Genomic DNA, 72,089 nt, shown 5'->3' on the forward strand with positions numbered 1-72,089 from the left:
GCTCAGCTCGGGCTGAAAATGCAATTAAAGCAATAAAAACTCAAATTGAGTGTCACACCTAAACCAAAGGACTTATGCACACACTTTAACATGTATTTTGTTCAGGATGTCCTCCTGAAGCCCAAATGAGCATTAATTTGACTACACAACTTATTCCTATGAAGATACATTCAAAGTCAGAACGCGCGCTCAGCTCGGGCTGAAAATGCATTTAAAGCAATAAAAACTCAAATTGAGTGTCACACCTAAACCAAAGGACTTATGCACATACTTTAACATGTATTTTGTTCAGGATGACCTCCTGAAGCCTAAATGAGCATTAATTTGACCACACACCTCATTCCTATGAAGATACATTCAAACTCACAAAACGTGCTCAGCTCGGGCTGAAAATGCATTTAAAGCAATAAAAACTCAAATTGAGTGTCACGCCTAAACCAAAGGGTTTATGCACACACTTCAACATGTATTTAGTTCAGGATGTCCTCCTGAAGCCTAAATGAGCATTAATTTGACTACACAACTCATTCCTATGAAGATACATTCAAAGTCAGAACGCGCGCTCAGCTCGGGCTGAAAATGCATTTAAAGCAATAAAAACTCAAATTGAGGTTCACGCCCAAACCAAAGGACTTATGCACACACTTCAACATTTACTTAGTTCAGGATGTCCTCCTGAAGCCTAAATGAGCATTAATTTGACTACAGAACTCATTCCTATGAAGATACATTCAAAGTCAGAACGCGCGCTCAGCTCGGGATGAAAATGCATTTAAAGCAATAAAAACTCAAATTGAGTGTCACACCTAAACCAAAGGACTTATGCACATACTTTAACATGTATTTTGTTCAGGATGACCTCCTGAAGCCTAAATGAGCATTAATTTGACCACACATCTCATTCCTATGAAGATACATTCAAACTCACAAAACGTGCTCAGCTCAGGCTGAAAATGCATTTAAAGCAATAAAAACTCAAATTGAGTGTTACGCCTAAACCAAAGGACTTATGCACATACTTTAACATGTATTTTGTTCAGGATGACCTCCTGAAGCCTAAATGAGCATTAATTTGACTACACAACTCATTCCTATGAAGATACATTCAAACTCACAAAACGTGCTCAGCTCGGTCTGAAAATGCATTTAAAGCAATAAAAACTCAAATTGAGTGTCAAGCCTAAACCAAAGGGTTTATTTACACACTTCAACATGTATTTAGTACAGGATGTCCTCCTGAAGCCTAAATGAGCAGTATTTTGATCACACAACTCATTCCTATGAAGATACATTCAAACTGACAAAACGTGCTCAGCTCGGGCTAAAAATGCATTTAAAGCAATAAAAACTCAAATTGAGTGTCACACCTGAACCAAAGGGTTTATGCACACACTTTAACATGTATTTTGTTCAGGATGACCTCCTGAAGCCTATATGAGCATTAATTTGACCACACAATTCATTCCTATGAAGATACATTCAATCTCACAAAACGTGCTCAGCTCGGGGTGAAAATGCATTTAAAGCAATAAAAACTCAAATTGAGTGTCACGCCTAAACCAAAGGGCTTATGCACACACTTCAACATGTATTTAGTTCAGGATGTCTTCCTGAAGCCTAAAGAGCATTAGACTACACAACTCATTCCTATGAAGATACATTCAAAGTCAGAAAGCGCGCTCAGCTCGGGCTGAAAATGCATTTAAAGCAATAAAAACTCAAATTGAGTGTCACACCTAAACCAAAGGACTTATGCACACACTTCAACATGTATTTCGTTCAGGAAGACCTCCTGAAGCCTAAATGAGCATTAATTTGACCACACAACTCATTCCTATGAAGATACATTCAAACTCACAAAACGTGCTCAGCTCGGGCTGAAAATGCATTTAAAGCAATAAAAACTCAAATTGAGTGTCACGCCTAAACCAAAGGACTTATGCACACACTTCATTATGTATTTTGTTCAGGGTGACCTCCTGAAGCCTAAATGAGCATTAATTTGACCACACATCTCATTTCTATGAAGATACATTCAAACTCACAAAACGTTCTCAGCTCGGGCTAAAAATGCATTTAAAGCAATAAAAACTCAAATTGAGTGTCACGCCTAAACCAAAGGGTTTATGCACACACTTCAACATGCATTTAGTTCAGGATGTCCTCCTGAAGCCTAAATGAGCATTAATTTGACTACACAACTCATTCCTAAGAAGATACATTCAAAGTCAGAAAGCGTGCTCAGCTCGGGCTGAAAATGCAATTAAAGCAATAAAAACTCAAATTGAGTGTCACACCTAAACCAAAGGACTTACGCACACACTTTAACATGTATTTTGTTCAGGATGTCCTCCTGAAGCCCAAATGAGCATTAATTTGACTACACAACTTATTCCTATGAAGATACATTCAAAGTCAGAACGCGCGCTCAGCTCGGGCTGAAAATGCATTTAAAGCAATAAAAACTCAAATTGAGTGTCACACCTAAACCAAAGGACTTATGCACATACTTTAACATGTATTTTGTTCAGGATGACCTCCTGAAGCCTAAATGAGCATTAATTTGACCACACACCTCATTCCTATGAAGATACATTCAAACTCACAAAACGTGCTCAGCTCGGGCTGAAAATGCATTTTAAGCAATAAAAACTCAAATTGAGTGTCATGCCTAAACCAAAGGACTTATGCACACACTTCAACATGTATTTTGTTCAGGATGACCTCCTGAATTGTAAATGAGCATTAATTTGACTACACAACTCATTCCTATGAAGATACATTCAAAGTCAGAAAGCGCGCTCAGCTCGGTCTGAAAATGCATTTAAAGCAATAAAAACTCAAATTGAGTGTCACGCCTAAACCAAAGGGTTTATGCACACACTTCAACATGTATTTAGTTCAGGTTGTCCTCCTGAAGCCTAAATGAGCATTAATTTGACTACAGAACTCATTCCTATGAAGATACATTTAAAGTCAGAACGCGCACTCAGCTCGGGCTGAAAATGCATTTAAAGCAATAAAAACTCAAATTGAGTGTCACGCCCAAACCAAAGGACTAATGCACACACTTCAACATTTACTTAGTTCAGGATGTCCTCCTGAAGCCTAAATGAGCATTAATTTGACTACAGAACTCATTCCTTTGAAGATACATTCAAAGTCAGAACGCGCGCTCAGCTCGGGCTGAAAATGCATTTAAAGCAATAAAAACTCAAATTGAGTGTCACACCTAAACCAAAGGACTTATGCACATACTTTAACATGTATTTTGTTCAGGATGACCTCCTGAAGCCTCAATGAGCATTAATTTGACCACACAACTCATTCCTATGAAGATACATTCAAACTCACAAAACGTGCTCAGCTCGGGCTGAAAATGCATTTAAAGCAATAAAAACTAAAATTGAGTGTCACGCCTAAACCAAAGGACTTATGCACACACTTCATTATGTATTTTGTTCAGGATGACCTCCTGAAGCCTATATGAGCATTAATTTGACCACACATCTCATTTCTATGAAGATACATTCAAACTCACAAAACGTGCTCAGCTTGGGCTAAAAATGCATTTAAAGCAATAAAAACTCAAATTGAGTGTCACGCCTAAACCAAAGGGTTTATGCACACACTTCATTATGTATTTTGTTCAGGATGACCTCCTGAAGCCTAAATGAGCATTAATTTGACCACACATCTCATTTCTATGAAGATACATTCAAACTCACAAAACGTGCTCAGCTCGGGCTAAAAATGCATTTAAAGCAATAAAAACTCAAATTGAGTGTCACACCTAAACCAAAGGGTTTATGCACACACTTTAACATGTATTTTGTTCAGGATGTCCTCCTGAAGCCCAAATGAGCATTAATTTGACTACACAACTTATTCCTATGAAGATACATTCAAAGTCAGAACGCGCGCTCAGCTCGGGCTGAAAATGCATTTAAAGCAATAAAAACTCAAATTGAGTGTCACACCTAAACCAAAGGACTTATGCACACACTTCAACATGTATTTCGTTCAGGATGACCTCCTGAAGCCTAAATGAGCATTAATTTGACCACACAACTCATTCCTCTGAAGATACATTCAAAGTCAGAAAGCGCGCTCAGCTCGGGCTGAAAATGCATTTAAAGCAATAAAAACTCAAATTGAGTGTCACACCTAAACCAAAGGACTTATGCACACACTTCAACCTGTATTTTGTTCAGGATGACCTCCTGAAGCCTATATGAGCATTAATTTGACCACACAACTCATTCCTATGAAGATACATTCAATCTCACAAAACGTGCTCAGCTCGGGGTGAAAATGCATTTAAAGCAATAAAAACTCAAATTGAGTGTGACGCCTAAACCAAAGGGCTTATGCACACACTTCAACATGTATTTAGTTCAGGATGTCTTCCTGAAGCCTAAATGAGCATTAGACTACACAACTCATTCCTATGAAGATACATTCAAAGTCAGAAAGCGCGCTCAGCTCGGGCTGAAAATGCATTTAAAGCAATAAAAACTCAAATTGAGTGTCACACCTAAACCAAAGGACTTATGCACACACTTCAACATGTATTTTGTTCAGGATGACCTCCTGAAGCCTAAATGAGCATTAATTTGACTACACAACTCACTCCTATGAAGATACATTCAAAGTCAGAAAGCGCGCTCAGCTCGGGCTGAAAATGCATTTAAAGCAATAAAAACTCAAATTGAGTGTCACACCTAAACCAAAGGACTTATGCACACACTTTAAAATGTATTTTGTTCAGGATGACCTCCTGAAGCCTATATGAGCATTAATTTGACCACACAACTCATTCCTATGAAGATACATTCAAACTCACAAAACGTGCTCAGCTCGGGCTGAAAATGCATTTAAAGCAATAAAAACTCAAATTGAGTGTCAAGCCTAAACCAAAGGGCTTATGCACACACTTCAACATGTATTTAGTTCAGGATGTCTTCCTGACGCCTAAATGAGCATTAATTTGACTACACAACTCATTCCTATGAATATACATTCAAAGTCAGAAAGCGCGCTCAGCTCGGGCTGAAAATGCATTTAAAGCAATAAAAACTCAAATTGAGTGTCACGCCCAAACCAAAGGACTTATGCACACACTTCAACATTTACTTAGTTCAGGATGTCCTCCTGAAGCCTAAATGAGCAGTATTTTGATCACACAACTCATTCCTATGAAGATACATTCAAACTCACAAAACGTGCTCAGCTCGGGCTGAAAAGGCATTTAAAGCAATAAAAACTCAAATTGAGTGTCACGCCTAAGCCAAAGGGTTTATGCACACACTTCAACATGTATTTAGTTCAGGATGTCCTCCTGAAGCCTAAATGAGCAGTATTTTGATCACACAACTCATTCCTATGAAGATACATTCAAACTCACAAAACGTGCTCAGCTCGGGCTAAAAATGCATTTAAAGCAATAAAAACTCAAATTGAGTGTCACGCCTAAACCAAAGGGTTTATGCACACACTTTAACATGTATTTTGTTTAGGATGGCCTCCTGAAGCCTATATGAGCATTAATCTGACAACACAATTCATTCCTATGAAGATACATTCAATCTCACAAAACGTGCTCAGCTCGGGGTGAAAATGCATTTAAAGCAATAAAAACCCAAATTGAGTGTCACGCCTAAACCAAAGGGCTTATGCACACACTTCAACATGTATTTAGTTCAGGATGTCTTCCTGAAGCCTAAAGAGCATTAGACTACACAACTCATTCCTATGAAGATACATTCAAAGTCAGAAAGCGCGCTCAGCTCGGGCTGAAAATGCATTTAGCAATAAAAACTCAAATTGAGTTTCACACCTAAACCAAAGGACTTATGCACACACTTCAACATGTATTTCGTTCAGGAAGACCTCCTGAAGCCTATATGAGCATTAATCTGACCACACAATTCATTCCTATGAAGATACATTCAATCTCACAAAACGTGCTCAGCTCGGGGTGAAAATGCATTTAAAGCAATAAAAACCCAAATTGAGTGTCACGCCTAAACCAAAGGGTTTATGCACACACTTTAACATGTATTTAGTTCAGGATGTCTTCCTGAAGCCTAAAGAGCGTTAGACTACACAACTCATTCCTATAAAGATACATTCAAAGTCAGAAAGCGCGCTCAGCTCGGGCTGAAAATGCATTTAGCAATAAAAACTCAAATTGAGTGTCACACCTAAACCAAAGGACTTATGCACACACTTCAACATGTATTTCGTTCAGGAAGACCTCCTGAAGCCTAAATGAGCATTAATTTGACCACACAACTCATTCCTATGAAGATACATTCAAACTCACAAAACGTGCTCAGCTCGGGCTGAAAATGCATTTAAAGCAATAAAAACTCAAATTGAGTGTCACGCCTAAACCAAAGGACTTATGCACACACTTCATTATGTATTTTGTTCAGGATGACCTCCTGAAGCCTATATGAGCATTAATTTGACCACACAACTCATTCCTATGAAGATACATTCAAACTCACAAAACGTGCTCAGCTCGGGCTGAAAATGCATTTAAAGCAATAAAAACTCAAATTGAGTGTCAAGCCTAAACCAAAGGGCTTATGCACACACTTCAACATTTACTTAGTTCAGGATGTCCTCCTGAAGCCTAAATGAGCAGTATTTTGATCACACAACTCATTCCTATGAAGATACATTCAAACTCACAAAATGTGCTCAGCTCGGGCTGAAAAGGCATTTAAAGCAATAAAAACTCAAATTGAGTGTCACGCCTAAGCCAAAGGGTTTATGCACACACTTCAACATGTATTTAGTTCAGGATGTCCTCCTGAAGCCTAAATGAGCAGTATTTTGATCACACAACTCATTCCTATGAAGATACATTCAAACTCACAAAACGTGCTCAGCTCGGGCTAAAAATGCATTTAAAGCAATAAAAACTCATATTGAGTGTCACGCCTAAACCAAAGGGTTTATGCACACACTTTAACATGTATTTTGTTTAGGATGGCCTCCTGAAGCCTATATGAGCATTAATCTGACCACACAATTCATTCCTATGAAGATACATTCAATCTCACAAAACGTGCTCAGCTCGGGCTGAAAATGCATTTAAAGCAATAAAAACCCAAATTGAGTGTCACGCCTAAACCAAAGGGCTTATGCACACACTTCAACATGTATTTAGTTCAGGATGTCTTCCTGAAGCCTAAAGAGCATTAGACTACACAACTCATTCCTATGAAGATACATTCAAAGTCAGAAAGCGCGCTCAGCTCGGGCTGAAAATGCATTTAGCAATAAAAACTCAAATTGAGTGTCACACCTAAACCAAAGGACTTATGCACACACTTCAACATGTATTTCGTTCAGGAAGACCTCCTGAAGCCTAAATGAGCATTAATTTGACCACACAACTCATTCCTATGAAGATACATTCAAACTCACAAAACGTGCTCAGCTCGGGCTGAAAATGCATTTAAAGCAATAAAAACTCAAATTGAGTGTCACGCCTAAACCAAAGGACTTATGCACACACTTCATTATGTATTTTGTTCAGGATGACCTCCTGAAGCCTAAATGAGCATTAATTTGACCACACATCTCATTTCTATGAAGATACATTCAAACTCACAAAACGTGCTCAGCTCGGGCTAAAAATGCATTTAAAGCAATAAAAACTCAAATTGAGTGTCACGCCTAAACCAAAGGGTTTATGCACACACTTCAACATGTATTTAGTTCAGGATGTCCTCCTGAAGCCTAAATGAGCATTAATTTGACTACACAACTCATTCCTATGAAGATACATTCAAAGTCAGAAAGCGCGCTCAGCTAGGGCTGAAAATGCAATTAAAGCAATAAAAACTCAAATTGAGTGTCACACTTAAACCAAAGGACTTATGCACACACTTTAACATGTATTTTGTTCAGGATGTCCTCCTGAAGCCCAAATGAGCATTAATTTGACTACACAACTTATTCCTATGAAGATACATTCAAAGTCAGAACGCGCGCTCAGCTCGGGCTGAAAATGAATTTAAAGCATCCATCCATCCATCCATTTTCCGAACCGCTTGATCCCCACTAGGGTCGCGGGGGGTGCTGGAGCCTATCCCAGCCGTCTTCGGGCAGTAGGCGGGGACACCCTGAATCAGTTGCCAGCCAATCGCAGGGCACACAGAGACGAACAACCATTCACGCCCACACTCACACCTAGGGACAATTTCAGAGCATCCAATCAGCCTGCCATGCATGTTTTTGGAATGTGGGAGGAAACCGGAGCACCCGGAGAAAACCCACGCAGGCCCGGGGAGAACATGCAAACTCCACACAGGGAGGCCGGAGCTGGAATTGAACCTGGTACCTCTGCACTGTGAAGCCGACGTGCTAACCACTGGACTACCGGGCCGCCCGAATTTAAAGCAATAAAAACTCAAATTGAGTGTCACACCTAAACCAAAGGACTCATGCACATACTTTAACATGTATTTTGTTCAGGATGACCTCCTGAAGCCTAAATGAGCATTAATTTGACCACACACCTCATTCCTATGAAGATACATTCAAACTCACAAAACGTGCTCAGCTCGGGCTGAAAATGCATTTTAAGCAATAAAAACTCAAATTGAGTGTCACGCCTAAACCAAAGGACTTATGCACACACTTCAACATGTATTTTGTTCAGGATGACCTCCTGAAGCCTAAATGAGCATTAATTTGACTACACAACTCATTCCTATGAAGATACATTCAAAGTCAGAAAGCGCGCTCAGCTAGGGCTGAAAATGCAATTAAAGCAATAAAAACTCAAATTGAGTGTCACACTTAAACCAAAGGACTTATGCACACACTTTAACATGTATTTTGTTCAGGATGTCCTCCTGAAGCCCAAATGAGCATTAATTTGACTACACAACTTATTCCTATGAAGATACATTCAAAGTCAGAACGCGCGCTCAGCTCGGGCTGAAAATGAATTTAAAGCAATAAAAACTCAAATTGAGTGTCACACCTAAACCAAAGGACTCATGCACATACTTTAACATGTATTTTGTTCAGGATGACCTCCTGAAGCCTAAATGAGCATTAATTTGACCACACACCTCATTCCTATGAAGATACATTCAAACTCACAAAACGTGGTCAGCTCGGGCTGAAAATGCATTTTAAGCAATAAAAACTCAAATTGAGTGTCACGCCTAAACCAAAGGACTTATGCACACACTTCAACATGTATTTTGTTCAGGATGACCTCCTGAAGCCTAAATGAGCATTAATTTGACTACACAACTCATTCCTATGAAGATACATTCAAAGTCAGAAAGCGCGCTCAGCTCGGTCTGAAAATGCATTTAAAGCAATAAAAACTCAAATTGAGTGTCACGCCTAAACCAAAGGGTTTATGCACACACTTCAACATGTATTTAGTTCAGGATGTCCTCCTGAAGCCTAAATGAGCATTAATTTGACTACACAACTCATTCCTATGAAGATACATTCAAAGTCAGAACGCGCGCTCAGCTCGGGCTGAAAATGCATTTAAAGCAATAAAAACTCAAATTGAGGTTCACGCCCAAACCAAAGGACTTATGCACACACTTCAACATTTACTTAGTTCAGGATGTCCTCCTGAAGCCTAAATGAGCATTAATTTGACTACACAACTCATTCCTATGAAGATACATTCAAAGTCAGAACGCGCGCTCAGCTCGGGCTGAAAATGCATTTAAAGCAATAAAAACTCAAATTGAGTGTCACACCTAAACCAAAGGACTTATGCACATACTTTAACATGTATTTTGTTCAGGATGACCTCCTGAAGCCTAAATGAGCATTAATTTGACCACACAACTCATTCCTATGAAGATACATTCAAACTCACAAAACGTGCTCAGCTCAGGCTGAAAATGCATTTAAAGCAATAAAAACTCAAATTGAGTGTTACGCCTAAACCAAAGGACTTATGCACACACTTCAACATGTATTTTGTTCAGGATGACCTCCTGAAGCCTAAATGAGCATTAATTTGACTACACAACTCATTCCTATGAAGATACATTCAAAGTCAGAAAGCGCGCTCAGCTCGGTCTGAAAATGCATTTAAAGCAATAAAAACTCAAATTGAGTGTCAAGCCTAAACCAAAGGGCTTATTTACACACTTCAACATGTATTTAGTACAGGATGTCCTCCTGAAGCCTAAATGAGCAGTATTTTGATCACACAACTCATTCCTATGAAGATACATTCAAACTGACAAAACGTGCTCAGCTCGGGCTAAAAATGCATTTAAAGCAATAAAAACTCAAATTGAGTGTCACACCTGAACCAAAGGGTTTATGCACACACTTTAACATGTATTTTGTTCAGGATGACCTCCTGAAGCCTATATGAGCATTAATTTGACCACACAATTCATTCCTATGAAGATACATTCAATCTCACAAAACGTGCTCAGCTCGGGGTGAAAATGCATTTAAAGCAATAAAAACTCAAATTGAGTGTCACGCCTAAACCAAAGCGCTTATGCACACACTTCAACATGTATTTAGTTCAGGATGTCTTCCTGAAGCCTAAAGAGCATTAGACTACACAACTCATTCCTATGAAGATACATTCAAAGTCAGAAAGCGCGCTCAGCTCGGGCTGAAAATGCATTTAAAGCAATAAAAACTCAAATTGAGTGTCACACCTAAACCAAAGGACTTATGCACACACTTCAACATGTATTTCATTCAGGAAGACCTCCTGAAGCCTAAATGAGCATTAATTTGACCACACAACTCATTCCTATGAAGATACATTCTAACTCACAAAACGTGCTCAGCTCGGGCTGAAAATGCATTTAAAGCAATAAAAACTCAAATTGAGTGTCACGCCTAAACCAAAGGACTTATGCACACACTTCATTATGTATTTTGTTCAGGATGACCTCCTGAAGCCTAAATGAGCATTAATTTGACCACACATCTCATTTCTATGAAGATACATTCAAACTCACAAAACGTTCTCAGCTCGGGCTAAAAATGCATTTAAAGCAATAAAAACTCAAATTGAGTGTCACGCCTAAACCAAAGGGTTTATGCACACACTTCAACATGCATTTAGTTCAGGATGTCCTCCTGAAGCCTAAATGAGCATTAATTTGACTACACAACTCATTCCTAAGAAGATACATTCAAAGTCAGAAAGCGTGCTCAGCTCGGGCTGAAAATGCAATTAAAGCAATAAAAACTCAAATTGAGTGTCACACCTAAACCAAAGGACTTATGCACACACTTTAACATGTATTTTGTTCAGGATGTCCTCCTGAAGCCCAAATGAGCATTAATTTGACTACACAACTTATTCCTATGAAGATACATTCAAAGTCAGAACGCGCGCTCAGCTCGGACTGAAAATGCATTTAAAGCAATAAAAACTCAAATTGAGTGTCACACCTAAACCAAAGGACTTATGCACATACTTTAACATGTATTTTGTTCAGGATGACCTCCTGAAGCCTAAATGAGCATTAATTTGACCACACATCTCATTTCTATGAAGATACATTCAAACTCACAAAACGTGCTCAGCTCGGGCTGAAAATGCATTTTAAGCAAAAAAAACTCAAATTGAGTGTCACACCTAAACCAAAGGACTTGTGCACACACTTCAACATGTATTTTGTTCAGGATGACCTCCTGAAGCCCATATGAGCATTAATTTGACTACACAACTCATTCCTATGAAGATACATTCAAACTCACAAAACGTGCTCAGCTCGGGCTGAAAATGCATTTAAAGCAATAAAAACTCAAATTGAGTGTCACGCCTAAACCAAAGGACTTATGCACACACTTCAACATGTATTTTGTTCAGGATGACCACCTGACGCCTAAATGAGCATTAATTTGACCACACAACTCATTCCTATGAAGATACATTCAAAGTCAGAAAGCGCGCTCAGCTCGGGCTGAAAATGCATTTAATTTAAAGCAATAAAAACTCAAATTGAGTGTCACGCCTAAACCAAAGGACTTATGCACACACTTCAACATGTATTTTGTTCAGGATGACCACCTGAAGCCTAAATGAGCATTAATTTGACCACACAACTCATTCCTATGAAGATACATTCAAACTCACAAAACGTGCTCAGCTCGGAATGAAAATGCATTTAAAGCAATAAACACTAAAATTGAGTGTCACACCTAAACCAAAGGACTTATGCACACACTTCAACATGTATTTAGTTCAGGATGACCACCTGAAGCCTAAATGAGCATTAATTTGACTACACAACTCATTCCTATGAAGATACATTCAAACTCACAAAACGTGCTCAGCTCGGGCTGAAAATGCATTTAAAGCAATAAAAACTCAAATTGAGTGTCACGCCTAAACCAAAGGACTTATGCACACACTTCAACATGTATTTTGTTCAGGATGACCTCCTGAAGCCCATATGAGCATTAATTTGACTACACAACTCATTCCTATGAAGATACATTCAAACTCACAAAACGTGCTCAGCTCGGGCTGAAAATGCATTTAAAGCAATAAAAACTCAAATTGAGTGTCACGCCTAAACCAAAGGACTTATGCACACACTTCAACATGTATTTAGTTCAGGATGACCACCTGAAGCCTAAATAAGCATTAATTTGACCACACAACTCATTCCTATGAAGATACATTCAAACTCACAAAACGCGCTCAGCTCGGGCTGAAAATGCATTTAAAGCAATAAAAACTAAAATTGAGTGTCACACCTAAACCAAAGGACTTATGCACACACTTCAACATGTATTTAGTTCAGGATGACATCCCGAAGCCCATATGAGCATTAATTTGACTACACAACTCATTCCTATGAAGATACATTCAAACTCACAAAACGTGCTCAGCTCGGGCTGAAAATGCATTTAAAGCAATAAAAACTCAAATTGAGTGTCACGCCTAAACCAAAGGACTTATGCACACACTTCAACATGTATTTTGTTCAGGATGACCTCCTGAAGCCCATATGAGCATTAATTTGACTACACAACTCATTCCTATGAAGATACATTCAAACTCACAAAACGTACTCAGCTCGGGCTGAAAATGCATTTAAAGCAATAAAAACTCAAATTGAGTGTCACGCCTAAACCAAAGGACTTATGCACACACTTCAACATGTATTTTGTTCAGGATGACCTCCTGAAGCCCATATGAGCATTAATTTGACTACACAACTCATTCCTATGAAGATACATTCAAACTCACAAAACGTGCTCAGCTTGGGCTGAAAATGCATTTAAAGCAATAAAAACTCAAATTGAGTGTCACGCCTAAACCAAAGGACTTATGCACACACTTCAACATGTATTTTGTTCAGGATGACCACCTGACGCCTAAATGAGCATTAATTTGACCACACAACTCATTCCTATGAAGATACATTCAAAGTCAGAAAGCGCGCTCAGCTCGGGCTGAAAATGCATTTAATTTAAAGCAATAAAAACTCAAATTGAGTGTCACGCCTAAACCAAAGGACTTATGCACACACTTCAACATGTATTTTGTTCAGGATGACCACCTGAAGCCTAAATGAGCATTAATTTGACCACACAACTCATTCCTATGAAGATACATTCAAACTCACAAAACGTGCTCAGCTCGGAATGAAAATGCATTTAAAGCAATAAACACTCAAATTGAGTGTCACACCTAAACCAAAGGACTTATGCACACACTTCAACATGTATTTAGTTCAGGATGACCACCTGAAGCCTAAATGAGCATTAATTTGACTACACAACTCATTCCTATGAAGATACATTCAAACTCACAAAACGTGCTCAGCTCGGGCTGAAAATGCATTTAAAGCAATAAAAACTCAAATTGAGTGTCACGCCTAAACCAAAGGACTTATGCACACACTTAAACATGTATTTAGTTCAGGATGACCACCTGAAGCCTAAATAAGCATTAATTTGACCACACAACTCATTCCTATGAAGATACATTCAAACTCACAAAACGCGCTCAGCTCGGGCTGAAAATGCATTTAAAGCAATAAAAACTCAAATTGAGTGTCACACCTAAACCAAAGGACTTATGCACACACTTCAACATGTATTTAGTTCAGGATGACATCCCGAAGCCCATATGAGCATTAATTTGACTACACAACTCATTCCTATGAAGATACATTCAAACTCACAAAACGTGCTCAACTCGGGCTGAAAATGCATTTAAAGCAATAAAAACTCAAATTGAGTGTCACGCCTAAACCAAAGGACTTATGCACACACTTCAACATGTATTTTGTTCAGGATGACCTCCTGAAGCCCATATGAGCATTAATTTGACTACACAACTCATTCCTATGAAGATACATTCAAACTCACAAAACGTGCTCAGCTCGGGCTGAAACTGCATTTAAAGCAATAAAAACTCAAATTGAGTGTCACGCCTAAACCAAAGGACTTATGCACACACTTCAACATGTATTTTGTTCAGGATGACGATCCTGAAGCCTAAATGAGCATTAACTTGACCACACAACTCATTCCTATGAAGATACATTCAAAGTCAGAAAGCGCGCTCAGCTCGGGCTGAAAATGCATTAAAAGCAATAAAAACTCATATTGAGTGTCACGCCTAAACCAAAGGGCTTATGCACACACTTCAACATGTATTTAGTTCAGGATGTCCTCTTGAAGCCTAAATGAGCATTAATTTGACTAAACAACTCATTCCTATGAAGATACATTCAAACTCACAAAACGTGCTCAGCTCGGGCTGAAAATGCATTTAAAGCAATAAAAACTCAAATTGAGTGTCACACCCAAACCAAAGGACTTATGCACACACTTCAACATGTACTTAGTTCAGGATGTCCTCCTGAAGCCTAAATGAGCATTAATTTGACCACACAACTCATTCCTATGAAGATACATTCAAACTCACAAAACGTGCTCAGCTCGGGCTGAAAATGCATTTAAAGCAATAAAAACTCAAATTGAGTGTCACGCCTAAACCAAAGGGCTTATGCACAGACTTCAACATGTAATTAGTTTAGGATGTCCTCCTGAAGCCTAAATGAGCATTAATTTGACCACACAACTCATTCCTATGAAGATACATTCAAACTCACAAAACGTGCTCAGCTCGGTCTGAAAATGCATTTAAAGCAATAAAAACTCAAATTGAGTGTCACGCCTAAACCAAAGGACATATGCACACACTTCAACATGTATTTTGTTCAGGATGACCTCCTGAAGCCCATATGAGCATTAATGACTACACAACTCATTCCAAGGAAGATACATTCAAACTCACAAAACGTGCTCAGCTCGGGCTGAAAATGCATTTAAAGCAATAAAAACTCAAATTGAGTGTCACGCCTAAACCAAAGGACTTATGCACACACTTCAACATGTATTTTGTTCAAGATGACCTCCTGAAGCCTAAATGAGCATTCATTTGACGACACAACTCATTCCTATGAAGATACATTCTAACTCACAAAACGTGCTCAGCTCGGCCTGAAAATGCATTTAAAGCAATAATAACTCAAATTGAGTGTCACTCCCAAACCAAAGGACTTTTGCACACACTTCAATGTATTTAGTTCAGGATGTCCTCCTGAAGCCTAAATGAGCAGTAATTTGACTACACAACTCATTCCTATGAAGATACATTCAAACTCAAAAAACGTGCTCAGCTCGGCAAAAAATGCATTTAAAGCAATAAAAACTCAAATTGAGTGTCACGCCTAAACCAAAGGACTTATGCACAGACTTCAACATGTATTTAGTTCAGGATGACCACCTGAAGCCTAAATGAGCATCAATTTGACCACACAACTCATTCCTATGAAGATACATTCAAAGTCAAACAGCGCGCTCAGCTCGGGCTGAAAATGCATTTAAAGCAATAAAAACTCAAATTGAGTGTCACGCCTAAACCAAAGGACTTATGCACTCACTTCAACATGTATTTTGTTCAAGATGACCTCCTGAAGCCTAAATGAGCATTCATTTGACGACACAACTCATTCCTATGAAGATACATTCTAACTCACAAAACGTGCTCAGCTCGGCCTGAAAATGCATGTAAAGCAATAAAAACTGAAATTGAGTGTCACGCCCAAACCAAAGGACTTATGCACACACTTCAACATGTATTTTGTTCAAGATGTCCTCCTGAAGCCTAAATGAGCATGAATATGATCACACATCTCATTCCTATGAAGATACATTCAAACTCAGAACACGTGCTCAGCTCGGCCCGAAACTGCACTTAAAGCAATAAAAACTGAAATTGAGTATAGTCATGGTACCCGCGTTGAGTTATAATTAGTTCAAGAACAAAGAGAAATTGAATAATTGGCTCAAGAGTACAGTTATACAGTAATATAAATGTAAAATGGTTTGAGGCCTCGGAGACAATAACGGACTTTGGTCAGTAGAGGGCAACATAGACCATAACATGATTCAAGAGACATTTTGAAAACTTGTTCCACTCGGCCTGAAAATGCATTTAACGCAATAATAACTCAAATTGAGTGTCACTCCCAAACCAAAGGACTTTTGCACACACTTCAATGTATTTTGTTCAGGATGACCACCTGAAGCCTAAATGAGCATTAATTTGACCACACAACTCATTCCTATGAAGATACATTCAAACTCACAAAACGTGCTCAGCTCGGGCTGAAAATGCATTTAAAGCAATAAAAACTCAAATTGAGTGTCACGCCTAAACCAAAGGACTTATGCACACACTTCAACATGTATTTAGTTCAGGATGACCACCTGAAGCATAAATGAGCATTAATTTGACCACACAACTCATTCCTATGAAGATACATTCAAAGTCAGAAAGCGCGCTCAGCTCGGGCTGAAAATGCATTAAAAGCAATAAAAACTCAAATTGAGTGTCACGCCTAAACCAAAGGGCTTATACACACACTTCAACATGTATTTAGTTCAGGATGTCCTCCTGAAGCCTAAATGAGCATTAATTTGACTACACACCTCATTCCTATGAAGATACATTCAAACTCACAAAACGTGCTCAGCTCGGGCTGAAAATGCATTTAAAGCAATAAAACCTCAAATTGAGTGTCACGCCTAAACTAAAGGACTTATGCACACACTTCAACATGTATTTTGTTCAGGATGACCTCCTGAAGCCCATATGAGCATTAATTTGACTACACAACTCATTCCTATGAAGATACATTCAAACTCACAAAACGTGCTCAGCTCGGGCTGAAAATGCATTTAAAGCAATAAAAACTCAAATTGAGTGTCACACCTAAACCAAAGGACTTATGCACACACTTCAACATGTATTTTGTTCAGGATGACCTCCTCAAGCCTAAATGAGCAATTAATTTGACCACACACCTCATTCCTATGAAGATACATTCAAACTCAAAAAACGTGCTCAGCTCGGCAAAAAATGCATTTAAAGCAATAAAAACTCAAATTGAGCGTCACACCTAAACTAAAGGACTTATGCACACACTTCAACATGTATTTTGTTCAGGATGACCACCTGAAGCCTAAATGAGCATTAATCTGACCACACAACTCATTCCTATGAAGATACATTCAAACTCACAAAACGTGCTCAGCTCGGGCTGAAAATGCATTTAAAGCAATAAAAACTCAAATTGAGTGTCACGCCTAAACCAAAGGACTTATGCACACACTTCAACATGTATTTTGTTTAGGATGACCTCCTGAAGCCTAAATGAGCAATAATTTGACCACACAACTCATTCCTATGAAGATACATTCAAAGTCAGAAAGCGCGCTCAGCTCGGGCTGAAAATGCATTTAAAGCAATAAAAACTCAAATTGAGTGTCACGCCTAAACCAAAGGACTTATGCACACACTTCAACATGTATTTTGTTCAGGATGACCTCCTGAAGCCTAAATGAGCATTAATTTGACCACACAACTGATTCTATGAAGATACATTCAAACTCACAAAACGTGCTCAGCTCGGGCTGAAAATGCATTTAAAGCAATAAAAACTCAAAATGAGTGTCACGCCTAAACCAAAGGACTTATGCACACACTTCAACATGTATTTTGTTCAGGATGACCTCCTCAAGCCTAAATGAGCAATAATTTGACCACACAACTCATTCCTATGAAGATACATTCAAACTCCAAAAACGTGCTCAGCTCGGGCTGAAAATGCATTTAAAGCAATAAAAACTCGAATTGAGTGTCACACCTAAACCAAAGGACTTATGCACACACTTACACATGTATTTTGGTCAGGATGACCACCTGAAGCCTAAATGAGCATTAATTTGACCACACAACTCATTCCTATGAAGATACATTCAAACTCACAAAACGTGCTCAGCTCGGGCTGAAAATGCATTTAAAGCAATAAAAACGCAAATTGAGTGTCACGCCTAAACCAAAGGACTTATGCACACACTTCAACATGTATTTTGTTCAGGAAGACCTCCTGAAGCCCATATGAGCATTAATTTGACCACACAACTCATTCCTATGAAGATACATTCAAACACACAAAACGTGCTCAGCTCGGGCTGAAAATGCATTTAAAGCAATAAAAACTCAAATTGAGTGTCACGCCTAAACCAAAGGACTTATGCACACACTTCAACATGTATTTTGTTCAGGATGACCTCCTGAAGCCTAAATGAGCAATAATTTGACCACACAACTCATTCCTATGAAGATACATTCAAAGTCAGAAAGCGCGCTCAGCTCGGGCTGAAAATGCATTTAAAGCAATAAAAACTCAAATTGAGTGTCACGCCTAAACCAAAGGACTTATGCACACACCTCAACATGTATTTTGTTCAAGATGACCTCCTGAAGCCTAAATGAGCAATAATTTGACCACACAACTCATTCCTATGAAGATACATTCAAACTCACAAAACGTGCTCAGCTCGGGCTGAAAATGTATTTAAAGCAATAAAAACTCAAATTGAGTGTCACGCCTAAACCAAAGGACTTATGCACACACTTCAACATGTATTTTGTTCAGGATGACCACCTGAAGCCTAAATGAGCATTAATTTGACCACACAACTCATTCCTAGGAAGATACATTCAAACTCACAAAACCTGCTCAGCTCGGGCTGAAAATGCATTTAAAGCAATAAAAACTCAAATTGAGTGTCACGCCTAAACCAAAGGACTTATGCACACACTTCAACATGTATTTTGTTTAGGATGACCTCCTGAAGCCTAAATGAGCAATAATTTGACCACACAACTCATTCCTATGAAGATACATTCAAAGTCAGAAAGCGCGCTCAGCTCGGGCTGAAAATGCATTTAAAGCAATAAAAACTCAAATTGAGTGTCACGCCTAAACCAAAGGACTTATGCACACACTTCAACATGTATTTTGTTCAGGATGACCTCCTCAAGCCTAAATGAGCATTAATTTGACCACACAACTCATTCTATGAAGATACATTCAAACTCACAAAACGTGCTCAGCTCGGGCTGAAAATGCATTTAAAGCAATAAAAACTCAAAATGAGTGTCACGCCTAAACCAAAGGACTTATGCACACACTTGAACATGTATTTTGTTCAGGATGACCTCCTGAAGCCTAAATGAGCAATAATTTGACCACACAACTCATTCCTATGAAGATACATTTAAACTCAAAAAACGTGCTCAGCTCGGGCTGAAAATGCATTTAAAGCAATAAAAACTCAAATTGAGTGTCACACCTAAACCAAAGGACTTATGCACAAACTTCAACATGTATTTTGTTCAGGATGACCTCCTGAAGCCCATATGAGCATTAAATTGACCACACAACTCATTCCTATGAAGATACATTCAAACTCACAAAACGTGCTCAGCTCGGGCTGAAAATGCATTTAAAGCAATAAAAACTCAAATTGAGTGTCACGCCTAAACCAAAGGACTTATGCACACACTTCGACATGTATTTTGTGCAGGATGACCTCCTGAAGCCTAAATGAGCAATAATTTGACCACACAACTCATTCCTATGAAGATACATTCAAACTCAAAAAACGTGCTCAGCTCGGCAAAAAATGCATTTAAAGCAATAAAAACTCAAATTGAGTGTCACGCCTAAACCAAAGGACTTATGCACACACTTCGACATGTATTTTGTGCAGGATGACCTCCTGAAGCCTAAATGAGCAATAATTTGACCACACAACTCATTCCTATGAAGATACATTCAAACTCAAAAAACATGCTCAGCTCGGGCTGAAAATGCATTTAAAGCAATAAAAACTCAAATTGAGTGTCACGCCTAAACCAAAGGACTTATGCACACACTTCAACATGTATTTTGTTCAGGATGACCACCTGACGCCTAAATGAGCATTAATTCGACCACACAACTCATTCCTATGAAGATACATTCGAACTCACAAAACGTGCTCAGCTCGGGCTGAAAATGCATTTAAAGCAATAAAAACTCAAATTGAGTGTCACGCCTAAACCAAAGGACTTATACACACACTTCAACATGTATTTTGTTCAGGATGACCTCCTGAAGCCTAAATGAGCAATATTTTGACCACACAACTCATTCCTATGAAGATACATTCAAAGTCAGAAAGCGCGCTCAGCTCGGGCTGAAAAAGCATTTAAAGCAATAAAAACTCAAATTGAGTGTCACACCTAAACCAAAGGACTTATGCACACACTTCAACATGTATTTTGTTCAGGATGACCTCCTGAAGCCTAAATGAGCAATAATTTGACCACACAACTCATTCCTATGAAGATACATTCAAAGTCAGAAAGCGTGCTCAGCTCGGGCTGAAAATGCATTTAAAGCAATAAAAACTCAAATTGAGTGTCACGCCTAAACCAAAGGACTTATGCACACACTTCAACATGTATTTAGTTCAGGATGACCACCTGAAGCCTAAATGAGCATTAATTTGACTACACAACTCATTCCTATGAAGATACATTCAAACTCACAAAACGTGCTCAGCTCGGGCTGAAAATGCATTTAAAGCAATAAAAACTCAAATTGAGTGTCACGCCTAAACCAAAGGACTTATGCACACACTTCAACATGTATTTTGTTCAGGATGACCACCTGACGCCTAAATGAGCATTAATTCGACCACACAACTCATTCCTATGAAGATACATTCAAACTCACAAAACGTGCTCAGCTCGGGCTGAAAATGCATTTAAAGCAATAAAAACTCAAATTGAGTGTCACGCCTAAACCAAAGGACTTATACACACACTTCAACATGTATTTTGTTCAGGATGACCTCCTGAAGCCTAAATGAGCAATAATTTGACCACACAACTCATTCCTATGAAGATACATTCAAAGTCAGAAAGCGCGCTCAGCTCGGGCTGAAAAAGCATTTAAAGCAATAAAAACTCAAATTGAGTGTCACGCCTAAACCAAAGGACTTATGCACACATTCAACATGTATTTAGTTCAGGGTGACCACCTGAAGCCTAAATGAGCATTAATTTGACCACACAACTCATTCCTATGAAGATACATTCAAACTCACAAAACGTGCTCAGCTCGGGCTGAAAATGCATTTAAAGCAATAAAAACTCAAATTGAGTGTCACTCCCAAACCAAAGGACTTTTGCACACACTTCAATGTATTTAGTTCAGGATGTCCTCCTGAAGCCTAAATGAGCAGTAATTTGACTACACAACTCATTCCTATGAAGATACATTCAAACTCAAAAAACGTGCTCAACTCAGCAAAAAATGCATTTAAAGCAATAACAACTCAAATTGAGTGTCACGCCTAAACCAAAGGACTTATGCACACACTTCAACATGTATTTTGTTCAGGATGACCTCCTGAAGCCTAAATGAGCATTAATTTGACCACACAACTCATTCCTATGAAGATACATTCAAAGTCAGAAAGCGCGCTCAGCTCGGGCTGAAAATGCATTAAAAGCAATAAAAACTCAAATTGAGTGTCACGCCTAAACCAAAGGGCTTATGCACACACTTCAACATGTATTTAGTTCAGGATGTCCTCCTGAAGCCTAAATGAGCATTAATTTGACTACACAACTCATTCCTATGAAGATACATTCAAACTCACAAAACGTGCTCAGCTCGGGCTGAAAATGCATTTAAAGCAATAAAAACTCAAATTGAGTGTCACGCCTAAACCAAAGGACTTATGCACACACTTCAACATGTATCTTGTTCAGGATGACCTCCTGAAGCCCATATGAGCATTAATTTGACTACACAACTCATTCCTATGAAGATACATTCAAACTCACAAAACGTGCTCAGCTCGGGCTGAAAATGCATTTAAAGCAATAAAAAGTCAAATTGAGTGTCACGCCAAAACCAAAGGACTTATGCACACACTTCAACATGTATTTAGTTCAGGATGACCACCTGAAGCCTAAATGAGCATTAATTTGACTACACAACTCATTCCTATGAAGATACATTCAAACTCACAAAACGTGCTCAGCTCGGGCTGAAAATGCATTTAAAGCAATAAAAACTCAAATTGAGTGTCACGCCTAAACCAAAGGACTTATGCACACACTTCAACATGTATTTTGTTCAGGATGACCACCTGACGCCTAAATGAGCATTAATTCGACCACACAACTCATTCCTATGAAGATACATTCAAACTCACAAAACGTGCTCAGCTCGGGCTGAAAATGCATTTAAAGCAATAAAAACTCAAATTGAGTGTCACGCCTAAACCAAAGGACTTATACACACACTTCAACATGTATTTTGTTCAGGATGACCTCCTGAAGCCTAAATGAGCAATAATTTGACCACACAACTCATTCCTATGAAGATACATTCAAAGTCAGAAAGCGCGCTCAGCTCGGGCTGAAAAAGCATTTAAAGCAATAAAAACTCAAATTGAGTGTCACGCCTAAACCAAAGGACTTATGCACACATTCAACATGTATTTAGTTCAGGGTGACCACCTGAAGCCTAAATGAGCATTAATTTGACCACACAACTCATTCCTATGAAGATACATTCAAACTCACAAAACGTGCTCAGCTCGGGCTGAAAATGCATTTAAAGCAATAAAAACTCAAATTGAGTGTCACTCCCAAACCAAAGGACTTTTGCACACACTTCAATGTATTTAGTTCAGGATGTCCTCCTGAAGCCTAAATGAGCAGTAATTTGACTACACAACTCATTCCTATGAAGATACATTCAAACTCAAAAAACGTGCTCAACTCAGCAAAAAATGCATTTAAAGCAATAACAACTCAAATTGAGTGTCACGCCTAAACCAAAGGACTTATGCACACACTTCAACATGTATTTTGTTCAGGATGGCCACCTGAAGCCTAAATGAGAATTAATTTGACCACACAACTCATTCCTATGAAGATACATTCAAAATCACAAAACGTGCTCAGCTCGGGCTGAAAATGCATTTAAAGCAATAAAAACTCAAATTGAGTGTCACTCCCAAACCAAAGGACTTTTGCACACACTTCAATGTATTTAGTTCAGGATGTCCTCCTGAAGCCTAAATGAGCAGTAATTTGACTACACAACTCATTCCTATGAAGATACATTCAAACTCAAAAATCGTGCTCAACTCAGCAAAAAATGCATTTAAAGCAATAACAACTCAAATTGAGTGTCACGCCTAAACCAAAGGACTTATGCACACACTTCAACATGTATTTTGTTCAGGATGACCTCCTGAAGCCTAAATGAGCATTAATTTGACCACACAACTCATTCCTATGAAGATACATTCAAAGTCAGAAAGCGCGCTCAGCTCGGGCTGAAAATGCATTAAAAGCAATAAAAACTCAAATTGAGTGTCACGCCTAAACCAAAGGGCTTATGCACACACTTCAACATGTATTTAGTTCAGGATGTCCTCCTGAAGCCTAAATGAGCATTAATTTGACCACACAACTCATTCCTATGAAGATACATTCAAAGTCAGAAAGCGCGCTCAGCTCGGGCTGAAAATGCATTAAAAGCAATAAAAACTCAAATTAAGTGTCACGCCTAAACCAAAGGGCCTATGCACACACTTCAACATGTATTTAGTTCAGGATGTCCTCCTGAAGCCTAAATGAGCATTAATTTGACTACACAACTCATTCCTATGAAGATACATTCAAACTCACAAAACGTGCTCAGCTCGGGCTGAAAATGCATTTAAAGCAATAAAAACTCAAATTGAGTGTCACGCCTAAACCAAAGGACTTATGCACACACTTCAACATGTATCTTGTTCAGGATGACCTCCTGAAGCCCATATGAGCATTAATTTGACTACACAACTCATTCCTATGAAGATACATTCAAACTCACAAAACGTGCTCAGCTCGGGCTGAAAATGCATTTAAAGCAATAAAAACTCAAATTGAGTGTCACGCCAAAACCAAAGGACTTATGCACACACTTCAACATGTATTTTGTTCAGGATGACCACCTGAAGCCTAAATGGGCATTAATTTGACCACACAACTCATTCTATGAAGATACATTCAAACTCACAAAACGTGCTCAGCTCGGGCTGAAAATGCATTTAAAGCAATAAAAACTCAAAATGAGTGTCACGCATAAACCAAAGGACTTATGCACACACTTCAACATGTATTTTGTTCAGGATGACCACCTGAAGCCTAAATGAGCATTAATTTGACCACACAACTCATTCCTATGAAGATACATTCAAACTCACAAAACGTGCTCAACTCGGGCTGAAAATGCATTTAAAGCAATAAAAACTCAAATTGAGTGTCACGCCTAAACCAAAGGACTTATGCACACACTTCAACATGTATTTTGTTCAGGATGACCACCTGACGCCTAAATGAGCATTAATTTGACCACACAACTCATTCCTATGAAGATACATTCAAACTCACAAAACGTGCTCAGCTCGGGCTGAAAATGCATTTAAAGCAATAAAAACTCAAATTGAGTGTCACGCCTAAACCAAAGGACTTATGCACACACTTCAACATGTATTTTGTTCAGGATGACCTCCTGAAGCCCATATGAGCATTAATTTGACTACACAACTCATTCCTATGAAGATACATTCAAACTCACAAAACGTGCTCAGCTCGGGCTGAAAATGCATTTAAAGCAATAAAAACTCAAATTGAGTGTCACGCCTAAACCAAAGGACTTATGCACACACTTCAACATGTATTTTGTTCAGGATGGCCACCTGAAGCCTAAATGAGAATTAATTTGACCACACAACTCATTCTATGAAGATACATTCAAACTCACAAAACGTGCTCAGCTCGGGCTGAAAATGCATTTAAAGCAATAAAAACTCAAAATGAGTGTCACGCCTAAACCAAAGGACTTATGCACACACTTCAACATGTATTTTGTTCAGGATGACCTCCTGAAGCCCATATGAGCATTAATTTGACTACACAACTCATTCCTATGAAGATACATTCAAACTCACAAAACGTGCTCAGCTCGGGCTGAAAATGCATTTAAAGCAATAAAAACTCAAATTGAGTGTCACGCCTAAACCAAAGGACTTATGCACACACTTCAACATGTATTTTGTTCAGGATGGCCACCTGAAGCCTAAATGAGAATTAATTTGACCACACAACTCATTCCTATGAAGATACATTCAAACTCACAAAACGTGCTCAGCTCGGGCTGAAAATGCATTTAAAGCAATAAAAACTCAAATTGAGTGTCACTCCCAAACCAAAGGACTTTTGCACACACTTCAATGTATTTAGTTCAGGATGTCCTCCTGAAGCCTAAATGAGCAGTAATTTGACTACACAACTCATTCCTATGAAGATACATTCAAACTCAAAAATCGTGCTCAACTCAGCAAAAAATGCATTTAAAGCAATAACAACTCAAATTGAGTGTCACGCCTAAACCAAAGGACTTATGCACACACTTCAACATGTATTTTGTTCAGGATGACCTCCTGAAGCCTAAATGAGCATTAATTTGACCACACAACTCATTCCTATGAAGATACATTCAAAGTCAGAAAGCGCGCTCAGCTCGGGCTGAAAATGCATTAAAAGCAATAAAAACTCAAATTGAGTGTCACGCCTAAACCAAAGGGCTTATGCACACACTTCAACATGTATTTAGTTCAGGATGTCCTCCTGAAGCCTAAATGAGCATTAATTTGACTACACAACTCATTCCTATGAAGATACATTCAAACTCACAAAACGTGCTCAGCTCGGGCTGAAAATGCATTTAAAGCAATAAAAACTCAAATTGAGTGTCACGCCTAAACCAAAGGACTTATGCACACACTTCAACATGTATTTTGTTCAGGATGACCTCCTGAAGCCCATATGAGCATTATTTGACTACACAACTCATTCCTATGAAGATACATTCAAACTCACAAAACGTGCTCAGCTCGGGCTGAAAATGCATTTAAAGCAATAAAAACTCAAATTGAGTGTCACGCCAAAACCAAAGGACTTATGCACACACTTCAACATGTATTTTGTTCAGGATGACCACCTGAAGCCTAAATGAGCATTAATTTGACCACACAACTCATTCCTATGAAGATACATTCAAACTCACAAAACGTGCTCAACTCGGGCTGAAAATGCATTTAAAGCAATAAAAACTCAAATTGAGTGTCACGCCTAAACCAAAGGACTTTTGCACACACTTCAACATGTATTTTGTTCAGGATGACCTCCTGAAGCCCATATGAGCATTAATTTGACCACACAACTCATTCCTATGAAGATACATTCAAACACACAAAACGTGCTCAGCTCGGGCTGAAAATGCATTTAGAGCAATAAAAACTCAAATTGAGTGTCACGCCTAAACCAAAGGACTTATGCACACACTTCAACATGTATTTTGTTCAGGATGACCACCTGACGCCTAAATGAGCATTAATTTGACCACACAACTCATTCCTATGAAGATACATTCAAACTCACAAAACGTGCTCAGCTCGGGCTGAAAATGCATTTAAAGCAATAAAAACTCAAATTGAGTGTCACGCCTGATCCAAAGGACTTATGCACACACTTCAAGTTGTATTTTGTTCAGGATGACCTCCTGAAGCCCATATGAGCATTAATTTGACTACACAACTCATTCCTATGAAGATACATTCAAATCCACAAAACGTGCTCAGCTCGGGCTGAAAATGCATTTAAAGCAATAAAAACTCAAATTGAGTGTCACGCCTAAACCAAAGGACTTATGCACACACTTCAACATGTATTTTGTTCAGGATGACCACCTGAAGCCTAAATGAGAATTAATTTGACCACACAACTCATTCTATGAAGACACATTCAAACTCACAAAACGTGCTCAGCTCGGGCTGAAAATGCATTTAAAGCAATAAAAACTCAAAATGAGTGTCACGCCTAAACCAAAGGACTTATGCACACACTTCAACATGTATTTTGTTCAGGATGACCTCCTCAAGCCTAAATGAGCAATAATTTGACCACACACCTCATTCCTATGAAGATACATTCAAACTCAAAAAACGTGCTCAGCTCGGGCTGAAAATGCATTTAAAGCAATAAAAACTCAAATTGAGTGTCACGCCTAAACCAAAGGACTTATGCACACACTTCAACATGTATTTTGTTCAGGATGACCTCCTGAAGCCCATATGAGCATTAATTTGACTACATAACTCATTCCTATGAAGATACATTCAAACTCACAAAACGTGCTCAGCTCGGGCTGAAAATGCATTTAAAGCAATAAAAACTCAAATTGAGTGTCACGCCTAAACCAAAGGACTTATGCACACACTTCAACATGTATTTTGTTCAGGATGACCACCTGAAGCCCATATGAGCATTAATTTGACCACACAACTCATGCCTATGAAGATACATTCAAACTCACAAAACGTGCTCAGCTCGGGCTGAAAATGCATTTAAAGCAATAAAAACTCAAATTGAGTGTCACACCTAAACCAAAGGACTTATGCACACACTTCAACATGTATTTTGTTCAGGATGACCTCCTGAAGCCTAAATGAGCAATAATTTGACCACACAACTCATTCCTATGAAGATACATTCAAAGTCAGAAAGCGCGCTCAGCTCGGGCTGAAAATGCATTTAAAGCAATAAAAACTCAAATTGAGTGTCACGCCTAAACCAAAGGACTTTTGCACACACTTCAACGTGTATTTAGTTCAGGATGACCACCTGAAGCCTAAATGAGCATTAATTTGACTACACAACTCATTCCTATGAAGATACATTCAAACTCACAAAACGTGCTCAACTCGGGCTGAAAATGCATTTAAAGCAATAAAAACTCAAATTGAGTGTCACGCATAAACCAAAGGACTAATGCACACACTTCAACATGTATTTTGTTCAGGATGACCACCTGACGCCTAAATGAGCATTAATTTGACCACACAACTCATTCCTATGAAGATACATTCAAAGTCAGAAAGCGCGCTCAGCTCGGGCTGAATAAGCATTTAAAGCAATAAAAACTCAAATTGAGTGCCACGCCTAAACCAAAGGACTTATGCACACACTTCAACATGTATTTTGTTCAGGATGACCTCCTGAAGCCTAAATGAGCATTAATTTGACCACACAACTCATTCCTATGAAGATACATTCAAACTCACAAAACGTGCTCAGCTCGGGCTGAAAATGCATTTAAAGCAATAAAAACTCAAATTGAGTGTCATGCCTAAACCAAAGGACTTTTGCACACACTTCAACATGTATTTAGTTCAGGATGACCACCTGAAGCCTAAATGAGCATTAATTTGACCACACAACTCATTCCTATGAAGATACATTCAAACTCACAAAACGTGCTCAGCTCGGGCTGAAAATGCATTTAAAGCAATAAAAACTCAAATTGAGTGTCACGCCTAAACCAAAGGACTTATGCACACACTTCAACATGTATTTTGTTCAGGATGACCACCTGAAGCCTAAATGAGCATTAATTTGACCACACAACTCATTCTATGAAGATACTTTCAAACTCACAAAACGTGCTCAGCTAGGGCTGAAAATGCATTTAAAGCAATAAAAACTCAAATTGAGTGTCACGCCTAAACCAAAGGACTTATGCACACACTTCGACATGTATTTTGTGCAGGATGACCTCCTGAAGCCTAAATGAGCAATAATTTGACCACACAACTCATTCCTATGAAAATACATTCAAATTCAAAAAACACGCTCAGCTCGGGCTGAAAATGCATTTAAAGCAATAAAAACTCAAATTGAGTGTCACGCCTAAACCAAAGGACTTATGCACACACTTCAACATGTATTTTGTTCAGGATGACCACCTGAAGCCTAAATGAGCATTAATATGATCACACATCTCATTCCTATGAAGATACATTCAAACTCAGAACACGTGCTCAGCTCGGCCCGAAACTGCACTTAAAGCAATAAAAACTGAAATTGAGTATAGTCATGGTACCTGCGTTGAGTTATAATTAGTTCAAGAACAAAGAGAAATTGAATAATTGGCTGAAGAGTACAGTTATACAGTCATATAAATGTAAAATGGTTTCAGGCCTCGGAGACAATAACGGACTTTGGTCAGTAGAGGGCAACATAGACCATAACATGATTCAAGACACATTTTGAAAACTTGTTCCACTCGGCCTGAAAATGCATTTAAAGCAATAATAACTCAAATTGAGTGTCACTCCCAAACCAAAGGACTTTTGCACACACTTCAATGTATTTAGTTCAGGATGTCCTCCTGAAGCCTAAATGAGCAGTAATTTGACTACACAACTCATTCCTATGAAGATACATTCAAACTCAAAAAACGTGCTCAGCTCGGCAAAAAATGCATTTAAAGCAATAAAAACTCAAATTGAGTGTCACGCCTAAACCAAAGGACTTATGCACATATTCAACATGTATTTAGTTCAGGATGACCACCTGAAGCCTAAATGAGCATTAATTTGACCACACAACTCATTCCTATGAAGATACATTCAAACTCAAAAAACATGCTCAGCTCGGGCTGAAAATGCATTTAAAGCAATAAAAACTCAAATTGAGTGTCACGCCTAAACCAAAGGACTTATGCACACACTTCAACATGTATTTTGTTCAGGATGACCTCCTGAAGCCTAAATGAGCAATATTTTGACCACACAACTCATTCCTATGAAGATACATTCAAAGTCAGAAAGCGCGCTCAGCTCGGGCTGAAAAAGCATTTAAAGCAATAAAAACTCAAATTGAGTGTCACACCTAAACCAAAGGACTTATGCACACACTTCAACATGTATTTTGTTCAGGATGACCTCCTGAAGCCTAAATGAGCAATAATTTGACCACACAACTCATTCCTATGAAGATACATTCAAAGTCAGAAAGCGTGCTCAGCTCGGGCTGAAAATGCATTTAAAGCAATAAAAACTCAAATTGAGTGTCACGCCTAAACCAAAGGACTTATGCACACACTTCAACATGTATTTAGTTCAGGATGACCACCTGAAGCCTAAATGAGCATTAATTTGACTACACAACTCATTCCTATGAAGATACATTCAAACTCACAAAACGTGCTCAGCTCGGGCTGAAAATGCATTTAAAGCAATAAAAACTCAAATTGAGTGTCACTCCCAAACCAAAGGACTTTTGCACACACTTCAATGTATTTAGTTCAGGATGTCCTCCTGAAGCCTAAATGAGCAGTAATTTGACTACACAACTCATTCCTATGAAGATACATTCAAACTCAAAAATCGTGCTCAACTCAGCAAAAAATGCATTTAAAGCAATCACAACTCAAATTGAGTGTCACGCCTAAACCAAAGGACTTATGCACACACTTCAACATGTATTTTGTTCAGGATGACCTCCTGAAGCCTAAATGAGCATTAATTCGACCACACAACTCATTCCTATGAAGATACATTCAAACTCACAAAACGTGCTCAGCTCGGGCTGAAAATGCATTTAGAGCAATAAAAACTCAAATTGAGTGTCACGCCTAAACCAAAGGACTTATGCACACACTTCAACATGTATTTTGTTCAGGATGACCACCTGACGCCTAAATGAGCATTAATTTGACCACACAACTCATTCCTATGAAGATACATTCAAACTCACAAAACGTGCTCAGCTCGGGCTGAAAATGCATTTAAAGCAATAAAAACTCAAATTGAGTGTCACGCCTGATCCAAAGGACTTATGCACACACTTCAAGTTGTATTTTGTTCAGGATGACCTCCTGAAGCCCATATGAGCATTAATTTGACTACACAACTCATTCCTATGAAGATACATTCAAATCCACAAAACGTGCTCAGCTCGGGCTGAAAATGCATTTAAAGCAATAAAAACTCAAATTGAGTGTCACGCCTAAACCAAAGGACTTATGCACACACTTCAACATGTATTTTGTTCAGGATGACCACCTGAAGCCTAAATGAGAATTAATTTGACCACACAACTCATTCTATGAAGACACATTCAAACTCACAAAACGTGCTCAGCTCGGGCTGAAAATGCATTTAAAGCAATAAAAACTCAAAATGAGTGTCACGCCTAAACCAAAGGACTTATGCACACACTTCAACATGTATTTTGTTCAGGATGACCTCCTCAAGCCTAAATGAGCAATAATTTGACCACACACCTCATTCCTATGAAGATACATTCAAACTCAAAAAACGTGCTCAGCTCGGGCTGAAAATGCATTTAAAGCAATAAAAACTCAAATTGAGTGTCACGCCTAAACCAAAGGACTTATGCACACACTTCAACATGTATTTTGTTCAGGATGACCTCCTGAAGCCCATATGAGCATTAATTTGACTACATAACTCATTCCTATGAAGATACATTCAAACTCACAAAACGTGCTCAGCTCGGGCTGAAAATGCATTTAAAGCAATAAAAACTCAAATTGAGTGTCACGCCTAAACCAAAGGACTTATGCACACACTTCAACATGTATTTTGTTCAGGATGACCACCTGAAGCCCATATGAGCATTAATTTGACCACACAACTCATGCCTATGAAGATACATTCAAACTCACAAAACGTGCTCAGCTCGGGCTGAAAATGCATTTAAAGCAATAAAAACTCAAATTGAGTGTCACACCTAAACCAAAGGACTTATGCACACACTTCAACATGTATTTTGTTCAGGATGACCTCCTGAAGCCTAAATGAGCAATAATTTGACCACACAACTCATTCCTATGAAGATACATTCAAAGTCAGAAAGCGCGCTCAGCTCGGGCTGAAAATGCATTTAAAGCAATAAAAACTCAAATTGAGTGTCACGCCTAAACCAAAGGACTTTTGCACACACTTCAACGTGTATTTAGTTCAGGATGACCACCTGAAGCCTAAATGAGCATTAATTTGACTACACAACTCATTCCTATGAAGATACATTCAAACTCACAAAACGTGCTCAACTCGGGCTGAAAATGCATTTAAAGCAATAAAAACTCAAATTGAGTGTCACGCCTAAACCAAAGGACTTTTGCACACACTTCAACATGTATTTAGTTCAGGATGTCCTCCTGAAGCCTAAATGAGCATTAATTTGACTACACAACTCATTCCTATGAAGATACATTCAAACTCACAAAACGTGCTCAGCTCGGGCTGAAAATGCATTTAAAGCAATAAAAACTCAAATTGAGTGTCACGCCTAAACCAAAGGACTTATGCACACACTTCAACATGTATTTTGTTCAGGATGACCTCCTGAAGCCCATATGAGCATTATTTGACTACACAACTCATTCCTATGAAGATACATTCAAACTCACAAAACGTGCTCAGCTCGGGCTGAAAATGCATTTAAAGCAATAAAAACTCAAATTGAGTGTCACGCCAAAACCAAAGGACTTATGCACACACTTCAACATGTATTTTGTTCAGGATGACCACCTGAAGCCTAAATGAGCATTAATTTGACCACACAACTCATTCCTATGAAGATACATTCAAACTCACAAAACGTGCTCAACTCGGGCTGAAAATGCATTTAAAGCAATAAAAACTCAAATTGAGTGTCACGCCTAAACCAAAGGACTTTTGCACACACTTCAACATGTATTTTGTTCAGGATGACCTCCTGAAGCCCATATGAGCATTAATTTGACCACACAACTCATTCCTATGAAGATACATTCAAACACACAAAACGTGCTCAGCTCGGGCTGAAAATGCATTTAGAGCAATAAAAACTCAAATTGAGTGTCACGCCTAAACCAAAGGACTTATGCACACACTTCAACATGTATTTTGTTCAGGATGACCACCTGACGCCTAAATGAGCATTAATTTGACCACACAACTCATTCCTATGAAGATACATTCAAACTCACAAAACGTGCTCAGCTCGGGCTGAAAATGCATTTAAAGCAATAAAAACTCAAATTGAGTGTCACGCCTGATCCAAAGGACTTATGCACACACTTCAAGTTGTATTTTGTTCAGGATGACCTCCTGAAGCCCATATGAGCATTAATTTGACTACACAACTCATTCCTATGAAGATACATTCAAATCCACAAAACGTGCTCAGCTCGGGCTGAAAATGCATTTAAAGCAATAAAAACTCAAATTGAGTGTCACGCCTAAACCAAAGGACTTATGCACACACTTCAACATGTATTTTGTTCAGGATGACCACCTGAAGCCTAAATGAGAATTAATTTGACCACACAACTCATTCTATGAAGACACATTCAAACTCACAAAACGTGCTCAGCTCGGGCTGAAAATGCATTTAAAGCAATAAAAACTCAAAATGAGTGTCACGCCTAAACCAAAGGACTTATGCACACACTTCAACATGTATTTTGTTCAGGATGACCTCCTCAAGCCTAAATGAGCAATAATTTGACCACACACCTCATTCCTATGAAGATACATTCAAACTCAAAAAACGTGCTCAGCTCGGGCTGAAAATGCATTTAAAGCAATAAAAACTCAAATTGAGTGTCACGCCTAAACCAAAGGACTTATGCACACACTTCAACATGTATTTTGTTCAGGATGACCTCCTGAAGCCCATATGAGCATTAATTTGACTACATAACTCATTCCTATGAAGATACATTCAAACTCACAAAACGTGCTCAGCTCGGGCTGAAAATGCATTTAAAGCAATAAAAACTCAAATTGAGTGTCACGCCTAAACCAAAGGACTTATGCACACACTTCAACATGTATTTTGTTCAGGATGACCACCTGAAGCCCATATGAGCATTAATTTGACCACACAACTCATGCCTATGAAGATACATTCAAACTCACAAAACGTGCTCAGCTCGGGCTGAAAATGCATTTAAAGCAATAAAAACTCAAATTGAGTGTCACACCTAAACCAAAGGACTTATGCACACACTTCAACATGTATTTTGTTCAGGATGACCTCCTGAAGCCTAAATGAGCAATAATTTGACCACACAACTCATTCCTATGAAGATACATTCAAAGTCAGAAAGCGCGCTCAGCTCGGGCTGAAAATGCATTTAAAGCAATAAAAACTCAAATTGAGTGTCACGCCTAAACCAAAGGACTTTTGCACACACTTCAACGTGTATTTAGTTCAGGATGACCACCTGAAGCCTAAATGAGCATTAATTTGACTACACAACTCATTCCTATGAAGATACATTCAAACTCACAAAACGTGCTCAACTCGGGCTGAAAATGCATTTAAAGCAATAAAAACTCAAATTGAGTGTCACGCATAAACCAAAGGACTAATGCACACACTTCAACATGTATTTTGTTCAGGATGACCACCTGACGCCTAAATGAGCATTAATTTGACCACACAACTCATTCCTATGAAGATACATTCAAAGTCAGAAAGCGCGCTCAGCTCGGGCTGAATAAGCATTTAAAGCAATAAAAACTCAAATTGAGTGCCACGCCTAAACCAAAGGACTTATGCACACACTTCAACATGTATTTTGTTCAGGATGACCTCCTGAAGCCTAAATGAGCATTAATTTGACCACACAACTCATTCCTATGAAGATACATTCAAACTCACAAAACGTGCTCAGCTCGGGCTGAAAATGCATTTAAAGCAATAAAAACTCAAATTGAGTGTCATGCCTAAACCAAAGGACTTTTGCACACACTTCAACATGTATTTAGTTCAGGATGACCACCTGAAGCCTAAATGAGCATTAATTTGACCACACAACTCATTCCTATGAAGATACATTCAAACTCACAAAACGTGCTCAGCTCGGGCTGAAAATGCATTTAAAGCAATAAAAACTCAAATTGAGTGTCACGCCTAAACCAAAGGACTTATGCACACACTTCAACATGTATTTTGTTCAGGATGACCACCTGAAGCCTAAATGAGCATTAATTTGACCACACAACTCATTCTATGAAGATACTTTCAAACTCACAAAACGTGCTCAGCTAGGGCTGAAAATGCATTTAAAGCAATAAAAACTCAAATTGAGTGTCACGCCTAAACCAAAGGACTTATGCACACACTTCGACATGTATTTTGTGCAGGATGACCTCCTGAAGCCTAAATGAGCAATAATTTGACCACACAACTCATTCCTATGAAAATACATTCAAATTCAAAAAACACGCTCAGCTCGGGCTGAAAATGCATTTAAAGCAATAAAAACTCAAATTGAGTGTCACGCCTAAACCAAAGGACTTATGCACACACTTCAACATGTATTTTGTTCAGGATGACCACCTGAAGCCTAAATGAGCATTAATATGATCACACATCTCATTCCTATGAAGATACATTCAAACTCAGAACACGTGCTCAGCTCGGCCCGAAACTGCACTTAAAGCAATAAAAACTGAAATTGAGTATAGTCATGGTACCTGCGTTGAGTTATAATTAGTTCAAGAACAAAGAGAAATTGAATAATTGGCTGAAGAGTACAGTTATACAGTCATATAAATGTAAAATGGTTTCAGGCCTCGGAGACAATAACGGACTTTGGTCAGTAGAGGGCAACATAGACCATAACATGATTCAAGACACATTTTGAAAACTTGTTCCACTCGGCCTGAAAATGCATTTAAAGCAATAATAACTCAAATTGAGTGTCACTCCCAAACCAAAGGACTTTTGCACACACTTCAATGTATTTAGTTCAGGATGTCCTCCTGAAGCCTAAATGAGCAGTAATTTGACTACACAACTCATTCCTATGAAGATACATTCAAACTCAAAAAACGTGCTCAGCTCGGCAAAAAATGCATTTAAAGCAATAAAAACTCAAATTGAGTGTCACGCCTAAACCAAAGGACTTATGCACATATTCAACATGTATTTAGTTCAGGATGACCACCTGAAGCCTAAATGAGCATTAATTTGACCACACAACTCATTCCTATGAAGATACATTCAAACTCAAAAAACATGCTCAGCTCGGGCTGAAAATGCATTTAAAGCAATAAAAACTCAAATTGAGTGTCACGCCTAAACCAAAGGACTTATGCACACACTTCAACATGTATTTTGTTCAGGATGACCACCTGACGCCTAAATGAGCATTAATTCGACCACACAACTCATTCCTATGAAGATACATTCAAACTCACAAAACGTGCTCAGCTCGGGCTGAAAATGCATTTAAAGCAATAAAAACTCAAATTGAGTGTCACGCCTAAACCAAAGGACTTATGCACACACTTCAACATGTATTTTGTTCAGGATGACCTCCTGAAGCCTAAATGAGCAATATTTTGACCACACAACTCATTCCTATGAAGATACATTCAAAGTCAGAAAGCGCGCTCAGCTCGGGCTGAAAAAGCATTTAAAGCAATAAAAACTCAAATTGAGTGTCACACCTAAACCAAAGGACTTATGCACACACTTCAACATGTATTTTGTTCAGGATGACCTCCTGAAGCCTAAATGAGCAATAATTTGACCACACAACTCATTCCTATGAAGATACATTCAAAGTCAGAAAGCGTGCTCAGCTCGGGCTGAAAATGCATTTAAAGCAATAAAAACTCAAATTGAGTGTCACGCCTAAACCAAAGGACTTATGCACACACTTCAACATGTATTTAGTTCAGGATGACCACCTGAAGCCTAAATGAGCATTAATTTGACTACACAACTCATTCCTATGAAGATACATTCAAACTCACAAAACGTGCTCAGCTCGGGCTGAAAATGCATTTAAAGCAATAAAAACTCAAATTGAGTGTCACTCCCAAACCAAAGGACTTTTGCACACACTTCAATGTATTTAGTTCAGGATGTCCTCCTGAAGCCTAAATGAGCAGTAATTTGACTACACAACTCATTCCTATGAAGATACATTCAAACTCAAAAATCGTGCTCAACTCAGCAAAAAATGCATTTAAAGCAATCACAACTCAAATTGAGTGTCACGCCTAAACCAAAGGACTTATGCACACACTTCAACATGTATTTTGTTCAGGATGACCTCCTGAAGCCTAAATGAGCATTAATTCGACCACACAACTCATTCCTATGAAGATACATTCAAACTCACAAAACGTGCTCAGCTCGGGCTGAAAATGCATTTAGAGCAATAAAAACTCAAATTGAGTGTCACGCCTAAACCAAAGGACTTATGCACACACTTCAACATGTATTTTGTTCAGGATGACCACCTGACGCCTAAATGAGCATTAATTTGACCACACAACTCATTCCTATGAAGATACATTCAAACTCACAAAACGTGCTCAGCTCGGGCTGAAAATGCATTTAAAGCAATAAAAACTCAAATTGAGTGTCACGCCTGATCCAAAGGACTTATGCACACACTTCAAGTTGTATTTTGTTCAGGATGACCTCCTGAAGCCCATATGAGCATTAATTTGACTACACAACTCATTCCTATGAAGATACATTCAAATCCACAAAACGTGCTCAGCTCGGGCTGAAAATGCATTTAAAGCAATAAAAACTCAAATTGAGTGTCACGCCTAAACCAAAGGACTTATGCACACACTTCAACATGTATTTTGTTCAGGATGACCACCTGAAGCCTAAATGAGAATTAATTTGACCACACAACTCATTCTATGAAGACACATTCAAACTCACAAAACGTGCTCAGCTCGGGCTGAAAATGCATTTAAAGCAATAAAAACTCAAAATGAGTGTCACGCCTAAACCAAAGGACTTATGCACAAACTTCAACATGTATTTTGTTCAGGATGACCTCCTCAAGCCTAAATGAGCAATAATTTGACCACACACCTCATTCCTATGAAGATACATTCAAACTCAAAAAACGTGCTCAGCTCGGGCTGAAAATGCATTTAAAGCAATAAAAACTCAAATTGAGTGTCACGCCTAAACCAAAGGACTTATGCACACACTTCAACATGTATTTTGTTCAGGATGACCTCCTGAAGCCCATATGAGCATTAATTTGACTACATAACTCATTCCTATGAAGATACATTCAAACTCACAAAACGTGCTCAGCTCGGGCTGAAAATGCATTTAAAGCAATAAAAACTCAAATTGAGTGTCACGCCTAAACCAAAGGACTTATGCACACACTTCAACATGTATTTTGTTCAGGATGACCACCTGAAGCCCATATGAGCATTAATTTGACCACACAACTCATGCCTATGAAGATACATTCAAACTCACAAAACGTGCTCAGCTCGGGCTGAAAATGCATTTAAAGCAATAAAAACTCAAATTGAGTGTCACACCTAAACCAAAGGACTTATGCACACACTTCAACATGTATTTTGTTCAGGATGACCTCCTGAAGCCTAAATGAGCAATAATTTGACCACACAACTCATTCCTATGAAGATACATTCAAAGTCAGAAAGCGCGCTCAGCTCGGGCTGAAAATGCATTTAAAGCAATAAAAACTCAAATTGAGTGTCACGCCTAAACCAAAGGACTTTTGCACACACTTCAACGTGTATTTAGTTCAGGATGACCACCTGAAGCCTAAATGAGCATTAATTTGACTACACAACTCATTCCTATGAAGATACATTCAAACTCACAAAACGTGCTCAACTCGGGCTGAAAATGCATTTAAAGCAATAAAAACTCAAATTGAGTGTCACGCATAAACCAAAGGACTAATGCACACACTTCAACATGTATTTTGTTCAGGATGACCACCTGACGCCTAAATGAGCATTAATTTGACCACACAACTCATTCCTATGAAGATACATTCAAAGTCAGAAAGCGCGCTCAGCTCGGGCTGAATAAGCATTTAAAGCAATAAAAACTCAAATTGAGTGCCACGCCTAAACCAAAGGACTTATGCACACACTTCAACATGTATTTTGTTCAGGATGACCTCCTGAAGCCTAAATGAGCATTAATTTGACCACACAACTCATTCCTATGAAGATACATTCAAACTCACAAAACGTGCTCAGCTCGGGCTGAAAATGCATTTAAAGCAATAAAAACTCAAATTGAGTGTCATGCCTAAACCAAAGGACTTTTGCACACACTTCAACATGTATTTAGTTCAGGATGACCACCTGAAGCCTAAATGAGCATTAATTTGACCACACAACTCATTCCTATGAAGATACATTCAAACTCACAAAACGTGCTCAGCTCGGGCTGAAAATGCATTTAAAGCAATAAAAACTCAAATTGAGTGTCACGCCTAAACCAAAGGACTTATGCACACACTTCAACATGTATTTTGTTCAGGATGACCACCTGAAGCCTAAATGAGCATTAATTTGACCACACAACTCATTCTATGAAGATACTTTCAAACTCACAAAACGTGCTCAGCTCGGGCTGAAAATGCATTTAAAGCAATAAAAACTCAAATTGAGTGTCACGCCTAAACCAAAGGACTTATGCACACACTTCGACATGTATTTTGTGCAGGATGACCTCCTGAAGCCTAAATGAGCAATAATTTGACCACACAACTCATTCCTATGAAAATACATTCAAATTCAAAAAACACGCTCAGCTCGGGCTGAAAATGCATTTAAAGCAATAAAAACTCAAATTGAGTGTCACGCCTAAACCAAAGGACTTATGCACACACTTCAACATGTATTTTGTTCAGGATGACCACCTGAAGCCTAAATGAGCATTAATATGATCACACATCTCATTCCTATGAAGATACATTCAAACTCAGAACACGTGCTCAGCTCGGCCCGAAACTGCACTTAAAGCAATAAAAACTGAAATTGAGTATAGTCATGGTACCTGCGTTGAGTTATAATTAGTTCAAGAACAAAGAGAAATTGAATAATTGGCTGAAGAGTACAGTTATACAGTCATATAAATGTAAAATGGTTTCAGGCCTCGGAGACAATAACGGACTTTGGTCAGTAGAGGGCAACATAGACCATAACATGATTCAAGACACATTTTGAAAACTTGTTCCACTCGGCCTGAAAATGCATTTAAAGCAATAAAACCTCAAATTGAGTGTCACGCCTAAACCAAAGGACTTATGCACACACTTCAACATGTATTTTGTTCAGGATGACCTCCAGAAGCCTAAATGAGCAATAATTTGACTACAGAACTCATTCCTATGAAGATACATTCAAAGTCAGAAAGCGCGCTCAGCTCGGGCTGAAAATGCATTTAAAGCAATAAAAACTCAAAATGAGTGTCACGCCTAAACCAAAGGACTTATGCACACACTTCAACATGTATTTTGTTCAGGATGACCACCTGAAGCCTAAATGAGCATTAATTTGACCACACAACTCATTCCTATGAAGATACATTCAAACTCACAAAAAATGCTCAGCTCGGCCTGAAAATGCATTTAAAGCAATAAAAACTCAAATTTAGTGTCACGCCCAAACCAAAGGACTTACGCACGCACTTAAACATGTATTTTGTTCAGGATGACATCCTGAAGCCGAAATGAGCATTAATTTGACCACACAACTCATTCCTATGAAGATACATTCAAACTCACAAAACGTGCTCAGCTCGGCCTGAAAATGCATATAAAGCAATAAAAACTCAAACTGAGGTTCACGCCTAAACCAAAAGACTTTATGCACACAGTTCAACATGTATTTAGTTCAGGAGGTCATCCTGAAGCCTATATGAGCATTCATTTGACCACACAACTCATTCCTATGAAGATACATTCAAACTCACAAAACGTGCTCAGCTCGGGCTGAAAATGCATTTAAAGCAATAAAAACTCAAAATGAGTGTCACGCCTAAGCCAAAGGACTTATGCACACACTTCAACATGTATTTTGTTCAGGATGACCACCTGAAGCCTAAATGAGCATTAATTTGACCACACAACTCATTCCTATGAAGATACATTCAAACTCACAAAACGTGCTCAGCTCGGGCTGAAAATGCATTTAAAGCAATAAAAACTCAAATTGAGTGTCACGCCTAAACCAAAGGACTTATGCACACACTTCAACATGTATTTTGTTCAGGATGACCACCTGAAGCCTAAATGAGCATTAATTTGACCACACAACTCATTCTATGAAGATACTTTCAAACTCACAAAACGTGCTCAGCTCGGGCTGAAAATGCATTTAAAGCAATAAAAACTCAAATTGAGTGTCACGCCTAAACCAAAGGACTTATGCACACACTTCGACATGTATTTTGTGCAGGATGACCTCCTGAAGCCTAAATGAGCAATAATTTGACCACACAACTCATTCCTATGAAAATACATTCAAATTCAAAAAACACGCTCAGCTCGGGCTGAAAATGCATTTAAAGCAATAAAAACTCAAATTGAGTGTCACGCCTAAACCAAAGGACTTATGCACACACTTCAACATGTATTTTGTTCAGGATGACCACCTGAAGCCTAAATGAGCATTAATATGATCACACATCTCATTCCTATGAAGATACATTCAAACTCAGAACACGTGCTCAGCTCGGCCCGAAACTGCACTTAAAGCAATAAAAACTGAAATTGAGTATAGTCATGGTACCTGCGTTGAGTTATAATTAGTTCAAGAACAAAGAGAAATTGAATAATTGGCTGAAGAGTACAGTTATACAGTCATATAAATGTAAAATGGTTTCAGGCCTCGGAGACAATAACGGACTTTGGTCAGTAGAGGGCAACATAGACCATAACATGATTCAAGACACATTTTGAAAACTTGTTCCACTCGGCCTGAAAATGCATTTAAAGCAATAATAACTCAAATTGAGTGTCACTCCCAAACCAAAGGACTTTTGCACACACTTCAATGTATTTAGTTCAGGATGTCCTCCTGAAGCCTAAATGAGCAGTAATTTGACTACACAACTCATTCCTATGAAGATACATTCAAACTCAAAAAACGTGCTCAGCTCGGCAAAAAATGCATTTAAAGCAATAAAAACTCAAATTGAGTGTCAGGCCTAAACCAAAGGACTTATGCACACACTTCAACATGTATTTTGTTCAGGATGACCTCCTGAAGCCTAAATGAGCAATAATTTGACCACACAACTCATTCCTATGAAGATACATTCAAAGTCACAAAACGTGCTCAGCTCGGGCTGAAAATGCATTTAAAGCAATAAAAACTCAAATTGAGTGTCATGCCTAAACCAAAGGACTTTTGCACACACTTCAACATGTATTTAGTTCAGGATGACCACCTGAAGCCTAAATGAGCATTAATTTGACCACACAACTCATTCCTATGAAGATACATTCAAACTCAAAAAACGTGCTCAGCTCGGCAAAAAATGCATTTAAAGCAATAAAAACTCAAATTGAGTGTCACGCCTAAACCAAAGGACTTATGCACATATTCAACATGTATTTAGTTCAGGATGACCACCTGAAGCCTAAATGAGCATTAATTTGACCACACAACTCATTCCTATGAAGATACATTCAAACTCACAAAACGTGCTCAGCTCGGGCTGAAAATGCATTTAAAGCAATAAAAACTCAAATTGAGTGTCACGCCTAAACCAAAGGACTTATGCACACACTTCAACATGTATTTTGTTCAGGATGACCTCCTGAAGCCTAAATGAGCAATAATTTGACCACACAACTCATTCCTATGAAGATACATTCAAAGTCAGAAAGCGCGCTCAGCTCGGGCTGAAAATGCATTTAAAGCAATAAAAACTCAAATTGAGTGTCACGCCTAAACCAAAGGACTTATGCACACACTTCAACATGTATTTAGTTCAGGATGACCACCTGAAGCCTAAATGAGCATTAATTTGACTACACAACTCATTCCTATGAAGATACATTCAAACTCACAAAACGTGCTCAGCTCGGGCTGAAAATGCATTTAAAGCAATAAAAACTCAAATTGAGTGTCACGCCTAAACCAAAGGACTTATGCACACACTTCAACATGTATTTTGTTCAGGATGACCACCTGAAGCCTAAATGAGCATTAATTTGACTACACAACTCATTCCTATGAAGATACATTCAAACTCACAAAACGTGCTCAGCTCGGGCTGAAAATGCATTTAAAGCAATAAAAACTCAAATTGAGTGTCACGCCTAAACCAAAGGACTTATACACACACTTCAACATGTATTTTGTTCAGGATGACCTCCTGAAGCCTAAATGAGCAATAATTTGACCACACAACTCATTCCTATGAAGATACATTCAAAGTCAGAAAGCGCGCTCAGCTCGGGCTGAAAAAGCATTTAAAGCAATAAAAACTCAAATTGAGTGTCACGCCTAAACCAAAGGACTTATGCACACATTCAACATGTATTTAGTTCAGGGTGACCACCTGAAGCCTAAATGAGCATTAATTTGACCACACAACTCATTCCTATGAAGATACATTCAAAGTCAGAAAGCGCGCTCAGCTCGGGCTGAAAATGCATTAAAAGCAATAAAAACTCAAATTGAGTGTCACGCCTAAACCAAAGGACTTATGCACACACTTCAACATGTATTTTGTTCAGGATGACCACCTGACGCCTAAATGAGCATTAATTCGACCACACAACTCATTCCTATGAAGATACATTCAAACTCACAAAACGTGCTCAGCTCGGGCTGAAAATGCATTTAAAGCAATAAAAACTCAAATTGAGTGTCACTCCCAAACCAAAGGACTTTTGCACACACTTCAATGCATTTAGTTCAGGATGTCCTCCTGAAGCCTAAATGAGCAGTAATTTGAATACACAACTCATTCCTATGAAGATACATTCAAACTCAAAAAACGTGCTCAACTCAGCAAAAAATGCATTTAAAGCAATAACAACTCAAATTGAGTGTCACGCCTAAACCAAAGGACTTATGCACACACTTCAATATGTATTTTGTTCAGGATGACCTCCTGAAGCCTAAATGAGCATTAATTTGACCACACAACTCATTCCTATGAAGATACATTCAAAGTCAGAAAGCGCGCTCAGCTCGGGCTGAAAATGCATTAAAAGCAATAAAAACTCAAATTGAGTGTCACACCTAAACCAAAGGGCTTATGCACACACTCCAACATGTATTTAGTTCAGGATGTCCTCCTGAAGCCTAAATGAGCATTAATTTGACTACACAACTCATTCCTATGAAGATACATTCAAACTCACAAAACGTGCTCAGCTCGGGCTGAAAATGCATTTAAAGCAATAAAAACTCAAATTGAGTGTCACGCCTAAACCAAAGGACTTATGCACACACTTCAACATGTATCTTGTTCAGGATGACCTCCTGAAGCCCATATGAGCATTAATTTGACTACACAACTCATTCCTATGAAGATACATTCAAACTCACAAAACGTGCTCAGCTCGGGCTGAAAATGCATTTAAAGCAATAAAAACTCAAATTGAGTGTCACGCCAAAACCAAAGGACTTATGCACACACTTCAACATGTATTTTGTTCAGGATGACCACCTGAAGCCTAAATGGGCATTAATTTGACCACACAACTCATTCTATGAAGATACATTCAAACTCACAAAACGTGCTCAGCTCGGGCTGAAAATGCATTTAAAGCAATAAAAACTCAAAATGAGTGTCACGCCTAAACCAAAGGACTTATGCACACACTTCAACATGTATTTTGTTCAGGATGACCACCTGAAGCCTAAATGAGCATTCATTTGACCACACAACTCATTCCTATGAAGATACATTCAAACTCACAAAACGTGCTCAACTCGGGCTGAAAATGCATTTAAAGCAATAAAAACTCAAATTGAGTGTCACGCCTAAACCAAAGGACTTTTGCACACACTTCAACATGTATTTTGTTCAGGGTGACCTCCTGAAGCCCATATGAGCATTAATTTGACCACACAACTCATTCCTATGAAGATACATTCAAACACACAAAACGTGCTCAGCTCGGGCTGAAAATGCATTTAGAGCAATAAAAACTCAAATTGAGTGTCACGCCTAAACCAAAGGACTTATGCACACACTTCAACATGTATTTTGTTCAGGATGACCACCTGACGCCTAAATGAGCATTAATTTGACCACACAACTCATTCCTATGAAGATACATTCAAATTCACAAAACGTGCTCAGCTCGGGCTGAAAATGCATTTAAAGCAATAAAAACTCAAATTGAGTGTCACGCCTAAACCAAAGGACTTATGCACACACTTCAAGTTGTATTTTGTTCAGGATGACCTCCTGAAGCCCATATGAGCATTAATTTGACTACACAACTCATTCCTATGAAGATACATTCAAATCCACAAAACGTGCTCAGCTCGGGCTGAAAATGCATTTAAAGCAATAAAAACTCAAATTGAGTGTCACGCCTAAACCAAAGGACTTATGCACACACTTCAACATGTATTTTGTTCAGGATGACCACCTGAAGCCTAAATGAGCATTAATTTGACCACACAACTCATTCTATGAAGATACATTCAAACTCACAAAACGTGCTCAGCTCGGGCTGAAAATGCATTTAAAGCAATAAAAACTCAAAATGAGTGTCACGCCTAAACCAAAGGACTTATGCACACACTTCAACATGTATTTTGTTCAGGATGACCTCCTCAAGCCTAAATGAGCAATAATTTGACCACACACCTCATTCCTATGAAGATACATTCAAACTCACAAAACATGCTCAGCTCGGGCTGAAAATGCATTTAAAGCAATAAAAACTCAAATTGAGTGTCACGCCTAAACCAAAGGACTTATGCACACACTTCAACATGTATTTTGTTCAAGATGACCTCCTGAAGCCTAAATGAGCATTCATTTGACGACACAACTCATTCCTATGAAGATACATTCAAAGTCAGAAAGCGCGCTCAGCTCGGGCTGAAAATGCATTTAAACCAATAAAAACTCAAATTGAGTGTCACGCCCAATCCAAAGGACTCATGCACACACTTCAACATGTACTTAGTTCAGGATGTCCTCCTGAAGCCAAATGAGCATTAATTTGACCACACAACTCATTCCTATGAAGATACATTCAAACTCACAAAACATGCTCAGCTCGGGCTGAAAATGCATTTAAAGCAATAAAAACTCAAATTGAGTGTCACTCCCAAACCAAAGGACTTTTGCACACACTTCAATGTATTTAGTTCAGGATGTCCTCCTGAAGCCTAAATGAGCAGTAATTTGACTACACAACTCATTCCTATGAAGATACATTCAAACTCAAAAATCCTGCTCAACTCAGCAAAAAATGCATTTAAAGCAATAACAACTCAAATTGAGTGTCACGCCTAAACCAAAGGACTTATGCACACACTTCAACATGTATTTTGTTCAGGATGACCTCCTGAAGCCTAAATGAGCATTAATTTGACCACACAACTCATTCCTATGAAGATACATTCAAAGTCAGAAAGCGCGCTCAGCTCGGGCTGAAAATGCATTAAAAGCAATAAAAACTCAAATTGAGTGTCACGCCTAAACCAAAGGGCTTATGCACACACTTCAACATGTATTTAGTTCAGGATGTCCTCCTGAAGCCTAAATGAGCATTAATTTGACTACACAACTCATTCCTATGAAGATACATTCAAACTCACAAAACGTGCTCAGCTCGGGCTGAAAATGCATTTAAAGCAATAAAAACTCAAATTGAGTGTCACGCCTAAACCAAAGGACTTATGCACACACTTCAACATGTATTTTGTTCAGGATGACCTCCTGAAGCCCATATGAGCATTAATTTGACTACACAACTCATTCCTATGAAGATACATTCAAACTCACAAAACGTGCTCAGCTCGGGCTGAAAATGCATTTAAAGCAATAAAAACTCAAATTGAGTGTCACGCCTAAACCAAAGGACTTATGCACACACTTCAACATGTATTTTGTTCAGGATGACCACCTGAAGCCTAAATGAGCATTAATTTGACCACACAACTCATTCCTATGAAGATACATTCAAACTCACAAAACGTGCTCAACTCGGGCTGAAAATGCATTTAAAGCAATAAAAACTCAAATTGAGTGTCACGCCTAAACCAAAGGACTTTTGCACACACTTCAACATGTATTTTGTTCAGGATGACCTCCTGAAGCCCATATGAGCATTAATTTGACCACACAACTCATTCCTATGAAGATACATTCAAACACACAAAACGTGCTCAGCTCGGGCTGAAAATGCATTTAGAGCAATAAAAACTCAAATTGAGTGTCACGCCTAAACCAAAGGACTTATGCACACACTTCAACATGTATTTTGTTCAGGATGACCACCTGACGCCTAAATGAGCATTAATTTGACCACACAACTCATTCCTATGAAGATACATTCAAACTCACAAAACGTGCTCAGCTCGGGCTGAAAATGCATTTAAAGCAATAAAAACTCAAATTGAGTGTCACGCCTAAACCAAAGGACTTATGCACACACTTCAAGTTGTATTTTGTTCAGGATGACCTCCTGAAGCCCATATGAGCATTAATTTGACCACACAACTCATTCTATGAAGATACATTCAAACTCACAAAACGTGCTCAGCTCGGGCTGAAAATGCATTTAAAGCAATAAAAACTCAAAATGAGTGTCACGCCTAAACCAAAGGACTTATGCACACACTTCAACATGTATTTTGTTCAGGATGACCTCCTCAAGCCTAAATGAGCAATAATTTGACCACACACCTCATTCCTATGAAGATACATTCAAACTCAAAAAACGTGCTCAGCTCGGGCTGAAAATGCATTTAAAGCAATAAAAACTCAAATTGAGTGTCACACCTAAACCAAAGGACTTATGCACACACTTCAACATGTATTTTGTTCAGGATGACCTCCTGAAGCCCATATGAGCATTAATTTGACCACACAACTCATTCCTATGAAGATACATTCAAACTCACAAAACGTGCTCAGCTCGGGCTGAAAATGCATTTAAAGCAATAAAAACTCAAATTGAGTGTCACGCCTAAACCAAAGGACTTATGCACACACTTCAACATGTATTTTGTTCAGGATGACCACCTGAAGCCCATATGAGCATTAATTTGACCACACAACTCATGCCTATGAAGATACATTCAAACTCACAAAACGTGCTCAGCTCGGGCTGAAAATGCATTTAAAGCAATGAAAACTCAAATTGAGTGTCACACCTAAACCAAAGGACTTATGCACACACTTCAACATGTATTTTGTTCAGGATGACCTCCTGAAGCCTAAATGAGCAATAATTTGACCACACAACTCATTCCTATGAAGATACATTCAAAGTCAGAAAGCGCGCTCAGCTCGGGCTGAAAATGCATTTAAAGCAATAAAAACTCAAATTGAGTGTCACGCCTAAACCAAAGGACTTATGCACACACTTCAACATTTATTTTGTTCAGGATGACCACCTGAAGCCCATATGAGCATTAATTTGACCACACAACTCATGCCTATGAAGATACATTCAAACTCACAAAACGTGCTCAGCTCGGGCTGAAAATGCATTTAAAGCAATAAAAACTCAAATTGAGTGTCACACCTAAACCAAAGGACTTATGCACACACTTCAACATGTATTTTGTTCAGGATGACCTCCTGAAGCCTAAATGAGCAATAATTTGACCACACAACTCATTCCTATGAAGATACATTCAAAGTCAGAAAGCGCGCTCAGCTCGGGCTGAAAATGCATTTAAAGCAATAAAAACTCAAATTGAGTGTCACGCCTAAACCAAAGGACTTTTGCACACACTTCAACGTGTATTTAGTTCAGGATGACCACCTGAAGCCCAAATGAGCATTAATTTGACTACACAACTCATTCCTATGAAGATACATTCAAACTCACAAAACGTGCTCAGCTCGGGCTGAAAATGCATTTCGCAATAAAAACTCAAATTGACTGTCACGCCTAAACCAAAGGACTTATGCACACACTTCAACATGTATTTTGTTCAGGATGACCACCTGAAGCCTAAATGAGCATTAATTTGACCACACAACTCATTCCTATGAAGATACATTCAAACTCACAAAACATGCTCAGCTCGGGCTGAAAATGCATTTAAAGCAATAAAAACTCAAATTGAGTGTCACGCCTAAACCAAAGGACTTATGCACACACTTCAACATGTATTTTGTTCAAGATGACCTCCTGAAGCCTAAATGAGCATTCATTTGACGACACAACTCATTCCTATGAAGATACATTCAAAGTCAGAAAGCGCGCTCAGCTCGGGCTGAAAATGCATTTAAACCAATAAAAACTCAAATTGAGTGTCACGCCCAATCCAAAGGACTCATGCACACACTTCAACATGTACTTAGTTCAGGATGTCCTCCTGAAGCCCAAATGAGCATTAATTTGACCACACAACTCATTCCTATGAAGATACATTCAAAATCACAAAACATGCTCAGCTCGGGCTGAAAATGCATTTAAAGCAATAAAAACTCAAATTGAGTGTCACTCCCAAACCAAAGGACTTTTGCACACACTTCAATGTATTTAGTTCAGGATGTCCTCCTGAAGCCTAAATGAGCAGTAATTTGACTACACAACTCATTCCTATGAAGATACATTCAAACTCAAAAATCCTGCTCAACTCAGCAAAAAATGCATTTAAAGCAATAACAACTCAAATTGAGTGTCACGCCTAAACCAAAGGACTTATGCACACACTTCAACATGTATTTTGTTCAGGACGACCTCCTGAAGCCTAAATGAGCATTAATTTGACCACACAACTCATTCCTATGAAGATACATTCAAAGTCAGAAAGCGCGCTCAGCTCGGGCTGAAAATGCATTAAAAGCAATAAAAACTCAAATTGAGTGTCACGCCTAAACCAAAGGGCTTATGCACACACTTCAACATGTATTTAGTTCAGGATGTCCTCCTGAAGCCTAAATGAGCATTAATTTGACTACACAACTCATTCCTATGAAGATACATTCAAACTCACAAAACGTGCTCAGCTCGGGCTGAAAATGCATTTAAAGCAATAAAAACTCAAATTGAGTGTCACGCCTAAACCAAAGGACTTATGCACACACTTCAACATGTATTTTGTTCAGGATGACCTCCTGAAGCCCATTTGAGCATTAATTTGACTACACAACTCATTCCTATGAAGATACATTCAAACTCACAAAACGTGCTCAGCTCGGGCTGAAAATGCATTTAAAGCAATAAAAACTCAAATTGAGTGTCACGCCTAAACCAAAGGACTTATGCACACACTTCAACATGTATTTTGTTCAGGATGACCACCTGAAGCCTAAATGAGCATTAATTTGACCACACAACTCATTCCTATGAAGATACATTCAAACTCACAAAACGTGCTCAACTCGGGCTGAAAATGCATTTAAAGCAATAAAAACTCAAATTGAGTGTCACGCCAAAACCAAAGGACTTTTGCACACACTTCAACATGTATTTTGTTCAGGATGACCTCCTGAAGCCCATATGAGCATTAATTTGACCACACAACTCATTCCTATGAAGATACATTCAAACACACAAAACGTGCTCAGCTCGGGCTGAAAATGCATTTAGAGCAATAAAAACTCAAATTGAGTGTCACGCCTAAACCAAAGGACTTATGCACACACTTCAACATGTATTTTGTTCAGGATGACCACCTGACGCCTAAATGAGCATTAATTTGACCACACAACTCATTCCTATGAAGATACATTCAAACTCACAAAACGTGCTCAGCTCGGGCTGAAAATGCATTTAAAGCAATAAAAACTCAAATTGAGTGTCACGCCTAAACCAAAGGACTTATGCACACACTTCAAGTTGTATTTTGTTCAGGATGACCTCCTGAAGCCCATATGAGCATTAATTTGACTACACAACTCATTCCTATGAAGATACATTCAAATCCACAAAACGTGCTCAGCTCGGGCTGAAAATGCATTTAAAGCAATAAAAACTCAAATTGAGTGTCACGCCTAAACCAAAGGACTTATGCACACACTTCAACATGTATTTTGTTCAGGATGACCACCTGAAGCCTAAATGAGAATTAATTTGACCACACAACTCATTCTATGAAGACACATTCAAACTCACAAAACGTGCTCAGCTCGGGCTGAAAATGCATTTAAAGCAATAAAAACTCAAAATGAGTGTCACGCCTAAACCAAAGGACTTATGCACACACTTCAACATGTATTTTGTTCAGGATGACCTCCTCAAGCCTAAATGAGCAATAATTTGACCACACACCTCATTCCTATGAAGATACATTCAAACTCAAAAAACGTGCTCAGCTCGGGCTGAAAATGCATTTAAAGCAATAAAAACTCAAATTGAGTGTCACGCCTAAACCAAAGGACTTATGCACACACTTCAACATGTATTTTGTTCAGGATGACCTCCTGAAGCCCATATGAGCATTAATTTGACTACATAACTCATTCCTATGAAGATACATTCAAACTCACAAAACGTGCTCAGCTCGGGCTGAAAATGCATTTAAAGCAATAAAAACTCAAATTGAGTGTCACGCCTAAACCAAAGGACTTATGCAAACACTTCAACATGTATTTTGTTCAGGATGACCACCTGAAGCCCATATGAGCATTAATTTGACCACACAACTCATGCCTATGAAGATACATTCAAACTCACAAAACGTGCTCAGCTCGGGCTGAAAATGCATTTAAAGCAATAAAAACTCAAATTGAGTGTCACACCTAAACCAAAGGACTCATGCACACACTTCAACATGTATTTTGTTCAGGATGACCTCCTGAAGCCTAAATGAGCAATAATTTGACCACACAACTCATTCCTATGAAGATACATTCAAAGTCAGAAAGCGCGCTCAGCTCGGGCTGAAAATGCATTTAAAGCAATTAAAAACTCAAATTGAGTGTCACGCCTAAACCAAAGGACTTTTGCACACACTTCAACGTGTATTTAGTTCAGGATGACCACCTGAAGCCTAAATGAGCATTAATTTGACTACACAACTCATTCCTATGAAGATACATTCAAACTCACAAAACGTGCTCAACTCGGGCTGAAAATGCATTTAAAGCAATAAAAACTCAAATTGAGTGTCACGCATAAACCAAAGGACTAATGCACACACTTCAACATGTATTTTGTTCAGGATGACCACCTGACGCCTAAATGAGCATTAATTTGACCACACAACTCATTCCTATGAAGATACATTCAAAGTCAGAAAGCGCGCTCAGTTCGGGCTGAATAAGCATTTAAAGCAATAAAAACTCAAATTGAGTGCCACGCCTAAACCAAAGGACTTATGCACACACTTCAACATGTATTTTGTTCAGGATGACCTCCTGAAGCCTAAATGAGCATTAATTTGACCACACAACTCATTCCTATGAAGATACATTCAAACTCACAAAACGTGCTCAGCTCGGGCTGAAAATGCATTTAAAGCAATAAAAACTCAAATTGAGTGTCATGCCTAAACCAAAGGACTTATGCACACACTTCAACATGTATTTTGTTCAGGATGACCTCCTGAAGCCTAAATGAGCATTAATTTGACCACACAACTCATTCCTATGAAGATACATTCAAACTCACAAAACGTGCTCAGCTCGGGCTGAAAATGCATTTAAAGCAATAAAAACTCAAATTGAGTGTCACGCCTAAACCAAAGGACTTATGCACACACTTCAACATGTATTTTGTTTAAGATGACCTCCTGAAGCCTAAATGAGCATTCATTTGACTACACAACTCATTCCTATGAAGATACATTCTAACTCACAAAACGTGCTCAGCTAGGGCTAAAAATGCATTTAAAGCAAAGAAACTCAAATTGAGTGTCACACCTAAACCAAAGGACTTATGCACACACTTCAACATGTATTTTGTTCAGGATGACCTCTGAAGCCTAAATGAGCAATAATTTGACCACACAACTCATTCCTATGAAGATACATTCAAACTCACAAAACGTGCTCAGCTCGGGCAGAAAATGCATTTAAAGCAATAAAAACTCAAATTGAGTGTCACGCCTAAACCAAAGGACTTATGCACACACTTCAACATGTATTTTGTTCAGGATGACCACCTGAAGCCTAAATGAGCATTAATTTGACCACACAACTCATTCCTATGAAGATACATTCAAAGTCACAAAACGTGCTCAGCTCGGGCTGAAAATGCATTTAAAGCAATAAAAACTCAAATTGAGTGTCACGCCTAAACCAAAGGACTTATGCACACACTTCAACATGTATTTTGTTCAGGATGACCACCTGAAGCCTAAATGAGCATTAATTTGACCACACAACTCATTCTATGAAGATACTTTCAAACTCACAAAACGTGCTCAGCTCGGGCTGAAAATGCATTTAAAGCAATAAAAACTCAAATTGAGTGTCACGCCTAAACCAAAGGACTTATGCACACACTTCGACATGTATTTTGTGCAGGATGACCTCCTGAAGCCTAAATGAGCAATAATTTGACCACACAACTCATTCCTATGAAGATACATTCAAATTCAAAAAACATGCTCAGCTCGGGCTGAAAATGCATTTAAAGCAATAAAAACTCAAATTGAGTGTCACGCCTAAACCAAAGGACTTATGCACACACTTCGACATGTATTTTGTGCAGGATGACCTCCTGAAGCCTAAATGAGCATTAATATGATCACACATCTCATTCCTATGAAGATACATTCAAACTCAGAACACGTGCTCAGCTCGGCCCGAAACTGCACTTAAAGCAATAAAAACTGAAATTGAGTATAGTCATGGTACCTGCGTTGAGTTATAATTAGTTCAAGAACAAAGAGAAATTGAATAATTGGCTGAAGAGTACAGTTATACAGTCATATAAATGTAAAATGGTTTCAGGCCTCGGAGACAATAACGGACTTTGGTCAGTAGAGGGCAACATAGACCATAACATGATTCAAGACACATTTTGAAAACTTGTTCCACTCGGCCTGAAAATGCATTTAAAGCAATAATAACTCAAATTGAGTGTCACTCCCAAACCAAAGGACTTTTGCACACACTTCAATGTATTTAGTTCAGGATGTCCTCCTGAAGCCTAAATGAGCAGTAATTTGACTACACAACTCATTCCTATGAAGATACATTCAAACTCAAAAAACGTGCTCAGCTCGGCAAAAAATGCATTTAAAGCAATAAAAACTCAAATTGAGTGTCAGGCCTAAACCAAAGGACTTATGCACACACTTCAACATGTATTTTGTTCAGGATGACCTCCTGAAGCCTAAATGAGCAATAATTTGACCACACAACTCATTCCTATGAAGATACATTCAAAGTCACAAAACGTGCTCAGCTCGGGCTGAAAATGCATTTAAAGCAATAAAAACTCAAATTGAGTGTCATGCCTAAACCAAAGGACTTTTGCACACACTTCAACATGTATTTAGTTCAGGATGACCACCTGAAGCCTAAATGAGCATTAATTTGACCACACAACTCATTCCTATGAAGATACATTCAAACTCACAAAACGTGCTCTGCTCGGGCTGAAAATGCATTTAAAGCAATAAAAACTCAAATTGAGTGTCACGCCTAAACCAAAGGACTTATGCACACACTTCAACATGTATTTAGTTCAGGATGACCACCTGAAGCCTAAATGAGCATTAATTTGACTACACAACTCATTCCTATGAAGATACATTCAAACTCACAAAACGTGCTCAGCTCGGGCTGAAAATGCATTTAAAGCAATAAAAACTCAAATTGAGTGTCACGCCTAAACCAAAGGACTTATGCACACACTTCAACATGTATTTTGTTCAGGATGACCACCTGACGCCTAAATGAGCATTAATTCGACCACACAACTCATTCCTATGAAGATACAGTCAAACTCACAAAACGTGCTCAGCTCGGGCTGAAAATGCATTTAAAGCAATAAAAACTCAAATTGAGTGTCACGCCTAAACCAAAGGACTTATACACACACTTCAACATGTATTTTGTTCAGGATGACCTCCTGAAGCCTAAATGAGCAATAATTTGACCACACAACTCATTCCTATGAAGATACATTCAAAGTCAGAAAGCGCGCTCAGCTCGGGCTGAAAAAGCATTTAAAGCAATAAAAACTCAAATTGAGTGTCACGCCTAAACCAAAGGACTTATGCACACATTCAACATGTATTTAGTTCAGGGTGACCACCTGAAGCCTAAATGAGCATTAATTTGACCACACAACTCATTCCTATGAAGATACATTCAAAGTCAGAAAGCGCGCTCAGCTCGGGCTGAAAATGCATTAAAAGCAATAAAAACTCAAATTGAGTGTCACGCCTAAACCAAAGGACTTATGCACACACTTCAACATGTATTTTGTTCAGGATGACCACCTGACGCCTAAATGAGCATTAATTCGACCACACAACTCATTCCTATGAAGATACATTCAAACTCACAAAACGTGCTCAGCTCGGGCTGAAAATGCATTTAAAGCAATAAAAACTCAAATTGAGTGTCACTCCCAAACCAAAGGACTTTTGCACACACTTCAATGTATTTAGTTCAGGATGTCCTCCTGAAGCCTAAATGAGCAGTAATTTGACTACACAACTCATTCCTATGAAGATACATTCAAACTCAAAAATCGTGCTCAACTCAGCAAAAAATGCATTTAAAGCAATAACAACTCAAATTGAGTGTCACGCCTAAACCAAAGGACTTATGCACACACTTCAACATGTATTTTGTTCAGGATGACCTCCTGAAGCCTAAATGAGCATTAATTTGACCACACAACTCATTCCTATGAAGATACATTCAAAGTCAGAAAGCGCGCTCAGCTCGGGCTGAAAATGCATTAAAAGCAATAAAAACTCAAATTGAGTGTCACGCCTAAACCAAAGGGCTTATGCACACACTTCAACATGTATTTAGTTCAGGATGTCCTCCTGAAGCCTAAATGAGCATTAATTTGACTACACAACTCATTCCTATGAAGATACATTCAAACTCACAAAACGTGCTCAGCTCGGGCTGAAAATGCATTTAAAGCAATAAAAACTCAAATTGAGTGTCACGCCTAAACCAAAGGACTTATGCACACACTTCAACATGTATTTTGTTCAGGATGACCTCCTGAAGCCCATATGAGCATTAATTTGACTACACAACTCATTCCTATGAAGATACATTCAAACTCACAAAACGTGCTCAGCTCGGGCTGAAAATGCATTTAAAGCAATAAAAACTCAAATTGAGTGTCACGCCAAAACCAAAGGACTTATGCACACACTTCAACATGTATTTTGTTCAGGATGACCACCTGAAGCCTAAATGAGCAGTAATTTGACCACACAACTCATTCTATGAAGATACATTCAAACTCACAAAACGTGCTCAGCTCGGGCTGAAAATGCATTTAAAGCAATAAAAACTCAAAATGAGTGTCACGCCTAAACCAAAGGACTTATGCACACACTTCAACATGTATTTTGTTCAGGATGACCTCCTCAAGCCTAAATGAGCAATAATTTGACCACACACCTCATTCCTATGAAGATACATTCAAACTCACAAAACGTGCTCAGCTCGGGCTGAAAATGCATTTAAAGCAATAAAAACTCAAATTGAGTGTCACGCCAAAACCAAAGGACTTATGCACACACTTCAACATGTATTTTGTTCAGGATGACCACCTGAAGCCTAAATGAGCATTAATTTGACCACACAACTCATTCTATGAAGATACATTCAAACTCACAAAACGTGCTCAGCTCGGGCTGAAAATGCATTTAAAGCAATAAAAACTCAAAATGAGTGTCACGCCTAAACCAAAGGACTTATGCACACACTTCAACATGTATTTTGTTCAGGATGACCTCCTGAAGCCCATATGAGCATTAATTTGACCACACAACTCATTCCTATGAAGATACATTCAAACTCACAAAACGTGCTCAGCTCGGGCTGAAAATGCATTTAGAGCAATAAAAACTCAAATTGAGTGTCACGCCTAAACCAAAGGACTTATGCACACACTTCAACATGTATTTTGTTCAGGATGACCACCTGAAGCCTAAATGAGAATTAATTTGACCACACAACTCATTCTATGAAGATACATTCAAACTCACAAAACGTGCTCAGCTCGGGCTGAAAATGCATTTAAAGCAATAAAAACTCAAAATGAGTGTCACGCCTAAACCAAAGGACTTATGCACACACTTCAACATGTATTTTGTTCAGGATGACCTCCTCAAGCCTAAATGAGCAATAATTTGACCACACACCTCATTCCTATGAAGATACATTCAAACTCAAAAAACGTGCTCAGCTCGGGCTGAAAATGCATTTAAAGCAATAAAAACTCAAATTGAGTGTCACGCCTAAACCAAAGGACTTATGCACACACTTCAACATGTATTTTGTTCAGGATGACCTCCTGAAGCCCATATGAGCATTAATTTGACTACATAACTCATTCCTATGAAGATACATTCAAACTCACAAAACGTGCTCAGCTCGGGCTGAAAATGCCTTTAAAGCAATAAAAACTCAAAATGAGTGTCACGCCTAAACCAAAGGACTTATGCACACACTTCAACATGTATTTTGTTCAGGATGACCACCTGAAGCCTAAATGAGCATTAATTTGACCACACAACTCATTCTATGAAGATACATTCAAACTCACAAAACGTGCTCAGCTCGGGCTGAAAATGCATTTAAAGCAATAAAAACTCAAAATGAGTGTCACGCCTAAACCAAAGGACTTATGCACACACTTCAACATGTATTTTGTTCAGGATGACCTCCTCAAGCCTAAATGAGCAATAATTTGACCACACACCTCATTCCTATGAAGATACATTCAAAGTCAGAAAGCACGCTCAGCTCGGGCTGAAAATGCATTTAAACCAATAAAAACTCAAATTGAGTGTCACGCCCAATCCAAAGGACTCATGCACACACTTCAACATGTACTTAGTTCAGGATGTCCTCCTGAAGCCCAAATGAGCATTAATTTGACCACACAACTCATTCCTATGAAGATACATTCAAACTCACAAAACGTGCTCAGCTCGGGCTGAAAATGCATTTAAAGCAATAAAAACTCAAATTGAGTGTCACTCCCAAACCAAAGGACTTTTGCACACACTTCAATGTATTTAGTTCAGGATGTCCTCCTGAAGCCTAAATGAGCAGTAATTTGACTACACAACTCATTCCTATGAAGATACATTCAAACTCAAAAATCGTGCTCAACTCAGCAAAAAATGCATTTAAAGCAATAAAAACTCAAAATGAGTGTCACGCCTAAACCAAAGGACTTATGCACACACTTCAACATGTATTTTGTTCAGGATGACCTCCTCAAGCCTAAATGAGCAATAATTTGACCACACACCTCATTCCTATGAAGATACATTCAAACTCACAAAACGTGCTCAGCTCGGGCTGAAAATGCATTTAAAGCAATAAAAACTCAAATTGAGTGTCACGCCAAAACCAAAGGACTTATGCACACACTTCAACATGTATTTTGTTCAGGATGACCACCTGAAGCCTAAATGAGCATTAATTTGACCACACAACTCATTCTATGAAGATACATTCAAACTCACAAAACGTGCTCAGCTCGGGCTGAAAATGCATTTAAAGCAATAAATACTCAAAATGAGTGTCACGCCTAAACCAAAGGACTTATGCACACACTTCAACATGTATTTTGTTCAGGATGACCTCCTCAAGCCTAAATGAGCAATAATTTGACCACACAACTCATTCCTATGAAGATACATTCAAACTCAAAAAACGTGCTCAGCTCGGGCTGAAAATGCATTTAAAGCAATAAAAACTCAAATTGAGTGTCACGCCTAAACCAAAGGACTTATGCACACACTTCAACATGTATTTTGTTCAGGATGACCTCCTGAAGCCCATATGAGCATTAATTTGACTACACAACTCATTCCTATGAAGATACATTCAAACTCACAAAACGTGCTCAGCTCGGGCTGAAAATGCATTTAAAGCAATAAAAACTCAAATTGAGTGTCACGCCTAAACCAAAGGACTTATGCACACACTTCAACATGTATTTTGTTCAGGATGACCACCTGAAGCCTAAATGAGCATTAATTTGACCACACAACTCATTCCTATGAAGATACATTAAAACTCACAAAACGTGCTCAACTCGGGCTGAAAATGCATTTAAAGCAATAAAAACTCAAATTGAGTGTCACGCCTAAACCAAAGGACTTATGCACACACTTCAACATGTATTTTGTTCAGGATGACCTCCTGAAGCCCATATGAGCATTAATTTGACCACACAACTCATTCCTATGAAGATACATTCAAACACACAAAACGTGCTCAGCTCGGGCTGAAAATGCATTTAGAGCAATAAAAACTCAAATTGAGTGTCACGCCTAAACCAAAGGACTTATGCACACACTTCAACATGTATTTTGTTCAGGATGACCACCTGACGCCTAAATGAGCATTAATTTGACCACACAACTCATTCCTATGAAGATACATTCAAACTCACAAAACGTGCTCAGCTCGGGCTGAAAATGCATTTAAAGCAATAAAAACTCAAATTGAGTGTCACGCCTAAACCAAAGGACTTATGCACACACTTCAACATGTATTTTGTTCAGGATGACCTCCTGAAGCCCATATGAGCATTAATTTGACTACATAACTCATTCCTATGAAGATACATCCAAACTCACAAAACGTGCTCAGCTCGGGCTGAAAATGCCTTTAAAGCAATAAAAACTCAAATTGAGTGTAACGCCTAAACCAAAGGACTTATGCACACACTTCAACATGTATTTTGTTCAGGATGACCTCCTGAAGCCTAAATGAGCAATAATTTGACCACACAACTCATTCCTATGAAGATACATTCAAACTCCAAAAACGTGCTCAGCTCGGGCTGAAAATGCATTTAAAGCAATAAAAACTCAAATTGAGTGTCACGCCTAAACCAAAGGACTTATGCACACACTTCAACATGTATTTTGTTCAGGATGACCTCCTGAAGCCCATATGAGCATTAATTTGACTACATAACTCATTCCTATGAAGATACATTCAAACTCACAAAACGTGCTCAGCTCGGGCTGAAAATGCCTTTAAAGCAATAAAAACTCAAATTGAGTGTCACGCCTAAACCAAAGGACTTATGCACACACTTCAACATGTATTTTGTTCAGGATGACCACCTGAAGCCTAAATGAGCATTAATTTGACCACACAACTCATTCTATGAAGATACATTCAAACTCACAAAACGTGCTCAGCTCGGGCTGAAAATGCATTTAAAGCAATAAAAAACTCAAAATGAGTGTCACGCCTAAACCAAAGGACTTATGCACACACTTCAACATGTATTTTGTTCAGGATGACCTCCTGAAGCCCATATGAGCATTAATTTGACCACACAACTCATTCCTATGAAGATACATTCAAAGTCAGAAAGCGCGCTCAGCTCGGGCTGAAAATGCATTTAAAGCAATAAAAACTCAAATTGAGTGTCACACCTAAACCAAAGGACTTATGCACACACTTCAACATGTATTTTGTTCAGGATGACCACCTGAAGCCCATATGAGCATTAATTTGACCACACAACTCATGCCTATGAAGATACATTCAAACTCACAAAACGTGCTCAGCTCGGGCTGAAAATGCATTTAAAGCAATAAAAACTCAAATTGAGTGTCACACCTAAACCAAAGGACTTATGCACACACTTCAACATGTATTTTGTTCAGGATGACCTCCTGAAGCCTAAATGAGCAATAAGTGGCCACACAACTCATTCCTATGAAGATACATTCAAAGTCAGAAAGCGCGCTCAGCTCGGGCTGAAAATGCATTTAAAGCAATAAAAACTCAAGTTGAGTGTCACGCCTAAACCAAAGGACTTTTGCACACACTTCAACGTGTATTTAGTTCAGGATGACCACCTGAAGCCTAAATGAGCATTAATTTGACTACACAACTAATTCCTATGAAGATACATTCAATCTCACAAAACGTGCTCAGCTCGGGCTGAAAATGCATTTCGCAATAAAAACTCAAATTGACTGTCACGCCTAAACCAAAGGACCTATGCACACACTTCAACATGTATTTTGTTCAGGATGACCACCTGAAGCCTAAATGAGCATTAATTTGACCACACAACTCATTCCTATGAAGATACATTCAAACTCACAAAACGTGCTCAGCTCGGGCTGAAAATGCATTTAAAGCAATAAAAACTCAAATTGAGTGTCACGCCTAAACCAAAGGACTTATGCACACACTTCAACATGTATTTTGTTCAAGATGACCTCCTGAAGCCTAAATGAGCATTCATTTGACGACACAACTCATTCCTATGAAGATACATTCTAACTCACAAAACGTGCTCAGCTAGGGCTAAAAATGCATTTAAAGCAAAAAAACTCAAATTGAGTGTCACGCCTAAACCAAAGGACTTATGCACACACTTCAACATGTATTTTGTTCAGGATGACCTCCTGAAGCCTAAATGAGCATTAATTTGACGACACAACTCATTCCTATGAAGATACATTCAAAGTCAGAAAGCGCGCTCAGCTCGGGCTGAAAATGCATTTAAACCAATAAAAACTCAAATTGAGTGTCACGCCCAATCCAAAGGACTCATGCACACACTTCAACATGTACTTAGTTCAGGATGTCCTCCTGAAGCCCAAATGAGCATTAATTTGACCACACAACTCATTCCTATGAAGATACATTCAAACTCACAAAACGTGCTCAGCTCGGGCTGAAAATGCATTTAAAGCAATAAAAACTCAAATTGAGTGTCACACCCAAACCAAAGGACTTATGCACACACTTCAACATGTATTTTGTTCAGGATGACCACCTGAAGCCTAAATGAGCATTAATTTGACCACACAACTCATTCTTTGAAGATACATTCAAACTCACAAAACGTGCTCAGCTCCGGCTGAAAAATGCATTTAAAGCAATAAAAACTCAAATTGAGTGTCACACCTAAACCAAAGGACTTATGCACACACTTCAACATGTATTTTGTTCAAGATGACCTCCTGAAGCCCATATGAGCATTAATTTGACTACACAACTCATTCCTATGAAGATACATTCAAACTCACAAAACGTGCTCAGCTCGGGCTGAAACTGCATTTAAAGCAATAAAAACTCAAATTGAGTGTCAAGCCTAAACCAAAGGACTTATGCACACAATTCAACATGTATTTTGTTCAGGATGACCTCCTGAAGCCCATATGAGCATTAATTTGACTAAACAACTCATTCCTATAAAGATACATTCAAACTCACAAAACGTGCTCAGCTCGGGCTGAAAATGCATTTAAAGCAATAAAAACTCAAATTGATGTCACGCCCAAACCAAAGGACTTATGCACACACTTCAACATGTATTTTGTTCAAGATGTCCTCCTGAAGCCTAAATGAGCATTAATATGATCACACATCTCATTCCTATGAAGATACATTCAAACTCAGAACACGTGCTCAGCTCGGCCCGAAACTGCACTTAAAGCAATAAAAACTGAAATTGAGTATAGTCATGGTACCTGCGTTGAGTTATAATTAGTTCAAGAACAAAGAGAAATTGAATAATTGGCTGAAGAGTACAGTTATACAGTCATACAAATGTAAAATGGTTTCAGGCCTCGGAGACAATAACGGACTTTGGTCAGTAGAGGGCAACATAGACCATAACATGATTCAAGACACATTTTGAAAACTTGTTCCACTCGGCCTGAAAATGCATTTAAAGCAATAATAACTCAAATTGAGTGTCACTCCCAAACCAAAGGACTTTTGCACACACTTCAATGTATTTAGTTCAGGATGTCCTCCTGAAGCCTAAATGAGCAGTAATTTAACTACACAACTCATTCCTATGAAGATACATTCAAACTCAAAAAACGTGCTCAGCTCAGCAAAAAATGCATTTAAAGCAATAAAAACTCAAATTGCGTGTCACGCCTAAACCAAAGGACTTATGCACACACTTCAACATGTATTTTGTTCAGGATGACCTCCTGAAGCCTAAATGAGCAATAATTTGACCACACAACTCATTCCTATGAAGATACATTCAAAGTCAGAAAGCGCACTCAGCTCGGGCTGAAAATGCATTTAAAGCAATAAAAACTCAAATTGAGTGTCACGCCTAAACCAAAGGACTTATGCACACACTTCAACATGTATTTAGTTCAGGATGACCACCTGAAGCATAAATGAGCATTAATTTGACCACACAACTCATTCCTATGAAGATACATTCAAAGTCAGAAAGCGCGCTCAGCTCGGGCTGAAAATGCATTAAAAGCAATAAAAACTCAAATTGAGTGTCACGCCTAAACCAAAGGACTTATGCACACACTTCAACATGTATTTAGTTCAGGATGTCCTCCTGAAGCCTAAATGAGGATTAATTTGACTACACAACTCATTCCTATGAAGATACATTCAAACTCACAAAACGTGCTCAGCTCGGGCTGAAAATGCATTTAAAGCAATAAAAACACAAATTGAGTGTCACGCCTAAACCAAAGGACTTATGCACACACTTCAACATGTATTTTGTTCAGGATGACCTCCTGAAGCCCACATGAGCATTAATTTGACTACACAACTCATTCCTATGAAGATACATTCAAACTCACAAAACGTGCTCAGCTCGGGCTGAAAATGCATTTCACAATAAAAACTCAAATTGAGTGTCACGCCTAAACCAAAGGACTTATGCACACACTTCAACATGTATTTTGTTCAGGATGACCTCCTGAAGCCCATATGAGCATTAATTTGACTACACAACTCATTCCTATAAAGATACATTCAAACTCACAAAACGTTCTCAGCTCGGGCTGAAAATGCATTTAAAGCAATAAAAACTCAAATTGAGTGTCACGCCCAAACCAAAGGACTTATGCACACACTTCAACATGTATTTTGTTCAAGATGTCCTCCTGAAGCCTAAATGAGCATTAATATGATCACACATCTCATTCCTATGAAGATACATTCAAACTCAGAACACGTGCTCAGCTCGGCCCGAAACTGCACTTAAAGCAATAAAAACTGAAATTGAGTATAGTCATGGTACCTGCGTTGAGTTATAATTAGTTCAAGAACAAAGAGAAATTGAATAATTGGCTGAAGAGTACAGTTATACAGTCATACAAATGTAAAATGGTTTCAGGCCTCGGAGACAATAACGGACTTTGGTCAGTAGAGGGCAACATAGACCATAACATGATTCAAGACACATTTTGAAAACTTGTTCCACTCGGCCTGAAAATGCATTTAAAGCAATAATAACTCAAATTGAGTGTCACTCCCAAACCAAAGGACTTTTGCACACACTTCAATGTATTTAGTTCAGGATGTCCTCCTGAAGCCTAAATGAGCAGTAATTTGACTACACAACTCATTCCTATGAAGATACATTCAAACTCAAAAAACGTGCTCAGCTCAGCAAAAAATGCATTTAAAGCAATAAAAACTCAAATTGAGTGTCACGCCTAAACCAAAGGACTTATGCACACACTTCAACATGTATTTTGTTCAGGATGACCTCCTGAAGCCTAAATGAGCAATAATTTGACCACACAACTCATTCCTATGAAGATACATTCAAAGTCAGAAAGCGCACTCAGCTCGGGCTGAAAATGCATTTAAAGCAATAAAAACTCAAATTGAGTGTCACGCCTAAACCAAAGGACTTATGCACACACTTCAACATGTATTTAGTTCAGGATGACCACCTGAAGCATAAATGAGCATTAATTTGACCACACAACTCATTCCTATGAAGATACATTCAAAGTCAGAAAGCGCGCTCAGCTCGGGCTGAAAATGCATTAAAAGCAATAAAAACTCAAATTGAGTGTCACGCCTAAACCAAAGGGCTTATGCACACACTTCAACATGTATTTAGTTCAGGATGTCCTCCTGAAGCCTAAATGAGCATTAATTTGACTACACAACTCATTCCTATGAAGATACATTCAAACTCACAAAACGTGCTCAGCTCGGGCTGAAAATGCATTTAAAGCAATAAAAACACAAATTGAGTGTCACGCCTAAACCAAAGGACTTATGCACACACTTCAACATGTATTTTGTTCAGGATGACCTCCTGAAGCCCACATGAGCATTAATTTGACTACACAACTCATTCCTATGAAGATACATTCAAACTCACAAAACGTGCTCAGCTCGGGCTGAAAATGCATTTCACAATAAAAACTCAAATTGAGTGTCACGCCTAAACCAAAGGGCTTATGCACACACTTCAACATGTATTTTGTTCAGGATGATCACCTGAAGCCTAAATGAGCATTAATTTGACCACACAACTAATTCCTATGAAGATACATTCAAACTCACAAAACGTGCTCAGCTCGGGCTGAAAATGCATTTAAAGCAATAAAAACCCAAATTGAGTGTCACACCTAAACCAAAGGACTTATGCACACACTTCAACATGTACTTAGTTCAGGATGTCCTCCTGAAGCCTAAATGAGCATTATTTTGATCACATAACTCATTCCTATGAAGATACATTCAAACTCACAAAACGTGCTCAGCTCGGGCTGAAAATGCATTTCGCAATAAAAACTCAAATTGAGTGTCACGCCTAAACCAAAGGACTTATGCACACACCTCAACATGTATTTTGTTCAGGATCACCTCCTGAAGCCTAAATGAGCAATATTTTGACCACACAACTCATTCCTATGAAGATACATTCAAACTCACAAAACGTGCTCAGCTCGGGCTGAAAATGCATTTAAAGCAATAAAAACTCAAATTGAGTGTCACACCTAAACCAAAGGACTCATGCACACACTTCAACATGTATTTTGTTCAGGATGACCTCCTGAAGCCCATATGAGCATTAATTTGACCACACAACTCATTCCTATGAAGATACATTCAAACTCACAAAACGTGCTCAGCTCGGGCAGAAAATGCATTTAATGCAATAAAAACTCAAATTGAGTGTCACGCCTAAACCAAAGGACTTATGCACACAATTCAACATGTATTTTGTTCAGGATGACCACCTGAAGCCTAAATGAGCATTAATTTGACCACACAACTCATTTCTATGAAGATACATTCAAACTCACAAAACGTGCTCAGCTCGGGCTGAAAATGCATTTAAAGCAATAAAAACTCAAATTGAGTGTCACGCCTAAACCAAAGGACTTATGCACACACTTCAACATGTATTTTGTTCAGGATGACCTCCTGAAGCCTAAATGAGCATTAATTTGACGACACAACTCATTCCTATGAAGATACATTCAAAGTCAGAAAGCGCGCTCAGCTCGGGCTGAAAATGCATTTTAACCAATAAAAACTCAAATTGAGTGTCACGCCCAATCCAAAGGACTTATGCACACACTTCAACATGTACTTAGTTCAGGATGTCCTCCTGAAGCCCAAATGAGCATTAATTTGACCACACAACTCATTCCGATGAAGATACATTCAAACTCAAAAAACGTGCTCAGCTCGGGCTGAAAATGCATTTAAAGCAATAAAAACTCAAATTGAGTGTCACGCCTAAACCAAAGGACTTATGCACACACTTCAACATGTATTTTGTTCAGGATGACCTCCTGAAGCCCATATGAGCATTAATTTGACTACATAACTCATTCCTATGAAGATACATTCAAACTCACAAAACGTGCTCAGCTCGGGCTGAAAATGCCTTTAAAGCAATAAAAACTCAAATTGAGTGTCACGCCTAAACCAAAGGACTTATGCACACACTTCAACATGTATTTTGTTCAGGATGACCACCTGAAGCCTAAATGAGCATTAATTTGACCACACAACTCATTCTATGAAGATACATTCAAACTCACAAAACGTGCTCAGCTCGGGCTGAAAATGCATTTAAAGCAATAAAAAACTCAAAATGAGTGTCACGCCTAAACCAAAGGACTTATGCACACACTTCAACATGTATTTTGTTCAGGATGACCTCCTGAAGCCTATATGAGCATTAATTTGACCACACAACTCATTCCTATGAAGATACATTCAAACTCACAAAACGTGCTCAGCTCGGGCTGAAAATGCATTTAAAGCAATAAAAACTCAAATTGAGTGTCACGCCTAAACCAAAGGACTTATGCACACACTTCAACATGTATTTTGTTCAGGATGACCACCTGAAGCCCATATGAGCATTAATTTGACCACACAACTCATGCCTATGAAGATACATTCAAACTCACAAAACGTGCTCAGCTCGGGCTGAAAATGCATTTAAAGCAATAAAAACTCAAATTGAGTGTCACACCTAAACCAAAGGACTTATGCACACACTTCAACATGTATTTTGTTCAGGATGACCTCCTGAAGCCTAAATGAGCAATAATTTGACCACACAACTCATTCCTATGAAGATACATTCAAAGTCAGAAAGCGCGCTCAGCTCGGGCTGAAAATGCATTTAAAGCAATAAAAACTCAAATTGAGTGTCACGCCTAAACCAAAGGACTTATGCACACACTTCAACATGTATTTTGTTCAGGATGACCACCTGAAGCCCATATGAGCATTAATTTGACCACACAACTCATGCCTATGAAGATACATTCAAACTCACAAAACGTGCTCAGCTCGGGCTGAAAATGCATTTAAAGCAATAAAAACTCAAATTGAGTGTCACACCTAAACCAAAGGACTTATGCACACACTTCAACATGTATTTTGTTCAGGATGACCTCCTGAAGCCTAAATGAGCAATAATTTGACCACACAACTCATTCCTATGAAGATACATTCAAAGTCAGAAAGCGCGCTCAGCTCGGGCTGAAAATGCATTTAAAGCAATAAAACCTCAAATTGAGTGTCACGCCTAAACCAAAGGACTTTTGCACACACTTCAACGTGTATTTAGTTCAGGATGACCACCTGAAGCCTAAATGAGCATTAATTTGACTACACAACTCATTCCTATGAAGATACATTCAAACTCACAAAACGTGCTCAGCTCGGGCTGAAAATGCATTTCGCAATAAAAACTCAAATTGACTGTCACGCCTAAACCAAAGGACTTATGCACACACTTTAACATGTATTTTGTTCAGGATGACCACCTGAAGCCTAAATGAGCATTAATTTGACCACACAACTCATTCCTATGAAGATACATTCAAACTCACAAAACGTGCTCAGCTCGGGCTGAAAATGCATTTAAAGCAATAAAAACTCAAATTGAGTGTCACGCCTAAACCAAAGGACTTATGCACACACTTCAACATGTATTTTGTTCAAGATGACCTCCTGAAGCCTAAATGAGCATTCATTTGACGACACAACTCATTCCTATGAAGATACATTCTAACTCACAAAACGTGCTCAGCTAGGGCTAAAAATGCATTTAAAGCAAAAAAACTCAAATTGAGTGTCACGCCTAAACCAAAGGACTTATGCACACACTTCAACATGTATTTTGTTCAGGATGACCTCCTGAAGCCTAAATGAGCATTAATTTGACGACACAACTCATTCCTATGAAGATACATTCAAAGTCAGAAAGCGCGCTCAGCTCGGGCTGAAAATGCATTTAAACCAATAAAAACTCAAATTGAGTGTCACGCCCAATCCAAAGGACTCATGCACACACTTCAACATGTACTTAGTTCAGGATGTCCTCCTGAAGCCCAAATGAGCATTAATTTGACCACACAACTCATTCCTATGAAGATACATTCAAACTCACAAAACGTACTCAGCTCGGGCTGAAAATGCATTTAAAGCAATAAAAACTCAAATTGAGTGTCACACCCAAACCAAAGGACTTATGCACACACTTCAACATGTATTTTGTTCAGGATGACCACCTGAAGCCTAAATGAGCATTAATTTGACCACACAACTCATTCTTTGAAGATACATTCAAACTCACAAAACGTGCTCAGCTCCGGCTGAAAAATGCATTTAAAGCAATAAAAACTCAAATTGAGTGTCACACCTAAACCAAAGGACTTATGCACACACTTCAACATGTATTTTGTTCAAGATGACCTCCTGAAGCCCATATGAGCATTAATTTGACTACACAACTCATTCCTATGAAGATACATTCAAACTCACAAAACGTGCTCAGCTCGGGCTGAAACTGCATTTAAAGCAATAAAAACTCAAATTGAGTGTCACGCCTAAACCAAAGGACTTATGCACACACTTCAACATGTATTTTGTTCAGGATGACCTCCTGAAGCCCATATGAGCATTAATTTGACTACACAACTCATTCCTATAAAGATACATTCAAACTCACAAAACGTGCTCAGCTCGGGCTGAAAATGCATTTAAAGCAATAAAAACTCAAATTGATGTCACGCCCAAACCAAAGGACTTATGCACACACTTCAACATGTATTTTGTTCAAGATGTCCTCCTGAAGCCTAAATGAGCATTAATATGATCACACATCTCATTCCTATGAAGATACATTCAAACTCAGAACACGTGCTCAGCTCGGCCCGAAACTGCACTTAAAGCAATAAAAACTGAAATTGAGTATAGTCATGGTACCTGCGTTGAGTTATAATTAGTTCAAGAACAAAGAGAAATTGAATAATTGGCTGAAGAGTACAGTTATACAGTCATATAAATGTAAAATGGTTTCAGGCCTCGGAGACAATAACGGACTTTGGTCAGTAGAGGGCAACATAGACCATAACATGATTCAAGACACATTTTGAAAACTTGTTCCACTCGGCCTGAAAATGCATTTAAAGCAATAATAACTCAAATTGAGTGTCACTCCCAAACCAAAGGACTTTTGCACACACTTCAATGTATTTAGTTCAGGATGTCCTCCTGAAGCCTAAATGAGCAGTAATTTGACTACACAACTCATTCCTATGAAGATACATTCAAACTCAAAAAACGCGCTCAGCTCAGCAAAAAATGCATTTAAAGCAATAAAAACTCAAATTGCGTGTCACGCCTAAACCAAAGGACTTATGCACACACTTCAACATGTATTTTGTTCAGGATGACCTCCTGAAGCCTAAATGAGCAATAATTTGACCACACAACTCATTCCTATGAAGATACATTCAAAGTCAGAAAGCGCGCTCAGCTCGGGCTGAAAATGCATTTAAAGCAATAAAAACTCAAATTGAGTGTCACACCTAAACCAAAGGACTCATGCACACACTTCAACATGTATATTGTTCAGGATGACCTCCTGAAGCCCATATGAGCATTAATTTGACCACACAACTCATTCCTATGAAGATACATTCAAACTCACAAAACGTGCTCAGCTCGGGCAGAAAATGCATTTAATGCAATAAAAACTCAAATTGAGTGTCACGCCTAAACCAAAGGACTTATGCACACACTTCAACATGTATTTTGATCAGGATGACCACCTGAAGCCTAAATGAGCATTAATTTGACCACACAACTCATTCTTTGAAGATACATTCAAACTCACAAAACGTGCTCAGCTCCGGCTGAAAAATGCATTTAAAGCAATAAAAACTCAAATTGAGTGTCACACCTAAACCAAAGGACTTATGCACACACTTCAACATGTATTTTGTTCAAGATGACCTCCTGAAGCCCATATGAGCATTAATTTGACTACACAACTCATTCCTATGAAGATACATTCAAACTCACAAAACGTGCTCAGCTCGGGCTGAAACTGCATTTAAAGCAATAAAAACTCAAATTGAGTGTCACGCCTAAACCAAAGGACTTATGCACACACTTCAACATGTATTTTGTTCAGGATGACCTCCTGAAGCCCATATGAGCATTAATTTGACTACACAACTCATTCCTATAAAGATACATTCAAACTCACAAAACGTGCTCAGCTCGGGCTGAAAATGCATTTAAAGCAATAAAAACTCAAATTGAGTGTCACGCCCAAACCAAAGGACTTATGCACACACTTCAACATGTATTTTGTTCAAGATGTCCTCCTGAAGCCTAAATGAGCATTAATATGATCAACACATCTCATTCCTATGAAGATACATTCAAACTCAGAACACGTGCTCAGCTCGGCCCGAAACTGCACTTAAAGCAATAAAAACTGAAATTGAGTATAGTCATGGTACCTGCGTTGAGTTATAATTAGTTCAAGAACAAAGAGAAATTGAATAATTGGCTGAAGAGTACAGTTATACAGTCATACAAATGTAAAATGGTTTCAGGCCTCGGAGACAATAATGGACTTTGGTCAGTAGAGGTCAACATAGACCATAACATGATTCAAGACACATTTTGAAAACTTGTTCCACTCGGCCTGAAAATGCATTTAAAGCAATAATAACTCAAATTGAGTGTCACTCCCAAACCAAAGGACTTTTGCACACACTTCAATGTATTTAGTTCAGGATGTCCTCCTGAAGCCTAAATGAGCAGTAATTTGACTACACAACTCATTCCTATGAAGATACATTCAAACTCAAAAAACGTGCTCAGCTCAGCAAAAAATGCATTTAAAGCAATAAAAACTCAAATTGCGTGTCACGCCTAAACCAAAGGACTTATGCACACTCTTCAACATGTATTTTGTTCAGGATGACCTCCTGAAGCCTAAATGAGCAATAATTTGACCACACAACTCATTCCTATGAAGATACATTCAAAGTCAGAAAGCGCGCTCAGCTCGGGCTGAAAATGCATTTAAAGCAATAAAAACTCAAATTGAGTGTCACACCTAAACCAAAGG

Source organism: Hippocampus guttulatus, chromosome 17 (assembly GCF_054856545.1).
Source record: "Hippocampus guttulatus isolate MCC_2025c chromosome 17, RoL_Hgut_1.0, whole genome shotgun sequence".
NCBI classification, from domain to species: domain Eukaryota; kingdom Metazoa; phylum Chordata; class Actinopteri; order Syngnathiformes; family Syngnathidae; genus Hippocampus; species Hippocampus guttulatus.